Consider the following 70,749-nt stretch of genomic DNA (forward strand, 5'->3'; position numbering starts at 1 on the left):
AACACCTGTTGAGAAAGCCCATTATTAGAGGCTGGAGGTTCTAGGTGAAAAGATCGCAGTGAATTAATTTTGATTGCCTCACAAAACTCTGCATAACAAATGATCTCCGATGGGGGGGGTGTCAAGGGACTTGCATTTGAAGGAGGTGGGGGGAGATTTGGTTTCCAGCAAGGTAATATAAGCTTTGCCACGATATTAAAATCCACCATTGGCTGACTTGTCTGTATGCTCCTGTTGAAACAGATTGGGCATGCTAAGGTTACCACGTATTATGCTTCTGGGGAAAAAAGAGAAACAATTGATATCAAAATCTTTTAAAAAGGTTAGTTGAGAAAGCATGAGGTCAGAGACTCATGGCTCCCAAATTGTTAAATCATTTATTTACGTCTGTGTCTGTGTAAATGGAGATTTGAGTGTGCTCTTGGTGATTTAAACAGCCTTTGTTTTATTTTTTAACCATACACACACACATGCGTGCGTGTGCACACACACACATAACTTTTTTTGCAAGGGAAGAATAGAGTAAAAGATGTGTTAATAAACGGATTCACTTGCACTTAGATGCCCTTTGTACTTTGTAAATGTCATCAGAAATGAGAAAAAGTTAGGCATTCGAGATCACGGGGCATAGTGGAATAGATTGGGGAGGGGGCGGATATACTGAATATTAAGTAGTTTCATTCTTTCCTGAAAAGAAAGAGACTCCAACTAAAATATGCCGGCGTCCTACCTGTCTGTCAGCCCCTGATTAAATCTAAAAGCAGGCATCCCATCTGTTTGCCCAAATGAAAAGTGTAATATTCTACTAACTACTTTCTATTATCGCTCAACTTAAGAGTTTCCTGCAAAATGATCCTCGGTTCATTTGAAGTTTATTTGGCACACAAAAGGAAGCTCTAGAAAGCTTTATGCTTTTAAGCTAATAAGCAATATACCCAGCTGAGTCCGTGGCTGAATTTTCAACACTGGGCCATTAATATAACATGAATTTTCATAGTTGGAGACTTCCATTTGTCATGAGACATAAACCCTAAAAATATCCTGAGAGCAGTGGACAACTAGGAATATAAGCAAAATCCTACTACTTTGTCCCCCCAGTTAGGATCTTTCTAATAGAGCGTAGAAGTTACGTAAAATCATGTTGGATTATGGAATGATAGTTTGCCCACCAACCATATCATTTTACTAAAAACTAAAATGTGTTCCTTCAAAATGTGTTGGGGCTTAGCCTCCAATGTCTGAGGACAAACACATGCATGAGCCCCTCACCCCAAGACCCCCAGAGAGAGTCACTCTCACAAAGTTTGAAGATGCTTCTGGTCCTTGCCTTTGTTTCTAGTTTATCAAAAAGATTTGGAAAGCCTTGCTGTGAGCAAAAGCTACTCGGGTTCCTGCAAATGCTCTCTCCCCAGGAGCAAACGCCTTTAAAAAGAATTCCAATTTCTGCACGATTTGGGAAGTCTTTGGAGGTTCCTCTAAGATATTAGATAATTGAATATAGCTTTCTCCCATTGAAAAAAAAAATTCACACATCCAACGACAGCCCCCAAACTCCCAAGATCCCTTAGCACGCTAGTCAATTTTATGACAAAATTAATCTGGAACGTGACTTATGGAGCCCCAGAGGGAAGTCACTGGGGCCGGTAAATATGTAAACATGGCTTTTTCGGTTTCCGTTTCGCATGAATACAAAATAAACTGCAGCCCTCCGCACGCTGGAAAGTTCTTCCTTAAAGTTAATAAAATCTGTCAACTTCCATAAAGGCTGAGAGGAAGGGGGTCCACAGGTGCAGGCGCTCGGGCTCGGGCTCGGGCAGTCGGGGCAGCTAATAAAAAGCCCTGGACACTGCGCTGCCTCCTTCCCCATCAATTCTCATCAAGCGTTATTAGAGTCATCTGCCGCCTCGGAGGTGCGTCCCCCGCGCTCGCCCCGCAGAAGCGACAATGACATTTGGCCGTGCTGCAGGTGCGGCTGTGTGTGGCCGCGCGGCCCGAGTGGGGCGGCCTTTGTGACGCTCGGGTCCTTTGATCTGGGCCACAAAGGGCCGCAGAGCTGCAGCCCCCTGCTTTCCGCTGGCGGCACCGCCCGGGCAGGGGAGGGGCGGGCTGGGGGGGTGGGGGTGGGGGCGAGGAGGAAGGCGGGGGGCAGGGAGAGAGGGAGGGGAGCCTCGGGAGGGGGTGATCCATAATATTTATTTCAACAATAGCTTCAAATCTTTTTAAACATCATAAGAACACGGCTCATTAAGCCCACAACAGCCTTGAAATTGTGTTATAAAACCGCAAAACAGAAATCAATACATTTGCTAGAAAGGAGGTAATGAAATATATTGAGTTGCCTGAGAAGTGGTTTGTATGAATCATAATATTATTATGTGCGCATCAATCCCATTTCCAATACTTAAAGTTAACCAGCTAGCGAAGAGCGCCCTGAACCCTCGTTAAACAAGCTCTCCCCCGGTTACTTGCCAGGCTGGCGCATCCTATAAATAACCTGGGGAGGGGATCAATGCTGCCCACCCCAGAGCTTCAGCTGCTGCAGCCCTATGGCCCTGCCTGATCAATACGGGCTCACAATGGCCGGGAGAGCCCCGTGGCCGGCTTCTAGCTAGCGGGGGTTTGGCCAGCAGCTCAGCCCTGCCCGACCAGAAATGGCAGCTTCCCTCCCCAGCCGGGGGGTGGGGCGGGGGGGGGGGCGGTGATCCCGGCTCCCCTGCTTCCTCCACCCCGGTGTGTGCGAATCTGAGGACCCCGGTCTCTGAAGGGGAGCACCCGAGTAACCACCCAGATGGGTGATCTACCGGATTCTTTTCTCATCACTTTGTTTTTTCGGATGGATGTTGTTTTCTTTCTTCCCCTGCTGTCAGTGAATTAAAACTGGATGCATTTTTCTCCTCCTTCCGGATACATTTTGAAAAGGGGACCTGATTCTGTAATGTACAGGAAGCTGAAAATCAGGGACAGATCCCAGTTTTGGGGGGAGTCCGAGTTTTATGCAACCTGAGGGCCCTTGTGAAGAAAAGCTCTCTTAACTTTTTGCCAAATTTATAAAAACTGGTGAACTCGTTGCCAAAGGTCCCTCCCGGACTTGGAGGGGCTTGAGAGGTGGAAGCCCCTAACTGAAGCCTCGCAGCTTCTGGAAAAGTCTGACCCAGAGGAAAGCCAGGCTCCCTGAAATCATCTGATCCTCACATTCCACGCTGCCTCCGCCTTCTGGAACGTAAGCCCCCTGAGGACAACGGTCTGGCCCTATTTCTTCCTTCCGTGTCTTCAGAACACAGAGCCTGGCACGTAGCAGGTGCCCAGTGAGTAAGGGGATCTGGGAGTGGTCTGCTCGGCGGGGTCTGCCTGGCTCAATCCCAGAGGTTGCCCTGTGGCCTTGCACATTTGGAATTTGGACTGACCCTTAAAACAAGGGCTGGTTGACTCCCAGAGCATTCTCAAGTGGTCAGTAGAAGATGGACAGCCACATGTGAACGTATACACACACACAGACGCAAAGCCTCACACCTGAACAAATGTACACACTCGGCCGGATTAAGAAGGCACAACTCCTCAGAGGATCTGAGTTTTGGGAAAGACTCTGCCTCAATTGATAGTAGTAGAGCGGAGCATGAGGGCTCAGAACAGTGATTCTCCACCTGGGGTGATTTGGCTCCCACCCCTCAGCAAGGGGACACTTGGCACCATCTTGGAAGCATGTTTGGTTGTCACGATCTGGGGAGAAGAGACGATGGGGTGGTGGGGCGGTGGCAGGGAAGAAGTGGTGCTGTGGCTTCTAGTAGGTAGAGATCGGGGTGCTGGTAAATATCCGATGATGCACAGGACAGCCCCACGACACAGGATTGTCCAACCCCAAATGACCATGGGGCCAAGGCTGAGCAATCCTGGACTAAGGCTGCACCAAGGCTTTCTGGCCAGAATTGACCGTGTTGCTGGCACTGTTTCAACCACAGTGCGTTTGACACTCTCTCTAGGAGAAGGGGGATGGGGAGCATGAGAACCCATGCCCCTCTCTCGATATCGTGGCTGGGAAACAGGGCCTCATTCCAGCCCTCCACTCCATCGCCACTGGCAGCCATTGTCCGCAGTGTGCTGCTTGCAGCTCTGGGCCCCGGCTCCAGGGCCGCTCGAGGACAAGCCCTCCTTCTGACTTCTTCCAGCACACCCACCGGTCACCCTCTTGCGGAGGGCTGGCTGTCTCAGCTCCAGCCTGGCTTCCAAGGTACCTGACTCATCAGAAGGGCTTGAACAAACAAATCATCAATCTTGAAATCAGTGGCATCATTTCTGCTCTCTACCCCCGCCCCATGCGCACCCAACACCCTCCTCACCCTCCTCACACCGCCCCCCCCAGCACCTCTGACACCTCCGCACACACAAACCCTCTCCCCTTGCCCCCACCAGGGACCCCCACAACACACCTGTCCTCGGAAGCTACTTGGATAACCATTTTAGACCCGGCGGTCTGAAAACAGGTCTTCAACACTGCATGTGCCTACATTTCAGAATCTAAAAGACGGGTGACAATAATTTTCCCAGCACAAAATCTCACCTCCCCCCATCTCGTTCTGATTCCCCTGTCCCCGGCTCCCTTTTTCCCCTCCCCCACTGCCTATTGTCTGGTGCTTATCCCAGAATTGATCATTCCTACCATCTTGGCCATTTGTAGACACAGACTTTACAACACCCCAAATTTCTGCTTTTGCTGGCCAGAAGAGATCAGTGGTCACATGAAACAGCACAAATGTGATTTTCTTTGTTTGGAGAGGGGAGTGTCATCTCTACTACATAATCCCAATTATGCACAATTAGCTGACTCAGGCCACTCCTGGCCACTTATTGACCAGGCAGATGGTCACCCGGGCTATGATTTTTGTCATCGCAGAACCTGAAAACCAGTTTCATGGGGGCACAGCCGACTAAGACACGGTCTCATATTTTCTAGTGAGCCTGATAGCCACAGAGAATCTGATCATTTGAAGAACCACACTAAAAAGTAATCTGTTCTGTAGTTTTTAGGGTAAAAAAAAATGTTTTTGAAAATTAAATTGTTTTCACTTCCAGGATGTGCCTGGGGAACGAGACTAAAAGAAAAATCCTGCATAACAAAATTTTCCATATTGTCGGGCTCAGAAATGCCTAAGAGAAATTAACCCAGATGATTGAATTGTAAAACTTCAGAGAAGGATGAAATTTAGGGAAAACAACACCAACAAAAAATTGCCCAGTCCTGAACATATTAAACTCACTTAAACAAAATAACTCAATCATCTTTCAAGCTAGGATTTGCCATAATTCGGTCATGGTTTATGAAAGCAATATTGAGTAGGAAAGTCAAAATGATTTCTTTCTCTGTAAATTTTTTGGGGCTTTGTTTATAAACACAGAGATTCCATCATAAAATGTATTTTTTTTTAAAGCCAAGCACACAAAACATCAGGAATTTCTCCAAAATGGCAAGCAATTTATTCTTGTTTACTATGTTTATGATCTACAGGATGTCCATAAAGTCTGGAAACATAGGTGAATATAAATAATGTGATCAAGAACTAATAATAACTATATTTCCAGACTTCATGGACATCTTTTATCATCACTGTCTTGTAGACAGTACAAATGAAAAGCTACTTAACATTTCTTAAGTGATGCAAATATGTATTCCAGTTGAGAGTAAATAGATCTTCCTCTACATAATAATGTACCCCATGCGTGTAAATTTTTTGGAGGGCAAGTAAACATTTAAATGAATACTATTGAAGATGACTTTGTAAGGTGTGGCATCTTTTTGAGAAGTGAATTTACCAGTTTTCCAAATAGAGGCTGGCATTAGAATATAATGATAGAGACACGGAGGACGATGGCCATGAGGATGGCCATCCGTGTCCCTAGACCTGTCACATAGCGGGCGTTTTGCCAGGTGCTTTCCACTGTTTATCTTAATGGAATGGTCTTCCAGCTCTCCTGCCTGGATCCGAACACATCTTTAGGCACATACACCTAATACAGTGGAGATCCTCATTTTACTTGATTCCTGGGTGTGAATAAAATGTGCTGTTGCAGGAAGAACCTAGAAAATGGGGGAAAAATGCGCAACCCTGTATTCCACTCCCAGCTCTTTCAAATAAAGAGCTGTGTGGGCCCTTGGTTACATCACTTGCCCTTTGTAGGCCTTCATTTACTTGTAGTATCAAGCAAAATTATTCTAGGGCTAAAAATGCTAGAATTGTAGTATTATCAGCTCCACTAATAAGGAAGCTCCCTTGGTTTTACTGAAGAATCTAACTCACAGGTCTCATGGTCCACAGGTGAATAAAAGAGTGTCACCCACAGTCTGACCTCCTGGTCCATTGGGAGGCCCCGTTGCATTGACTGGAATTACTTGAAAGAAATCTTAGGTGCCAATTCCAATACTCTTACTTAGAATTGAAAAGTCAGGGGTGCCTCTTGGCTGAGTCAGTAGAGCATGTGACTCTTGATCTAGGGGTTGTGAGTTCAAGCCCCACGTTGGGCATAGAGCCTACTAAAAATTAAATTAGTTAATTAAAAAAAGAAAAGAAGGAAAGGTCAGTTTGAACCTGGGCACGATAACTTACGCTGTAACTCTGTGTAAGATCGTCTTATACCCACTAGGATTCTAATTCTCGAGGGCAACTTTGGTTATCCTACTCACGGACATCGCCGTGGTTTCTGGCAGGCAGAGAGATGCCACCTAGGTGTTCGTTCACTCAAAGATGAAACTGATGGAAATATCAATCAAGACCTGACCTGGGGGCTTTTACTTGAGTTGGAGAATATTGGGAGGGATTGTGCAATTGGAGGTGAAGTTCATTCCTTTCCACCTCCCATCTGACCGCCCCTCCCTCCACCCCCTGCCCCTAGACCCATTCCAGTCCGAAGACGATGAACAAATCCCATTTGCCACATGGCCTATGTTTACGGCAGTCTCCACTGCGCACGTGTGTGGATGTGTGTTCTGTGTCGCCACCGGCATGTTTGGGTGCATTTGTGTTTGCAGATGTATTTCTCTTGCCAGAGAAGAGTGCCTTTCTACAGCCTGTGAATCTTAAGAGCATCGGCTGTATCATTTTCAGCAGTTGAAGCAGTATGTTAATGGCAAATTACAAAGAAAATGAGTAGTCGGAAACCAAAGGTTGCCGACCAAGAGCAGAAAAATGAAGACTGTACATCACCTAGAGCAGAGAGACCCAAGAATTGACTTCCCATCCATCTCTTTTATTCCTGTACTTCTTTTATAGCCAACAATGTCTCCTCCAGCACATGATTGCTCATTTTAAATTGTCTTCCAGTTTCGAGGCTCTATCTTCCCTGTCCCCCTCGCCCCTTCTCCCAGGCCTCCCAAATGATAGAGTCTGTGGCTCTGGCTGATGTAGCCGATTTAGAGCCCGGAGCTGCTGCTTGTCTTGCAGCCAACCCTGCACGGAGGACAAGAGAAGGGGAGATGTCTTCCTCCTGGAAGATGATTTGCCTGCAAGTGAAGCTCCCCTGACCCTCTCTCCGAAGTTCTGAGGCTCCGCAGATGAGTCACATAAATTACTGCAGAAGGCAAAGTTACCAACAAGTGCAGCATGCAGAAATGATCTCGGTCCGAGGCACGCATTGATCTCAAGGCGCGAACCACTGACCTTGGTCTCCGCTCGCCCGCTCTAAATTCTGAGTCCCTGTTAACCAAAGATCGCATTTCCATTGTTAATGGCTCAGAAAGTGATTCCTGGCTTGGCTGTGGTGTATCTTACCGAGAGCACCTGCCTGGGGAGGCTTTCTGTTTAATCTTTTGAATATCCGAGCCACGATTCCAAACATTTCCAAGTTAGACGTCTCTCCCATTCACAATAAACCCCAGAAAGAATGTGGGCCGAAGAAAAGGAGCAGCAAACATTCCCTTTGTTCTGCATTGAAACAATGGTATTTGGATCATCTGTGGGGATATATCATAACAAATTGTCTCTACACCAATTGTCCCCGTGAAGGTCGGGTAAAGTCCCAAAGATCGCAATCGGGATGAAAGGGACGCACACATTTCTCAACAGAAGGGAAGTGGGGGCGGTTTCGGTGATTTTGCTTACTAAATGTGGAATTCCTCAACAAGTTCACATATTACAAAAGCTGCAAAGGAATAAAACCTTCATTCAGGGAAAGGCGCAGAGAAGAGGATTCCAAAGATCCGCATGTAACTAAGTGCTCATCAGAACCCCCTTTGGAATTTGGAAACTCTTCCTAGAGTAGCCAAATCCCTTGTCTGCCTTAGAAAATGTTTTCTACTGAGCCCGTCTAACAGCCTGGGACTGTCCACTCTCTGGTCCTCGGTGTCTACAAGAGAGTATGGACCCAAATGAGGACCAACACCGGGACCATGAAGTTCATCCTCGGAACTTACTCGGAAGCTCTAGTGTCACGTTCTCTTATTGCCATTTAAGCATTTCTAATAAAATAGAAGTTGTGGAAGTAAACTATCAGCTATCCCAGATTCTGGTAACTGCAGTTCTCATTATTCTACAGCAGAGTTCCAGGGAAAAATCCTGCACTTTAATGGTAGAGTACTAATTGCAATTTTAAGTGGTTGTTGAATATTAACCCTGACACTGCCCTGGATAGCAAGTTTCTCAACCTCAGCACTATTGACATTCTGGCTGGACAATTCTTTGGTGCTGGAGACTGTCCTGGGTGCTGCAGTGTGTTTGGCAGTAACCCGGGCTTCTACCCGCTCGATGCCATCAGCTACCCTCCTCCCCTCGGTGGCGACCAACAAAAAATGTCTCCAGACAGAGCTGAACACCCTGCCCCCCACCCCGGGGGGGGCAAAACCGTCCTCAGTTGAGAACCACTCCTCTCATCAAGGAAAAATTCATTTATTAGACATTTCCATTCCACTTAAAAGAGAGATAGCACAAAGTTATATCGCACTTTTCTGGACAACAGAGTGAAAGAAACAAAGAACCTGAATTAGATATTTTGATCCATTTAATGGAACATTAAGCAACCAATAAAAATATGTTTTTTAAGACACTTCATAGGCATGAGAATATGCTCATCCTATAATGTTAAATCATAAAAGAGCACACCATGAGAGGCTCTTGCCATATACACTCCTGCAAGACACAGGTATCTGAAACGACTGAAAATAGGCTAAAAGGAAAAACACAAAAATGACAACCATTGTTATGTGTGGGTGGTAAGATAATGCAGTATGTATTTTCTCATTTAGCTTTTCCTGTTTTCCCCAGTTGTCTGCCATGAACATCTATTTTTACCATTTTAAAGCAGACACAGAAAAAGGACAAAGGATCTGGTATTAAACAGCACATGAGCACAAAGCTGCAAACTCACTGCCATCCTGTATTCCTAATTTAATTTTCTTCCACACCCTGAAGGAAGCATAGCGACTCCTTTTCTACTTATCTGATCCTCTGCTCATTAAACCCTCACATCTGCTTTCCTCTGCAGGCGTCAGCCTCTAAGACCAGAATTCATGGCATTGTTTATTTTCTTTTATACCTTGCTTTTCAACCTGGGTATGCTTGTTCATTGATTCACTCATTCATTCATTCCCTCATTCATTCATTCATTACCCTGGTACTGTGCTAGGTACCGGGAATTCAGTGGGAAACAAGGCAGGTAGAGTCCCTGCCTTCATGGCAGAGGGACACTAAACCAATATACATATACATGGACAAGATCATTCCAGATAGTAATAGGAGCTGTGATGGCGATGCAGTCTGGTGATGTGGTAAAGAAAAAAACTATGGGAGAAAGCACTACTTTAGACTACTTCAGGCCACCCTACGTTAGGGTAGTCAGGGAGGGCCTCTTGGAGGAGGTGACATTGACACTGAGAACTAAAGAACAAGAGGAGAGAGTCATGGGGAAATTGGGAAAATCTAGGGGCAGTTTTGCAAATACGAATTTTATGTCCGAACATACGGAGCAAACATGGAACATTCAAGGAAAAGAAGACAGCCCACTGAGGTTGGAGCTTTGCAAGCAAGGGGGACAGTATCTGGAGCCCGGGTTGGAAAGTTGGCAGGGCCCTGATTATACAGCCCTGGTACTGGATTATGCAGCCAGGCTAAGGTAAAGGCGTACTGAGGGGTGGAGGCAATGAATCAGAATCTTGGGGGCCAGAGCCCTGGAATCTGCAATTTAGAGCAAGTTTTCGAGGTGATGTTGATACATTGGAAATTTTGAGACCATGGTTCTTGAGTATTCACGTTATCCAACGACTGTGGGACTACTTCTGACAGAGGTGGTGATGAACTCATTCGGAGCCTTGCTATTCAAGAAGGTGGTCCATGGGGGTGCCTGGGTGGCTCAGTCGTTAAGCGTCTGCCTTCAGCTCAGGTCATGATCCCAGGGTCCTGGGATCGAGCCCCACATCGGGCACCCTGCTCAGCGGGAAGCCTGCTTCTCCCTCTCCTGCTCCCCCTGCTTGTGTTCCCCTCTCTCGCTGTGTCTCTCTCTGTCAAATAAATAAATAAAAATCTTTAAAAAAAAAAAAAAAAGAAGGTGGTCCATGAAGCAACAACACCAGCGTCACACCACCCCCCGCCCGAGCTTTTCTAGAAATACAGATTCTCAGGCCCCTCCCCATCTCTACTGAATCCGAATCTGCATTTCAACACCATTCCAAGGGATCTGAATACACAGGACGGTTCGAGAAGCACTCATTTAAACCAATACCTTATGTATCATAATTAAGCTTCTACAGAGAACAAAAAGTGGAAACTGTATGATTTTTAGTAATAAGAGATAAGCAACAAAGTACCTGATTACACCGTCATTTTTCTCTGGTATTAGGAAGCCCCTGGAAAAAAGCAGAGTGAAACTTTGTTTTAGGTTATGCTTGTGTTAAGCTTCCTTGGAGCGAACTGTAGTGTCTGAACGGAAACCTTGAAATCTGAACTTACTGGCTTTATAAAACTTAACTGAGCAGTAGACACTGAAAATTATTTTATTGTTTAGATTTATTACTTTTTAAAGATTTTTTGAATTATTTAAGAGATTTTATTTTTTGAGTAATCTCTACACCCAACGTGGGGCTTGAACTCACAACCCCGGGATCAAGTCGCATGCTCTGCCAACTGAGCCAGGCGGGTGCCCCTACCACTGAGATTTTTTTTTTTTAATTTCTTTAATTAATTAATTTTTTAAATTTTAATTTTTACTTATTTATTTATTTTTAAAGATTTTATTTATTTATTTGACAGTAGAGAGAGCACAAGCAAGGAGCGGGGCAGAGGCAGAGGGAGAGAGAGAAGCAGGCTCCCCGAGGAGCAAGGAGCCCGACACGGGGCTCGACCCCAGGACCCCGGGATCATGACTTGAGCTGAAGGCAGACGCTTAACGGACTGAGCCACCCAGGCGCCCCTAGATTTTTTTTTAAAGGGAGGAGAGGTTCTTTATTAAAGTAACTAAATATTAATATTTACTAGGTTATACTAGTATTACATATATATTTTTAAAAATATGTAAGACAATGAAATACAAACACTGTCATATCAATAGAGACTTCCATCATTAATTTTTGACAGTCATGAATCTCCTCTCGTGTTCCCTCTTCCTCTTACCCGGGATGCTTTGTAATACTTGCCCTTTCTCATTGCCCTTTGTGTGAACATCTCCGTGTTCTTCCTTTACTCTGTAAAGTCCCTCCGTCTCTGTCTGTTTTCTCATTAATATAGTTGTTGTTTCGGTGCGGTTTTTGTTTCCTTTAAGGCAACGGCTTTCACTGATTCTAAGACAGGTCCGCTTCTTCTCCTTCAGTGGCCAGGAAAAGACCACGTCTGTATGAACCCTCTGGTGATTGTCCCGCAGTGATGAATGTCAAGCCCACGGGCCCACAGAGTGTTCTCGGATTTACCCCAAACTATGAATGAGGGTTCCTAGGGAAGGAGCACTATTTTTTTTTAAATTTTTTCTTTCTTTATTTGCTGGGCATCAGCGGCCACTGTTCTTCTTCTACCCGAATCAGTCATAAAGATGTTTCTTATAGAAAAGATTTGCTCTTTGCCCCTACCCTGGCTGGAGGTAATCTGACCTGGAAGGAGACAAGGACACGTCACCTGGGGAGAGTGTCCCCACCTGGAACATGGACACGGGCTGTTTGATTCAGGTTTCTGGGTGCAGAAATCTCTTAAGAAGAAAATTCTTCCCACGTGCAGGACTTCTTCTAGAGACAGAGTTCTCCTGTCTCTAGACTTCTAGAAGCAGATGCCCCCGCAAATGTAGTCACTCACTTAGCACGTGGCCAATGACAGTTTGGTCTCCTTCTCATCCTAATAATGCAGGATGTAAATATCTCTGTGGCAGTGGGTGTTGTTAGGACCTGTTAATATTCTGCGTGGGTAGAACAACAGCTTTTAGAAAAGGAGCTGAGCGTAAGCAACCTGAAGGGAGAGATTCATCCTGCTTTTGGTCACTGTTGTGTCCCAGAACCCAGCACAGTGCCCCGCACACAGCAGTTGCTCACTGAACGTTTGCTGAATGAATGAAGGAAGGGAGAAACCCAGCAGCAGGTACGTTCCCGGGGCCTGGGAAGGCTTCCCCAAGTACCTCTCCCATTGTAGCTAGACTTTGCTGTCCTGTGTGCCGACTTCGAGAGCCCCTGACTGCACTCATGATCTTCCACGGCGGTGGTCTGCACTGCTCTGTGGACACCAGAGGGCAATCCTGGGGCTTACCAAACTGCCTGGCACTTAGAGGTGCTTCATAGTTTAATAAGCTTTAATAACCATCTGATGAAAGAAGGAACGAGGGAAGGTGGGAGGGAGGAGAGGAAGGGAGACTCTGGGTAAAGTGGTTAATTAGAGATTGCTCTCTCTACATAACTCCATGTCGATCTGGGGGAAGCTAACCCTTTTTAGGCTTTGTTGTGGCTGGGTCTGAACTGAGCCTTCCAGACTCAAAGGTGGGAGAGCCTTTTTGCTGGGGGGCAATTATAACCTCCTGAAATCGTGTTTCATTAGAAAGAGCACTGGGCTAGCAGGGAGAAAAGCTGGATTTCCATAGTTCTCTGCCACTGAGGAGACAACCCTGGAAAGGTCTCGTTAAGTTCTCTAGCCCTCAGTTTCCCCATCTATTTAAAGGGAATGCAGCTACCATCCACTCCACCCTGCGGGGCTGAAGGAGACAGTGAGTGTGGAAGTGGTTTGTAAAGCACAAAGCTCTGGTGTGCAAAGAATGACCAGGGAAACCTAAACTCTGGCCTACCGAGGCCAGCTTAAAGTCATCGTGTTCCTCCTTTCCCCTTCTCTACCTAGCATTTCCAGCCAGAATGTCTGCAGGAAATCCAGGATCCTGTCTGAACCCCAAGATTTGCTTCCTGAAGGAGCCCTCCTCCTGAAATGCCCTCTTGCTATGGTTTACCTTCCTGACATCCTCGACTCTTTCCGTTGAAGGTATCTGCCTTCTGCCTTTCCACCTTTTCCTGCTGAATTCATCTGTGCGGCATTACCACTAACCAAGGTCCTTCTGTCTCTCGGCCTTCCTTTCTTCACTTACAAAACGAGCTGGCTGGACCACGGCAAGGCAGAAGAGTGAAGTATGTGCCAAGGCCGGCAGGCTGGTAGCCGCGGGAGATGGTTTGGGTGAGAACTGGAGAAAAGTGGAGAACAGGTTTGCTCCCTCCAAACGGGACAGTCACACCTTTGTGCCAGCCAATTGTTGAAATGTGGGAAGGCGAGAACACTAGATCATTTGACATTCCAAAAAAAAAAAAAGGAAAAAAAATCTGGAAATTTGAACTTTTATATGAGATCTCCTGACTTTCAAATGCTGGCAATGCTTTCAAATTTGTTAAATATGCCTCATGAGCCAAATAAAACACATATGCGGGCCGAAGTCAGCCTGTGAGTCTCCACTTTGTGACCCAGGGCCTCTGGGTGACTTTCTAGTTCTCAGAGCTGTGGTTTTTCTGGGCTGCGAAATCTGCTCAAAAATACCCAGAGCTCCTTTCACCTTCTTTTTCTTCTCAGCTTCTCTTTGTGTCTCACCTGGGATTTTGTGATGGCCTCCCTCTAGCCCTGGGTGTCTGCCCGGGCCACCTTATTTGGAAATCGTCTTTGCTGATGTAATCAGGTTCAGATGAAGTCCTTAGGGCAGACCCTGAGTCCATGCGACCAGTGTCCCTATACGAAGAGAAGACACACGGAGGGAAGATGAGGAGAACAGATGAGAACTATCACGTGCCACTGAGAGCAGAGATGGGAGGGATGCGTCTACAAGCCGAGGGACGCCAAAGACCACCAGCAACACCAGAAGCTAAGAGAAAGGCATGGACCAGATTCTCCCCAAGAGCTTTCACAGGGAACATGGCTCTGCCAACGTCCTGACTGACTTGCAACCTCTACAACTGTGATAGAGTGTTTCTGTTGTCTTATTTGTCCCAACAGCCCTGGGAAGTGGATACGCTGGCCAATCAGGGGCTGACCCCCAGAGGAGAAGGAAGCTGAGCCACCCCAACCTTCTCATCCTTCCCCCTCCCTCCATGGCACGTGCAGATCGTGAAAACCTGACCGTCCTCCTAAATTTTAGCTCTTGTCCTTAACCTTTCCTTGATTTTCCAGGAATTTGCCCATCTGGCTTTGTGCAGTAAGAAAATGTGAATGTCGTCAATTCTCCTCACAAGGAGACAAACGGATACCAGCTACTCATGCCTGCTGACTGTCTCTCTGCTGTGATAAATCAGATGAAACTCCCCCCCCCAACCCCCGCCCCGGTGAAAGATTGCATGACTTGTCGTGTGTGAACAAGAAAAGGAAAACCAACTGATGCATTTTCCCATGAGAGAGGGAAAGAGGGAGGCAAGCAAAGCCCCCCACACTGCTAGGTGGCTGGATCATTTCCTCTATGGAAAAGATACAAAAATATTTTGATCTGTAAGTATTAGCAAGGTCTTTACAGGGTAGATAATGCTTATCACACGCATAAAGCATCCAGCGCTCACTGAAGGAAGGTACTGGAATTAGTGTGTGGATTTACACTTAGTGTGGATACCTGCTATTTCTGTCTACACTGCATGCTGAGCATGAAGGACCCTGGTCAGGAGGGTTCTCCTGGCAAGAAGAGCAGGTGTTTGGGAAGCAGAGCACTTGCCTGTGAATCCTGCAAGATGCTACCACTCAGGAGACCTCTAAATAGAGTAGAAAAAGCAAAAGGTGCAGAGCTTTGATTTACTTATTTTGTAACTCTGGGCCTGGGGTTTCCTTGGGGAGGGACTGGCAGGTGGTTTCTTGGAAAGATCTGTGACAGGGCAAAAGGATAGCATAGTGGTTAAAAGCTAAGCATGCACATCCTGGAGCTGGGTTGTCTGGGCTTAAATTCTGTTTACCAGATGTGTGCCTTTAGACATTTCAGCTAATCTCTCTGTACCTTAGTTTCCCTATCCATAAAATGGGTGTCTCAATAGTCCCCACCTCATGTGGTCGTTACAGGGATTAAATGAGTTAATTCAAGTAAAGCATCTAACACGATGTCTGACCTTTCATAATCACTATACATACATCTTTTAAAAAAAGATTTTATTTATTTCTTTGTCAGAGAGAGAACAGAAGGCAGAGGGAGGAGCAAGCTCCCCACTGAGCAGGGAGCCCGATGCGGAGCTCCATCCCGGGACCCAGGATCACGACCTGAGCCGAAGGCAGACGCTTAATCGACAGCGCCATCCAGGGCCCCCACCCCACCCCAGCAGTGTTTCTGAAAAGGACTCAGCTAGGAATGATTGCTCAGGACCACGTACTACTGGGCCCCGTAGTGAGCACCATGACTAGGGATGCTCAAAAATGGCAGGGTTCCGGAGGGAAGGTATCTTAGGTACCCAAGAGCTGGGGCCCAATTTCCAATGGGGGGGAAGGATCTTCATGGGACAGTGCGGTTTAGTGCAATGAGTAAGCTTTAGCGCTCAGTTTGGCTTTTCTCTTTGGCACTCAAGTGTGCGTTTAAGGAGAAATCCCCTTTACAGCAAAATGCTTTTAAAATCCTCCACATGGAAGCAGCCCAAGAGGGGAGAACACACAGGCCGACACCAGGAGTCCCGCTGCTCGCCTCTCCTTTCCTGCAGAAGCAGCAGGTAGAAAACTCTGCATAATGGATGAGTCATTGCAGAGAGCTGGGGAGCTTAGGTTATCTGCCTGTGCCTTCATCTCTGCTCTACCCATCCCCAAATCTGACCACCAGGCTCCTCTTGAAAGCCCCTGGTGCTGTGATTTCAGCTGAGAAAGAGAGAGGAGAGAAACTGTCTTTTCCAGGGCCTTTGTAAGTGGCTTTCCAACTTTTTTGATGGCGACCACGCTAAGTGCATTTATCGCTGTGTCCTCGTGCACCCGTGAGCGTGCACATACACTCACTCACATACACACACAACTGAAATGAGTAAGACACTACTCACCCTTACTATCGAGTGTGATATATACTGATACTTTCTACTCTATTCCATTTAAAAAATAATGCTGATGATGACCCACTAGGCTGATTGCATAATGCACCAATGGGTCCCAACCCACAGTTTGAAAAACTCTGGGCCAGGGCCAAGGCGTGCTGACAAGTAGAGGGTTGGGATGGCGACCAGGAAAGAAAACTCTCCAAGACTCACGGGCCTCACACTTGTCTAAAGCAAGAGGCAGTTGGAAAATCAGGAGAGGACACAGCAGTGGACGCATTGGTATCATTTGGTGGTGTTGGTATTGGTGTTATTTGGATTTGGGGCACGGCACTGAATGGCCGAGAGTGGTAAGATTTCTCCTGCACAAGGCTGGAAAGACTATTGCAGAGAATCAAATTCAGTGTTTCCTATTCCTTCTAAAATAAATACACTCACTTTTAAAGAGGGAGTAACTTACATGAAATTATCAAATAGGTAAGAGTCTGGGTGGGACTGGGATAGTGTGACATGGAGACCACGGTAGAGTCTGATGGAAGCTACTGGAAATACTGACGGAAAGCAAGCCTTGCGTGGTACAGATGGGGAAAGTGGCCCATGGGTCAGGCAAGTTAGGACTGCACCTTGCGGTTGGCTGTCAAGCAAGTGACGGCTCCCCGACTCCTGGTGTTCCTTCTCTGCTCTCTGGGACTCAGTTTTGTCATTTGGTAAATGACAGTGGCCCTGCCCGCCTCACAGAACTGTAACAAGATGAGACATGTGGAAGCACCCCAGATTCTGAATGTAGAAGGAGCTCTGCAGGCTTTTATGTCCCTCCCTGTCCCTTCCATCAGGAGTGGGGCCTGCACCCATGTTTCTAGGTGACCGTCCCGGCCTCACACTGGATGTGGCTGTGATTACAAGATGACGTGAGCCCCGGCCTCTCCGCACCCAGGTCCTAACCGACCGACTGTGCCGCATGGGGATCCAGCCTGTACTTGGTCAGCTGGATGGGGTCCCACCGTGGGCCTAACGAGGCAGGATCGGTTTGAGTGGCCTCCGACACAGGGCCACTTTTCCTCAGAGCCCTTGGTGGATCGTAAGTCCCAAGCTGATCCCCAGTTTACCCTCTGCGAGGTGAGTCGCCATGGGCCCCCGCACATAAGATGGCCTGTTCCTGGCGGTGTTTATAAAGGCCCATGCCCCACCCCCGTCGTCCTGGCTTTGGAGGGGACCCGAGTCTTTGTTAACCTTGAGCTCAGATGGACGCAGAAACACAAAGAGGAGCCAAATCATATGTTTAAACAGTTAAGAGGAAACCCAGCTCAGCAAGGAACTGCAACCCTGGATTTAGCCTGGGTGAATTTTCCTTCGCTGGGATTTCCTGTCCCGTTTCTGGATGTTTCTATCTATCAAATGTTCCCTGGCTGTTGGTGTCAGTACGTCAGCTCTGCTGTGAACGTAAGCTTTACGCAGTACTTGGGCTTAGCTGCTAACGCATCAAGGGCTGCCCAATGGTGTGGACCCAAAGCCTGGCTTCTAGGACACACGCTCTAGTCTCTGTCTATCTGCCCTCCGTGGAAAGAAGCCAAACTCAAAGACTGGCCTTAAAGAACCACTCCTAACAATAAAGGCCAGCACGCTTCCCCCCCTTGACAACTGCCTGGGCAGGGGGCACAGGCGACAGTGGGGTTAGTGAGGGGTACGTCCTTAAGGAACGTAAAGTAAGCGAACCCAAAGGCTGGCCTCCTGCAAGGCTTTTAGACTGCAGTTAAAATTTAACAATTTTTTTATGTAAATCATCTGGCATATTCAATTGCATGGGTTGGTGGGAGGGGGGTGGAGGACAAGGAGGGAACAATGGTCTGGGATTAGATAATTTAGTTAGTGCTAAAATTCCAGGAAGTTTGTGTTGATCTGGGCCTGGATCGTGTTACTTTTTAGCTCAAATCTAAATCTTTATCTTCCTATTATAGTCGAGAGGACATTTTTTTTACTTAGTCATTTTTACAGTTGTAATTTTTACCCTCTTTCATCAACTAGAGCCGGTTAGATTAGCAGCTCTTAGCACGGAGATGAAAATATTGGTAGGGCCCAATGGGCCCTGTTTTGTTTATTCTAACGGAGCAGGCTTTGATCTAAACATATTTCCTGGGGTCTGGACGCGATGACCTAATTCCTGTCTTATCCGTCTCCACTTTCTGTGAATCTCAGATTGCGCTTTGCTGTAGAACCCTTTGAAATTCACTTTGCATGTTTTCCCACTTTGTTACCCCCTCTGACATTTGTTTCACTTGGGGTAGAGTGTGTGACTCCTAGTAAAGGTTCCGACGCTTTATTTTTCTAACGGGGCTGCTAAGTTTTAACAGAGTGGGAGCCTTTTCTTTCTCCTTTTTTTCCTTTAGGTTCTCTCATTCTTGACATTCACAACACGCCAAGAACAATAAGCAAATAATCTACTGCTAGAAGTTTATGTCAACTGCAAATCATTTAGGATTTTCTGTATGAACACTTTTTCTAATTAAAAAAAAAAAAAAAACTGTCCATCCCACACCTATAAAAGTCAGTCGAATCAACCTGGTCTGTGAGGACTGAGATGTGAAAACTCAAAACTCAAGAGTCATTTTCAGGTGTCTCTAAAGGGTCGGCAGGAACCTGTTTCCCCCCTCCCCCACCCCTTCCCCCACAGTCATTCCTGGGAGGGGTGTCTTGGGCAGCTTGGTTCCCTCATTGGTCTCTCTTCTTTTTTCCTCCCCAGGTCCCTGTCAATCACTACACTGCCCTTCCAAATATATTTTTTAGACAAGGGGGTTCGTTACATGATTCGCTGTACTCTTCTATACTTTCACAGTGCACATTGTAAAAATAGGAACTGGGGCGCATGTCACCCAAATCCATATTTTTAGTTCAAAAATGTCGTCAACTTCGCGGTCGTCATTCCCGGCAGCAACAACCCAGGAAATTCGGTTCTTCTTGGTTTTCAAACTACCTCCACGCACCCCAAGTTTCAGAAGGGGCTAAGCCAGGCGGCCAAGCGAGGGGCTGAGGTTTAGCCGGGGTGGGGGGGGGGAGGGGGCTGGTGCGTTAACGGGCTCCGCCTTGAAATAAACCACGTTGTTTTACAGATAGGAATCCGTGTCTCTCCCGCGGGGCTGAGCCTAAAGGCCGAGCGTAGGGATCGCACAGGGAAGGGCAGCGGGGCTGAGGGCGAGCCTTGATTTGGAAATGAACAGCAAGGCGAGTGGGCAGGTAATGATCAATAGGTTAGAGAGATAGCGGATCGATGGATGGCTCGGCAGGGACAAAGGCGCAGGGAGGGGGAGAGACCGGGACCCCGGGGCTTCGGCTGCCTCGGGAAGTCTGTCTAAGCGAAAAGTTGCCGGGGCTCCCCTTAACTCCCTTCCAGAAAACGCTAGAAGGGAGGAGGTCGGTGGTGAGCCGGGAGAGAAACAATTGTCCGGCTCCAGGCCCAGACCGCCCGCCTCGCGGAAGCGGACGCGCAGCCCGGGGTGGCGCAGGGCCGTGACCCCGCGGGCGGCCGGCGAGTGGGAGCCCCGGGGGCTGGGGGCGGCGAGCTGGGGCCCCGGCCCGGCGTGCGCCAGGGGTGGGCGTCGGGGCTCAGCCCGCTGGGCCCCTCTGGAGGGGCGGGAGGGGCGCGGAGGGGGCACTGCGAGCCCGCCCCTCCCGGTGGCCCGCGGCGCGGACCCCCCCAGCCTGTCCCGGGGCGCAGGGGCCGCTTCCGGGAGGAGGGCCCTGACCCCGAGGCCACGCGGCCCGGAGCGCCCCCTCTTCGCCGCGCCCAGCCGTGGGAAGGGGAGAGACGCCCCGAACGCCACGGAAACGTCCTCTTTCTGGCCCGCGTAGAATAAGAGCTTCTGGCCAGAACTGCGGCCTTGCCTCCGTGTCCCCACTCTTGAGCAAAGGCGGCTCTCTTGGGGAGCGTGGCCGGGACTGCAGAGGCTCAATCCCCCAATGCTTGCGCGCTGAAGTGTCGCGGAGATCCTCTGCACCCCGACGCTGCGCGCACAGCCCCCCTCCCCGCACCTCTCCTGGTTTGGGGGCACTTGCCCCCGCCTTGTCCAGGCCTGGCCCCCCAGGCTGAGCCACCCAGCTTGGGGAGGCGCGTCCCGGGGTGGCCATAGGGTGGCCTGCGCCCCGGTGCAAACTTCTACTGGGAGGCGGCCGATGCTTGTCCCTTACCTGGGTGCAGGGCCACGGGCCACGGGCTCACCACCTACCTCCCTGAAAGAAACAAATCGCCGGACCCCTGAAGACACCAACTTCCACCCTGTCCGTTTGCTCACCCCAAAATAGTGCTCAGGAGGAAAACATGTTTCCCCTAAAACAAAAGGGAGAGAGGAAGAATCAGATTGAATTTTGATGACAAAATACTCAAGTTGTAATGGAGTTTTTCTTCTCAGATATGCATGTGTGTTTCAATGCCTGAAAGCCTAATTAAAGAACACGTTGACCTCTCTGGGTTGAGGCCTAGTTTCAGAGTCAGATTATATATTCCCCCCCCTGCATGGGGCATTCTCTAGCCATGCTGCTTTCTCTGAGAAAAGCCACTGAATCAAGGGAAGAGAAAATGAGCACAGTTGAAATAAACCTGAAATCTAAATGGGCCAATGTCCTGCTTCAGGGATGACCCGTCCAGATGAAACCTCCAATAACAGCTTTTTATTTCCTTTCATTTTTCCTCCTTCTTGGGGGTGGGGATGTGAGCAGAGTGCCCAAACGAGTCATAGTTATCTGGCCAAATATCTAGATCCTCTAAATTAAAAAGAGAAAAGACAAAAATGAAAGAAAAAGAAGAAAAAGAAGGAAAAAAAAAAAAACAAAACAAACCCACAGTCCCATGCAAACCTGTTTCTGTTACGCCTTTTGCAATTCCTTATTTAGAGAGAGAGAGATACACACTCACATAGGCTTTACTGGTGCCTGGGGAAATGTTAAAATACATTTCGGGGCCTGGCTAAATAGAAATGCACTCTAAAAACACAGACACGGTATTTTGTTTTATCTGTTGCAAAAAAAAATGTATTTGATTACTTGGGTAAAATTACAGTATCTCTGTTGTTAGTAAGTATTAAATGTTAAAGAAATTGGACCCCCCCCTTTTCTTTCAACTTTCCAAGAAAGTGCATGTAACAGTCCAATTTTTTTTTGTTCCATACCTAATACAAAATAAACAAACACTATACCTGCTCTCTTGATCAAGAAGAAGCATTTGCTCTTGTAAGGAACATATGTACATTTTAATGAAAGTGATATTTCTTATCGTATATACAAGAGCATCTACATTTTCTCCACTGATGGTTGTTCAAGATGCCATAATTAGCAGCATTGTGTAATTCCAGCACACATTTTCTATTGTGAATATACCTACAAGGCAAAATGTTACGTCTCAGTTTCAACTACCAAAACAACACTTGTATTTTCTCTAAAGAATTCTGCGTGCTTATTACTGTACAGAAACTTATCAACATTGAGGACGACTCAAGTAAAAAGCACAATACAAATAGCAGTTCAAAACGGAAATGGTTAAATCTACAAAAAAAAAAAAAAAAAGCAGGTTGAATTTTCCAATAAAAATAAAACAAAACAAAACAAAACAAAAAAACCCAAACCTTTCAAAGAACCACATTGATCAGTCTGTACTTTCAGTCCTTCGCTTAAATTTGTTTTGAAAGATTAGACAACGTGTTTGCTGATAAAATTTTTCCAGCAGGATCAAAGTGTACGTTTATATACAGACTTTATTAGAGATCTAATGCATCACTGAGGCATTGCATCAACACCAGAATTCATATTAAACCGGATATAGAAAATAAGTTAATGCCAGATTAAGACCGCCTAGCAGGGCAACTTGCGATTGCCATAAATGTTACAGCAAATTTACAGCACTCTAGTCAATTAGTATTTAGTCCAAAATACAGAAGACCAAAGTTAACGCTTGCATTCTGTTTGCAAAGCCAGGTTATATCACTAATAAATAAGCTTTCTTATAACTCTAGAAGTTGAACAAGGTACAAAAAGAATGTCTCCATAATGTTGTAGTTCATCGATCTGGGGGAACCAGGAGGGGAGGGGGAGGCAACCGTGGGTCTCTCGTTCTGAGCCAGAGTCGCTTTAACTTGTGACAATCTCTTTGCTGTCCTCCACGAAGCGGGTGAACCGGAAGTTGGTTCCGTTCTCGCTGCTGGCCATTTTCTGCAGCCCGGCCAGGGGGGCGCTGGGCTCGGAGTTCTGGAGCTTCTCCAGATTTCCCGTCAGCCCGCTAATAGGTGAGCTGCTCCCGCTGCCCAGGCTTCCAGCAATTGGAGGGATGCCCCCGTTCTGAATGACGGAGATCTCATTGGCCTTCATGGCCAGCCCGTTGGAGAGCGCCGCTGCATACTGATTCCAGAACCCCGAAGGATCCCCGCTTCCTGACCTTGCCGCCAAATCCTTCTGGAACATTTCTGGGAACTTGACAGGATTGCCTCCTAGAAATGTCATGGGGCCATCCACGGAGAGCCGCCGGCCCCGCCGCGCAGGGGTGCTATTCCACATGTGAGTGCCCATGTGTACCTGAGATGAGGCAAAGGGGGTGGGGAGGGGAAAAGGGGGAAAGAAAGAAAGAAAGAAAGGGAAAGGGAGAGAGAGGAAGGGAGAAGCTTAATAGTTGAATCTGTCTCCGCTCATACCCCAACACTCGACAGAGCAAGTGGCCTACATGTCTACTCTTATTAAGTGCCAGACGGTGGAGAAGGAATAGGGAACTGTCCACTGCGGCTGCCTCCTAATAACGTGCGCACTCTCCCCAGCCCTGGGCCGCCGTCCCTCTTCTGGGGCCAAGATGCCTGCCTTACTTACTCTTTTTTTATTACCCCTATTTAGCTTATAATGGCCTCAAGCAAGCTAGTCAGTCGCAGATAGCTCCTTTCAGGGTTAGAATTGTTATGTCCACTCTCATTGCAATGGTGAGTAGTGTATCTGACACTCTTTACCCTATAAATGTCCTTTTCAGATGGGAAGAAAGTACCCCTCACAGATTGCCCGGTGGAGGGCCCGTGCACAGAGAGGAGAGCCAGAAAGTAATTATTCACCTCGCATTACTGGCAGCAATCTCTAGAGAAATACTCTGTCAACAGAAAAATGTACACAGTAAGAACACTCAACTGTTGCTCTAGAACCTAAGCATATTTGCTTTATTTCCAACACATATCAGTGGGAAGTGTTGTATAATCAATTATCATAATACCCATTAGCAGGGCAGTGTGACGTTATTGTTTCTGGGGACGCGAGCAACGTGCTGGACTGCACGGTTATGAAAAATAGATGCATCCGCCGAGGAGGACGGTAATTATTAAGTGATACGGGCTGCACACAGGCCACGTGGAGGTCTTTAATCAATACCCCATGGCAACGCCAGGCTGTCTTCCTGGGTAGGTAAGACAATTCATTTGGTGCACTTAGCGAGACAGCGGGGCTGGGGGCCGCTGCTTCGCTGAGGTGGACCAAATGATTCCAGGCGCTCACGCTCGGCGGGCTGCAGCCTGCCCGCCCCCCCCCCCCGCCCCGGTCCCTGGGTCCCCGCCACTGATCCTGACCCACACACGGGGCGCCCGGGTTTCTCCGCTGTCAGCCCCACGTGGCAGGTGCCCTCGCGAGAACTCGCTCCCTGCACATCCTGCCTCTGGGGAGCTGCTGGCCCTGGGAGCATGCATCACAGATCATCAATGGCAAACCAGCAAGAGGGCTGCTGGGTGGGTGGGTGAGGGACAGACAGAGCGAGGTACCTTCAGATTGCCTTTTGTTGTGAAAGCTCTCCCACAAATAGTGCAAGCAAAGGGTTTCTCTCCAGTGTGAGTTCGCTCGTGGATCTGCAGGGCGCTTGACGAGGAGAAGGTCTTACCACACGTGTTGCAGTAATGCTGCTTGGGGGTCCTCCTGGGCAGAGCTGGGAGCAGGACTGGGGACGTGGCAGAGGAGGACAGAGGCCCAGAGGGGACGTGACTGGTGGAGGTGTCCTTGCTGTCCTGAGGAGTGACATGCACGAAGCCGTTGACCTCTGTTTTGATGAGAGATGACAATGAGTTGGCGGGGATCACCGCCGAGGTCTGATTGGGGCCGAGGTTGGAACTGGGCTCAAAGAGCTGTGATGGAAGGTCCCGCATCTGATGTGTCAACATGTGCTGCTTCAGATTACCCTTTGTGGAAAAGCCGCGATTGCAAACTGTGCAAATAAATGGTCTCTCTTTGGTATGACTTCTGTAGTGAATGTCCAAGGCACTCTGACAAGCAAAGGTTTTGCCACAAATGTCGCAAGCAGTATTTTTAAATTTACCCCGGTCTCTGAAAGGGAAGAGGATCCCCAAAGAATCTTCCTTGATGATCTTCTCTGCGTGGCTGGACGTCAGATCCAAAGCCCCACCGTTGACGGGGGTGGGAGACAGACCGTTGGCGAACTCGCTGGGTGCTGCTCTCTGGGGCTTCTCCTCCATGCTGGGGGACTTGTGGAGCTCCTGGGTGCTGCTGGGTGGGGACAGAGCCTGCATAGAAGAGGTAGACTCTGAGACGGCTGGGCTGCCAGCACTTTGGCTCTCCATATCACCACCCACCGAGGACGAGTCGTTGGTCAGGATGTCCCCCTCGACGGACCCGTTCTCCACGGACTTCAGGCTGGCCTGCAGCTGTTCTGCCAGGCCCGCATTGATCATCTTCATCTGATTTTCCAAAGCAGCGATGCTTGACATCTCCAGGGGCAAAGGCGAAGAAGATAAGCTGTCTTGGGACGCATCCGCGGACTTGGGCGTGTTGGGGATGCTGCCCTCGGGACAGTCCTCCATGTTTTCATCGGAGAAGGTGTCCAGCTCGTCGAAATTCTTCTCGTCAAAGGAGCCCGTGTCCGACTCCATGGACTCGGGGTAGCTGTCAGGGACCGGGGTGTTGGGGATCTGACCGCCCATATGCATTCGAATGTGCTGCTGCAAGACCACAGCGTTGGTGAACTTCTTCTGGCAGATGGGGCAGGAATGCTGGACGCGGAGCGGGGGCATGGCCCGATGGACACTGTAATGGGTCTTAAGGTTCCCTTTCGTGGTGAAGGCCCGGCCGCAGATCTTACACTTGAAGGGCCTCTCCCCAGTGTGCGTCCGGTAGTGCATCTTCAAGGCGCTCTGGCAACTGAGGACCCGGTGGCAGATGATACACTCATTGGGGTCAGCGGCCTTCTTGTCAATGTTCTCTACCAGCTGCTGAAGCTTGGAGGTCTCCGATGCCTGGGCCGAGTCCAAGAGTCCCCCAAAAGGAAACTTCGCCTTGAACTGCTCGGACATGAGCGGCAGCAAGGGGTTGGTGAAAGCCGCGGCACTGCCCGAGCCGCCGTCGGCCGCCGGGGAGCTCAGAGCGCCGCCACCGGCCGCCGGGGCCGAGCCGGGGGCCACGCCGCTCTCTTCGCTTTTGCCACCGGAGGGCGGCCCGGCGGACCCTTCGGCTTCGTCTGCGAGCCCACCCAGGTTTCTCGTGGCTGGCTCAGGGGCCCCGGAGTCACTTGTGACGGAGCCTGGGGGGCTGGTGGCGGAATGGCTGATGGGGATCGGGGCTGGCTCTTCGGTCTTGATGAAGGGCGTGAGGCTCGGGAGGGTCGGGGGCAACGGCAGGCCGACTGAAGTGGTCAGAGTGGGCAGGACCGGTTTGGTGTCTAGCCAGCTGGTGACCGGCTTTTCCGGAGGAATGGACATGCCGTACGGGATGCCGGTACTCGTGGGGATATTGTCCAGATGCTCAGGCACGGGATAGGGGTTCATCTGGATATGAGGGTATTTCTCTTTGTGGCGCTGAAAGTGGACTTTGAGGTTCCCCTTGGTGGAGAACCTGTTCCCGCAGATGTTGCACTTGAAGGGCCTCTCTCCGGTGTGGGAGCGCAGGTGGATCTGCAAGGCACTGTCGCTCCCGAAGACCTTCGCGCAGAACCTGCACTTGTGTTTGAAGAACGCCTCGTCCGACGTGCTTTTCGCTTCGAAGGCGGTGACATTTGGTGGCTTGCTTTTTCTTTGCTGGGCCAAGGCAGACAAGGAGTTTAAATCCTCCGCAGTTGTTCCGATGTTGGGCAAAGGGCTGGGGAAAACCGAGTTAGCGGGGGCCGGCTGAGGTAGAAGTGGATTAGATGCAGGACTCAATAAACTGCTTATTGCAAAAGCTGGTGAGGACGCTGCCGAGGCTGCCGGGTGGCTGGCGTGCGCAGCGCCAGCGCTCGAAGCCACTTTTTCCGAGGCCGGGGTGGTAACCGCTGCCGCCAGAATGTTAATGTTGGGGGAAGAGCCGCTGTTGGGGGGAACGATGGTGTGGCCAGAGCTGCTCTGAGGTAGCTGGATGGGGGGGAGCTGTTTCACACCGCTGATGCTGGCAGATTGGCTGGCGAGGCTCTGTGCTAATCCAGCTGCTGCAGCCAGCTGCTGAGATAAATGGGAGCTGAGTGTGGACAAGGGGTTGGCAGATGTCTGTAAAGTACCTTGAGAAGGACTCGAAGATGTTGGCAAGTCTGCGCTCTGGGAAGCCAACAGCAGGATTTGGTGACGGATCTGTTCGATGAGCTGCAGCTGGTGGATCTGCTGCTGCTGCAGGGCCAGGAGCTGCTCCATGAGGGCGGGGACGGCCAGCTTGCCCCCCGAGGCCCCGCTGCACCTCGCTTCCTGGGAGAATTGGGCCACGGCCACCTTGGTGCTCTGCAGGTTCTCGATGATGACGTTGCTGTTGATCACCGAGAAGTTGCCCAGTGTCGTCAGGTCCCCGAGTTGAGGTAGAGAGGTTGTGATCGCTGAGGTACCTGTGGAGGGGCCGCCGCTGCAGCCTGGTGGCGGGGGGCCGCCACCGCCACCACCGCCGCCGCCCCCGCCGCCCCCCGGAGCGCCACCGCCACCTTTGTTAGCCCCCGGGGCCTCCACCTCCATGGACTCCTCCCTGTGGCGGCCGCGGTGTTCCGAAAGGTCGCTGCAGTCGGCCTGATCTGTTTTGTGAACGGGGTCATTCATTTGTTCATCGGGATGCTCGGGAGGGGGGGTGGGAGAGAAGGTTTCGGGTGGGCTGGCTGGGCTTTCATTGACGATTAAAACTAATTGATTTTTAGTACAGTTCTTCTTGTGGAGCAGAAGATCTGATAATTCAAAGAACTCGGCGCAGCACCGGCCACAGACATGGGCATCCTTGCTCTTCGTGGTGCGATTGGGTTGACCTTTCTCTGCGTCTCCTGCGAACATCAAAAGGTGCAGCGTTAGAAAGGGGGCCGGGACGCACAGGGTCACCCACGACTTCAAAACAAGAAAGAGGGTGATCAATCGTTTTCCGTCTTCCAAACTCAAACTCTTGCCCCCGAAAACCAGTCGATATCACCTAAGGACGTTCATAATTACATGTTGAGGGTGTGGAGGAATTCCTATCAATCTGGTATCTCAGAGAGCCATGGTCTTCAGATAATCCATCAAAATATAAAATACTACGAACTGAAGACATTGGTGCATAATGAAATTCCATAGCGAAATATTGATTTCCAATATTTTATACACCTTATTGTCTACTCATCCAGAGAGGGTCCAGCAACCATTCTGAGGACTTATTAGTCTCTTGAGTTTCTGTCAACCTTATTCATTTTCAACTGATTCAAAGATATCTGTGACAGTTTGTTCTGTCACTAAACTAATTTGTAGTCATTCAGGTTCCAATCAGTTGTTGACGGGTGGGGGGGGGGGGGGGAGTGGGGGATGCATATCGCTGAGCAGAAGACTGACAACTTAAAAATCACCTCCAGCCCCTACCTAGAACCTGAGCTAAGGCTGATCGGTGACAAACACACTTTTGCCACATCAGTAACAAATCCTCCAGACTGCTCAAGACTCCGCTGAATACAAACAAGAAAGCCACACACACACACACACACACACACACCCCCCAAAGAGAAAGGCAATGATCATAATCCGTTACAAGGCCTGCCTGGCACCTATATATCACCCCATGGCATGTTTATTTTTAAAATTAAAAAATGCAACCTTGGCTACCATTCCACTATTCAAGGAATATATGCCACTATGCTCCAAATGGCAACATTATGCCTCTAAATATTTCATCAAAAGAGCTCTTTATATCTATAAAAACTGGCACAAGATTTACATTTCTGATTCAACATCAACTTCTAGAAGGATGTGCAGTTAAGGGGAAGGGAAGAAATAATTCTTGGTTTAGAGTTTGGAAAGGCTGTGCAATTCTCCTTGTCTGAATGCCTTTAAAAACAGTTTGCTCTTAACTGTTATCAATTGTTTAACAGATTGTCCTGAACCTTTCATTATAAAAATCCCTTTATTTCATGTTTGTTTCCACTGGTTGCTCAGATTTCTTCTCGCTAAGATCCATTTGTAAATTAAACATAAAAATCTCCAACTCCAAGCTAACATCCTATTCAAAGACAGGATGGAGCCCCATTGTTTGCCCAGCATGGGGAACACCAACTTCTGTTGTACAAATGGTGTGTGGTCATCTCCGAAGGCTGTGAAAAAAAAAAAAAAACTGTTTAATTCAAGGATTACCTCCCTGCATGCTTTTCTGCAGAACTGAATCAGATAATAGTTAGTTTCCATGACTTCCAAATTGAATCTCCCAGAAAACTTGCAGGGGGAAAAAAAAAAAGAAAAGAAAACTAATTGCAAATATGAATAAATACAAATTCAAAATGTTGCTTTTTCGGTAAACTTAAGAGTCAACTCCAAAGAGCCAGCCATTTGCCTTTTCGTAGTAAACATCCAAAAAAGCTTGAGTACTTTTGCATTCCAGAAAATATAATTAATGCCTAAATACTAACTTCTGGAAATTACTTTAACTCTTTTTGCCTTGAGTGATGCCCAAGTTGATGAGAACCCCCGGTGAAGTATGCCAAATGTATGCACACTTTATTCAGTGGGAGTGTTATTTGAGTAGCTAAGTTATACTTAACAAGCTAGCTTTTCTAATACCCATCTTTTAATCTTCACAAGGGTATAGAGCAAAATGCATTAACAATACCAAACAAATCTTAGCTGTAGCAGAAAATACCAATAATGATTCAGTTTTAATTTAATGTTTAATCATCCTAATTGGCACCGGATTCCTGTGCACATTCAAGGTGCTGTTTTAAGCACTTTCTGTCTCTCTCCCTGCCTTAAAATAATGTAAACAAAATATTAAACGAAATTCGCTAAAGTTATGTTGCTTAACTTGGGACAAAAATAATGTGACAAAAATTCTGTTTAAAGCTTCTTATTTTGACAACCAATTTTAAATGATGCATCCATTTCAGATGCTTATTTTAAACTAGGAAATGCAATTCCTAATATATTCAACAGAAATGTTATTTCTTTCTCTTTGCACATTTCCATATGTAATGGTTATGTTTCCATCTACTTTTACAGCCAATTATGAAGGAACAAAAGCTATTCTGTTTGTTCACACATTTTCAACAAAATGCATTAAAACTATTATGTCAGCATGTTCTATTAAGCTCTGCATTCAGTGGAAAATACTTTTCAACCAGCTCACATTTATCAAAACATAAAGCCACTTTAAAACACAGTTTTGCTTGGTCAGCTGGGCTTAGACAAATAATGACAGATTCAGAACTAAATAACTAGCAAGGGAAATCAGAAAACTGACTTCATCAATTGTACACATTACAATGTAGTTGCTTCAAATATTTAGCACATCTGTGTTCACGATTAAAGGGCATTTTAATTCTTTATAACTTGCAAACATCTGATATTCTCATAATATATCGACAAAATAAAAAGAAGGTCACTTTACAGGATTTAGCTGATTATTACTTTCCTGGGCTCGAATTCTGGCATTTGCACTGCTTCAAGACTCACTTGAGAATTTTCAAGTTTTTCAACCTGAACATTTTTAGATTTAGGATTGTGCTAACTGGACGGAAAATGTAGATGCTTAAAAATAAATACCTGCTTGCTTCTAAGAAAGAGACTGTGTTCAAAAGCTGCCCGTGTTTTAGCTTGGAATTTCACAACATTTTAATAAGCTGACATTTGATCTCACTGGAGAGTCGATTAATTTAATCTCCTGATGTTTATGAACACCAAAAAAAAAAAAAATTCCAGTATCTATTTTGATTTATTTCAAAAGCAGGTGTCGCTCTACTGTAAATAGCTCTTAACTTTATATCTGTCTGCATTCTGAACTGAACTGCAATGAAGAAGCTCAACAACAACAAAGACAAAGCATGAGGACTAGTTTGAATCTTTAACTACCAGAAGGAATATTTTAAGTTGTAATAAGATACACACACACACAAACATGCTCTAATTCATTTTTTGACCGTCTGCTATCTTGTTTCTCAATAATCTGTTAACACAAGATTGCAACTGGTGACCCCATTATAGTAAATACAGTTGCCTTGCTCCCTGTACTAGGGTGAAAGTAACATTCCAGTTCCTTTTCTATGGCGTTTGCATACAAATTGATTTTATAATCCAAGTCAGGCAGGAACGTTTGAGAAGTAGTGGTTTGCTAAGTTTGTACACACAAAAAGATAGCTGGAATTTTTCCAGGATTTTTTTTTGTTTTTTTTTTTTGTTTTTTTTTTTTAGAGGATAAAGTGGTGAACTTACAGTTCCATCCAATTTATACAAAAATCCCAGATGTTTTAGGTCTTGTACTATTTAGGTGCTTGACACCCAATTCAAATTTGTCAGTTTTTCATCATCTCAACCTAACATTGCAGAATAGGAGGCAGAAAATTGAAGTGTTCCAGTAGATCTGTCTACTGTGAAAACAAAAATAAAACTATGCCCCACACAGCAAGGTTTGGCCAGCCAGGAAAAAAACCAAACCAAACCAAACCAAACCAAACAACCCTATTCTACCACATTTAGTTTTCTTTTTTGGAGCTCTTCAGAAAGATCCTTCACTTTACTTTCCACTACCTTACGATCACATTAACATTTTTAATAGAACATCGCACACGATTGTGATTTTGGAGCCTATAATTTTTACAGGCTGTTCCTTCCCGTAGACTAATTTAGAAAGGCCATCACCTACATTTTTGATTGATTGGTCTTTATCTTTTTATTATTAATATACATATATATGTTGTGTGTTTTTTTTTTTTGCCCAGACCTGGGAAAAACCTAAATCTGAATGTCCAGCTTAAGATTCCAAAGAAATTTTAAACACTCCAACGTGTGCCCTGCATACTCTCTGTAATAATGTCTTAAGTTTCCCTCTATGTGATATGCAACCAAATGACACATCAGTGGCCCGCTTCAATTCCCTCCGTGTTCTGGCCAGGATTAGTGTATTCTCGAGTGGAAGAATACAAGCAAAATCTCTGGAAAAAAATAACAACACGGACAAGACACTCCTTTTAAAGCAGGGATACAAACCCACCTAATGCACACAATAAATGAAAGGGGGAAAATGTCTTCCCCTTAGATGAATCAAACTGAACACTAGATGGGGTTCCAGTTGCAAGGGTTTGTTCAAAAACTTCTTTGTGGCTTTTCCTATTCCAGTGACGCGTAAAAAGAGAGACTCCTTAAGGCGAGATCTAAACTTTGACTACATAAACATTGGCAAAGGCACAAGAAACTAAATCCCTGTTGTTTGAGGGTAAAACTGAGCTATGGGGACTACCTGTCAATCTTCCCCTTTGGGGGTCTGGCATCTGAGGGTGACAGGGGAATAAGGTTAGGAAAAGAAGCCAAGCTGATAAGGTGAAACTAAAATAAACTACCAACTTCCTGCTAAGTGACTAGCAAGACTCAATTTGGGGGTCACTGGGAAGATACTGAAGGACATACTATGATCTGGACCTTGTCACCTTTTCATGGGAGGAGACTAGCAAAGGTTAAAACAGCTCGACACATTTAGCTTTTCTAAAGCCTGGCACACACACTTTTTGTGTGTGTGTGTGGGGGGAGGGGTGTTGGGGCTTTAGGTAATTTACCGTCTCTGCTAAACTGCTAAATTCCTTCAGTTTTGGTAAGCTACGAAAATTCTGAAAGATGGGGCGAGCAGTAAACCATGCGATGTCTTAGAAACACCGAATTAAGACGGCAGGAGGACTTTGTTCTGGTTACTACAGAGAGCTGGGCTTTGAACCATTTCAAAAAACTTAGCAGACTGGGACTCTGCCGCTTGCTCGCTCGGGTTCCCACTAAGTTCTCCCTGTGAGAAATGTGGGTTTCTGCCTTCTAAAAGGCTCCTGGTAAAGATGACTTGCTACCTGCAGACGTAGAAAGAAATGAAAGTCCCCAAAGAATAACCTATAAATTGGCACTTGTCTCTACAAACCATAGGACAAACTTGATGCACCAGAAACCATGAGACCCTCACTATCACAAATTCACTTTTGCATCTACTCTCTCATGCCCAACTCTACTTTGCTTGTTGGTATGTTTGTTTTTAACGTTTTAGAAAGTATTTGCAGCCCGAAGCAAATCCCCCCAAAACAGTTTGTGTTCTCTCATCCAGAATCTTCCATTATGCCACAAACTTAGAATAGGCCTGATTAAACATGAATTCTTTCCAACTGCCTTATCGTGCAGGTGTCGGTTTTTCAAAAAAAAGCAATTAATTATAGTTCTCTCTAACCTTTTGGGCCCAGAAATCAATGTGTTGCCATTAAGCTGCTCACAATGAGTAAATTACTTTGGTAAATAAGAGAATTTCATTATTAATATAAATAAGAGGAATGTTTATGATACTTTATATGAGTCAATGTTTTATCTCGAGTTCGTGATGTTTTTATCACTCTTCCAATATTATCTTTTCCTTGAAAAAGCTGAGCACCAAAATACTTTAATAAATGAATGGAGTCTGAATGGTCCATCCCTCAATCTTCACACACACACACACACACCTCTGAAACCCAGAGCTTAGTAAAGAACCCACATAGAAAATCATCAGATTCTAATATTCCCCTTCCTCAGAATTATTCATCCCGGTAAATAATTTTTCCAATGGCAGTCATCTTTCTACAAATAATCTGAGACTTGTTGAATACCATTTAAGAGACAAGTAATATGTGCCATAATCTTGGTTTCATAAGAAATAGAAAAATTTCCCAGTTTAATGTAGGGGGTTCCTGGTATTACAGCTGAATTAAAATATGAACATCGGAAGACTGACCAAATAATCTTGTTTTCTTGAACTTGTTCTGAGGGAGTTATCCGTGTGGCTGTTTAGCATGGCTCTGGTTTTCTTTGTATGCACGTGCACACACACACACACACACACACACACAAACACACATGCAGGACACACAGCACAACAGCCCTGGCTGCTCTCAGCCTGAGTCTCTGCTTCTGGGCTCCTGTGACTGGGGGCCCACAAACTTTTCTAGGTCCGGCTCTAGGTAGAAATCAGCACGTGTGAGGTGCAAGCCTATGTCAAAGGCACCAACTAGATTTAATTCGGTTTGTTCGAGGTTTCATGGACCATATTTTCCGACCATTTTGAGACATAAGAAAAAGTAACACATTGTTTGAGTGAGGCACTGTCTTCTAAAAATGTAATAACCTTTATATACGTGGGGGGAAAAAACCCAAAACAAAACCCAAAAAAGAAAAAAAGCCCCAAACCCCAACAACTCGGTGAAGTGTGTGTGTTCTGTGTCGGGGGATGCATGGAGATTGCTGAATTCCTTGCAGAAAAGGTGGCGACTTTTTAAAGGTTACTTTGAGATAGGTCACGTATTCTCCAGCCCGTCTCCCCACTACTCTCAAATAAAAAGATGGGGCGTGTGGAAGGCCCTCCTGTAAGGCAAACGCTGAGGAGGATTAGTTGTGTACTAATATTATTACAACATACTAAATCCTGTAACCCTATTACAAAATCTACCCTCTAGGCAGCTTCCCCCAAACTTATTGTTCAACCATGTAAAAACAGTCATAACCTAAAACCATTACCATGGAAGAAAAAGAGGGGGTGGGGAGAGGTGAGAAAGAACTGGGAGGAAAAGTGCTGGCCATGGTGCCCCTAACACTTTACTGCTTCTTAGGACAATGAACCAGCTTTAGGGGAGAAAAAAAAAAAGGGAAGAAAAAAGAAAGAGAGGGAGGAAGAAAGAAAGAAAGAAAGGAAACTTGATTCAGTGACTTAATTAACTTACCTCAAAGCTCAAATAAACTAAAAAAAAAAAAAAAGTCCTAATAAATAATAATGGTAAGAGGTAGTGAACTCCTTTTATGCTATCGCTTTATGAGAAGCCTTAACTATTAAAAATTCCGGATTCAGAAGGCGACAGGAGAAAGGCAAAGATCTAGCAGGCATCATTTCTCCGCGAAGCCAGAGTCCTTTTTCTCCTTTTTGAAAATGTATGAAAGCAGTACAAATTGACAAAAAAATTTTAAAAACCCCAACAAAACAAAACAAAAAAGACAAAACAAACCCCGAAAAACTCTTTTCTTCTCCTCCCGTTTGGTTTTTCCTACACAAATTGGGAACTTTAACAGTGTTCGGGGTGGAAGGTCTCACCAGAAACTTTAGGGAAGATGGGTGTAGGGGCGAGAAGCAGAAGAAACCAGCTGAGAAAACCCGGAAAAATATTCGGAGCTGTTCCTGCGGCCTGGGGTAATTTCACCCCGATTTATCTCGCGTCCCCGGTTTGGCCCGGAGTGGAAAGCGGGGTTCGGGGGCTCTTCTCAGCAGACTGAGAAATCGCAGAGACTCTGGGTAAGGCTGGAAGCTCGAAAAAGTACTGGGGTGGGGGGGGGGCAAATATTGTAAACTATTTTCTTAATCGGTCTCAGTTCTCCCCAGTTTCTTACAGGGACCCCCCACGCCAGGAGTCCCGTTTCCCGACAGCCGGGGTGACGGGAGTGGGAGTCCCTTGGCTTCTCTGCCTGGGCTCTGCGCGGCTCCCCGCGCCCCAGCTCTACAGAGAAGCAGGCCTCTAGGGAAGGAGCCCGGGGACCGTGGGGCCCGGATGGCCGCAGTTTAGTCGACAGAGGTGCCGATCTAAGGGCACGCTTCTGAGCCCTGTCGGGGTCCAGTTCCCTCCTCCATACCCCCAAATGCTGCCCAGGGCTTGAGCATTTCGAAGGGCATCCGGAGCCGCGGAGACCCCGCCGGGGTTGCCCTCGTCCTTCCCGCAGCCGAGAGGCAAGCATCGTGCTGGGGACCGACCCAGGCGCCGCTCCTTCGCCTAGGGCGCTGGGCCTGGCAGCTCGGAGGCCCCTAAAGTGAACCACCTTCAGGGACAAGGAGGGATTCGAGGTGTCCTCCCTGCGTACCCCAAATCCCCTGCCGGGACCTCTCCTACTCTCGGCCTCGGCGCCCTCACACAAACTTTGTTCTAGACTTGTTCATTCCCATCGGGACCCCGCAGTTGTCGCCTCCATCCGAGAAAGCGAGTGTCTCTGTTTCGGGAGGGAGGTTCTCCTCTGGCTAGAGAGCCCCCCCCCCCCCAGCCCTGGAAAAAGACCCTCACGATTCCTGGAAGCACGGCGTACCACGATCCTCAGCGGACGCACACCCAATGTAAAGATTTCTCGGGGGCGAGGGGTGGGGTGCATGTATTTGGAGAAAAGATGCGGGGATAAACTTGGGTAGCCGGACCCCAACACTGTTCGCGGTCCGCCTGCACTGTGTCTCGGAAGCAACCAGCAGCAAAGAGCACTCTCCGCCCCTGCTGCGACCCCGGCGTGTCGGGCACCGGCGCCGCGACACAGGTCCCCGTCTTCTGGCAGCTCTGAACCCCTAAAGGCACCCCATTCCCCCGCGCGGGCCCAGGTGGAGTGTGAGCGCTTGGGGGGGGCGCGGCACAGGGGGCTCCCCCGCGCTGGGAGTTCAGCCCGGAGCACCAAGTAAACTTCCTTCCCGCAGGCAGCAGGGCCGGCGCGGCGGAGGCCGGCCCAGGGGCCCCCGGCACGGCGCGGGAAGCGCGAGAGGCCCCGGGCGGCCGACCTCCGCCCGGCCCGCGTCCCGCCGGCCACCCGGGGCCCCGGCCGCCGCTCCCCGGAAAAGCCGGGCCGGAGGAGCCGGGCCCGCGTGCCCGCTCTCCTCCTCCCCCCCGCGCCCGGGAGGACCCAACAACTCCGGAAAGATTCTGCCGGGAGAAGTGTTTGCTCTCCCCAGGCCAGGGGGGAAGCCTAGCGCAGGCAAATTGAAAATTAAAAAGGAAAAAAAAAAAAGAAAGAAAAGAAAGAAAGACAGAAAGAAAGAAAGAAAGAAAGGAAGAAATACGCCGAGTGGGAAAGGCGAGTGGGGACCCGGCGGTGGCGGCGGCCGGGGCGGTGGGCGCGGGGGCCAGCCGCGTGTGCGTGGGTCCGGGTGTGCGTGAGTGTGAGTGCGTGTGTGTGCGTGTGTGTGTCCGCGGCGCGGGCCGGAGCACTCACCATCTCGCCGGGGGAGCGAGGCCACTTCGGGGTCGGATTGGAAATGTTGAGGCTTCGCTTGCTTCCTCCGCGACATGCTGGCTCAAACATCAGCTGGGGCAGAATAAAAAATTACTAAAAAAAAATCTTCTCAAAATTACGGAAATCGAGCGGCGGCGGCGGCGGCGGCTCCCCCCGCCCGCCGGCCCGCCCGCCCCCTCCCCGGCTCCCCGGCCCCGGGCGCAGCGCGCATGTGTCCTGCTATAATTATGATTATCAATAATGCATTGCGATTAATCATAGAGGGGCTCTTTGAAAGGCGATTGGCACCGGGCCAGCGCTATTCAAACCCGCTCGCCTTAATCAATTAGTTCGTGATTTGCTGCAGACCCCTGTCTCTCCGCGCGCTGGCCCAATAAGCCGGCCGCGGGGCTGGCTCTGCGCGCCGCGCCGCCCGACACTGGGTTAACCCTCTTCGCGACCGCCCGGGACTCCGCGGCCCGGCCGCCGCGGGCCTTCCTCTTCGCCTCTGCGCGCCCGGCGCCCTGGCCTGCCCCCCCCCCCGGTCCCCCCCCTATCCCGGGCTGGGCCGACCCGAATTAGCATGCCCTCCCCGGAATTAAGCCTCCCGGGTGGGGGGTGGGGCCGGGCGGCGGGGGCTGGAGACCCAGGCTGCGGGCGCGCGGCGAACTTCCCAACTCCGGCGCTAGGCGCGCCGGCCCGCGGGGGGAGGGAGTCCCGTGGCGGGATTTGGGGGGAGGAAGTCCCGTTTCGTGAGTGTTTCTTCGTTTCTTTAAGAGCTACCAGAAAGCAGCCCACCCCCACCCCATAAAAAAAAAAAATAAGCGAGTGGGGAAGAGCCAGCCCCACGCCGGTCCGCCTACTGCCCGCGGCCCGGCCTCCCGCCCGCTCGCCGCCTGGCTCGGCGCTCCTTCGCCCCGAGTTCTCCATCCCCTGGATCGCGGGCTCGCGGGGGCGCGGAGAAGAGGACCGAGGAAAGGTTTGGGAACGTGATGGGTTTGGGGCTTTTGGAGGGGGGAGGGGCAACTCTCCCGCCACCCGGATCCTTCTCAAAGGGCCCCGATCCTCCAGCCTCTCGTTGCTCCCTCGCTCCCTTTCTCTACCTCGGACATTCCCAGGACAATTAGGGCTGAAGTTTTCGGGAGAAGCAGCCCCGAGCCCGTGGGATAAGGGGCGGCCCGGCTCCGCCCAGGACCCCTCCCGGACCTCCCCCCCGGCTGCCCCGGTTGGCTGCAGGGCGCGTCACTCCGCGGGGAGGCGGCGGCGGCGGTGGCGCCGCCGAGCCCGGGGCGGGCGGAGAGCAGGGACCGGCCTGGGATCCGAGTTCAGCTCCAGCCGGGGGGAGGGGAGGGGCCGCCGCTTACCCCGAACGCTGCAACCCGCCCCTGGCCTCGGGAGGCGCGGCCCAGGCGGCCGGGCCGTGGGCAAAGCCAGTCCTCAGGACCCCTGGGCTCCCCGCCCTGGGGGGAGGGGACCGCGCCCCAGGCTCCTGGCAACCAGGTGGCTGTGCTGAGCCGGGAGCAGTGGGGGTGGGGGGTGGGGGGGGCCTCCCTGTCCGCAGCTGTCTGGCCCGACAGAAGCTCGCCTCCATCTCTCTGGCACTTGCCGAGCGCAGCACCCAAACTTTTCGCACTAGCTCCATCTCCCCGGGCCGGGATGCAGCCGCCCTACCCGCACCCCGGGGTCGGGAATCGGGAGCGTGGGCCCCGCGCTCCCTCCGCTGGGCTCCGGCGCCCGCGAACCTGAAGCTCAGTCCTCGGCTCAGCCTAGCTCTTTCCCCTCGCGCCTCGGGGTCTCCGCGCTCCAAGGTTCGCGAAGTCCTGCGCCCGATGGACAAACTAAACTTCGCTTGAGTAATGGGGGAGGAGGGGGGGTTGCAGATACACAATCCCTGCCCTATCTCGCTATCGGGAGAGGAGAGGGCTCATAAGGACGCCCCAATTCGGGAGCGCCCTTGAGTCTGGAGAGCACCACCGTCGGTTCGCGCGAAGTGGGCACCAATATTTCGAGTCGGTTTTCGGGTGCACCGGACCCTTACCGCTCTCCCCCAAAGGACGCTTCTTTTTTAGCTTCGTTGGTCTTTGGTCTTTTTTTTTTTAATTCTAAATCTTTTGTGTGCGGGTGCGGGTGAATGTTTCTGTTTTCCTCTTGGCGACTTTTTTTTTCTTGGTCTAACTTCTCCCTTCTTTATTCTTGTCCGCCCTTTCTTCATTCACCTTTTCTCTTCTTCCCCTTATTTTTCTTCTCTTCTGCTCTCGCTCGGTCCCTGACATGCACACGCACACACACACTCCCTCTCCACCTCGCTCTCCCTTTCTCCCCAGGTCTTGTTGGTTACAGTAGATTTTGATAAAAAGACAAACGAAGCTATCAGTGGGGCTGATGTTGAAGAATGAAGATAATAATGTTTCCATAGGTGGTGCTTCAAATGCCATTATTTCTCACTGAATATTTAAAGAGATCCCTCGGCAAAGATGGATCTGCGTGCTCCTGGGGTGCGAGCCGCTCGCTTCCCCCAGACCCCCGGGAAAGTGTACAGTAGCACGTGCCAATCCCGCACCCCCCCACCGTTGCAAACTGTGGTCCTCGCACACACCAGCCCGCACTATCCCAGGTACACTAACGTGCCCGTGCATATGCACTCGCACACTCCTTTCTCTGAATGTGCCTGCATTTGGAGCCGCCCGCATCCGTCTCTAACACTCTTGGCTTCTTCAAAGTCCGGGCCTCCGGGTCACCGCGTGCTGCCAGGAACCGAGCCGAGCTGGCGATCCCGCAAACCCTGCTTCCCGGTGCGCGCTCCGTGCGCCGCGGGAAGCTCCCGGAATAGCTTCACACGTGTTCGTTCCTTGCTCTATGTGTTATCAGGATTGAGGGGGGGGAAAAAGCCTTCCCTCTCCCCAAAACACCAAAACAAACAACCAAACGAAATGCACACGCAAAAGCAGCTTCGCGATGTTTAATTAAAAATGGGCGAACAGAGACGAATTAATTGGGGGGATCCAAACTTTAATAACTTTTTTCGTTCTTTTGCGTCCTCGACGGCGTAGAGGCGGGCGTCTCGCTCCGTGCGCGGCGTCCCCCGCTAATTTCTTGTTTGTTTTCTTTCCCTCTGTGGCCGGGAGAGAGGAGAGGGGAGGTGGAGGAGGGGGATGGGAGGAGGGGGATGGTCGGAATGGCGGGGAGAGGAGAATTGGTCTTTATTGTTGATGGCAATACATCAATTACGGGCCATTGTCTGGGGCCCAAGTTCCGTGGTTCGCTGACGCGGGCGCTGCGATGTCAGGGCGCGGGTGAGGCTTCGCGTGCCGCGAGGCAAAGAAATAATTAAATTAATAAAACAGAGACAGAGTGGGGGGGGGTGATTTTTACTTTTGAGCGGGTCGAAAGGAGGCAGCGAGTGCGAGCGAGGTGCCACAGCCGAAGCCCGTCCCCACGCCTTGCTCACCCCAGTGACCTGCGCGCTCTATAGGGGGTCGCGCAGTCCGGGCCTAGGGTGGGGCAGCTGCTGGGGGAGCCGGGCGGACGCGCCTCCGACTTGCCGTTTCCACCAGAGGGCCTGGCACCTAGGGACTGATCTAGGCGAGGGAATGGGGGTGGCCCGAAGCGAGGCTGCCTGCTGCACCAGGGTCGTGACCTCGTGGGCCAACAAGAACCGCACCCGGGGGAGGCGCTTGGCCAGTTGTGCAAACTCACATTTTGGGGGCTTGATGGCTGTTTCTCCTAATGCGGCTCCTCGGTTTTCCCAAGACCTAGAGCGCCTTGTTGGGTTGGCGGACCGAAGGGCTGGGCGCCAAGGCCGCGGGCCACAACTGGTTTCCGAACCGGTTTCCGAGCTCTCCGCTTCATCCCAGATCCTGGGAAGGGGGGAGGGCGTTGGGCCTCCCCTTTCCGAGGCCTGGCTCTCCCACCTGCAAAAATATCTCATGCTGGCCCAGTCTGACCCCAGATTTGGGATGGAGCCTGGAATGAGGCCTGGCCTGGGCCCGGGACCCTCCTTCTCTTTCCGCCCGCGCTTGTTGGGCACCCCGGAACTGCAGGACGCCCCCACGCGCTCTGGCCGAGCCCCTGCTTCCTCAGCCCCAGGCCCCAGGCCCCGCGGACCCCCCGGCCAAGGCTAGGAGGGAAGTGGAGGAGCTTTCGTTTTCTTGGGTCAAGCAAAAAACGGCGAAAAGGCGGCAGCGGTGCCCCGGGGGCGGGGGTGGAGGCACCTCGATGGTATCAACATTATTGATGGGGAAACGTTTAGGGCAGGAGCCCGGAGATCAGGTTCCCAGTCCCTCCTCTACCCGGAGGTGGGAGGGACGGAGTGGGGGCGGCGGCGGTGGTGGTGATGGTGGTGGTCGTGATGGTGATGATGCTGCTGCTGGTGGTGTGTGTGTTGGGATGGGGACGCCTGGACGCACGCGGGGGTTACTTCTATTTTTCTGGTCTGAAAGTTTGGGGTGGGGGGGAGAGCAGACAGAGAAAGGACTGACGTGGCGAGTTACCCTAGCCCTAAGAACTCTTTGCTAGCGTTGGGGCTAGAGCGGTGGGAGGAGGGCGCAGAAACACTGACCCAAAGCAAAGACCAAGTTTGGAAAGCCCACCGTAGGCTTGGTTATTTTCCACGCCCCGCGGGACTTCGCTTCCCCGGGAGTTTCAGAAACTCCTTCCTTAACCGAACTGCTGGCGCTCAAATCCTCACCTCTCCTCGGCCGCGGGAGAGGCTTCGAACCTGAGGCCTCGGGGAGCTGGCTCGGATGGGTACCCCGGGTCCCGGCGGAGGAGTCGAAGCGGTGCGCACTCGGCGCGCTCGCTCCCGCAGCAGCTGAGTGCCAGCGGCGAAAAGGCGCACTTTCAGGGGGACTCCCGCCGCCCACAGCCAAGGGCTATCTCCAGACCGGCGCCGGGTGCCGCGCGGGGACCAGGAGCCCCGGCGCCGGCTCCGGCGGGAAAGTCGGCCGTGGCGAGCGAAGGGCGGGCTTGGTAACCACCCGCACGCCTCCCAGCCAGAGGTCCCGTGCAGCTTGCCCGCGGCCAACTTCATCTTCCTTCTCCTGAAGGGCCATCCCCAGGGCAGCATTTAGAAACTGACTTCGCTGGCGACTGCAAGTGCCTGTGATTTTTGCTTTCCGTCCACATGAAGCGTCTTGCACTTAAATTCACTGCGCCCCGCATGCAACAGTGCCTCGCTAAGGGGTCTCTGGGTATAAAATTCCTCCCAAAGGAAATGTCTCGAGGTACAGAAAGTGGAAAAGACTAATCGAATTTATAAAAAGAAAACCTTTGCTTCCTTTTGGTTAAAATCCCACTGCGGTTTTCTCAGCGTGAGAAAAAAAATTATCATCATGCAATAGAGTGTAGCTAATTCCTGGAACCTAGTAGCAGGATGTTCAGAAAGCCCAGCAGGGCTCACAGATTCTCATCTTTGAGCTCAAGAGTAGGACCTTTGGATCCAGTGCAAAAATGATGAGTTCTTACGTCGTCTGCTGGGAATGGGTGTGAGATCAGTGGAGCCCTGGGCTGTGTGTGCATTTGGGGTTGTGCCTGGGGGGGGGGGGTCAGCCAGGAAACTCATTTTCATTCATATAGGAGATCCTCTCAAATGATCTCCCAGTGGAAACTCCTAGATCAACGCATTGAGCAAATCTCTTCTAACCAACTTAAAACAATTTATATAGTCTGCCACATTCGGTAGCACAATGTCTCTCTTCAAAGAACAGAGCAACAGTTTCCAAAGAGATGTGCATCTTGGTTTTATGAAAAGCTTATGTGCCTGGACACCTGGCCTGGGGATGGCTGGAGTTCATGGAGGAAAGCACCTTTTGGTTTCTGTTCCGTAGACATCCATAGCCAACTCTGCTCTTGTCTGCCCAGCGGCCTTGTGAGCAAGGAATTACTGGGAATTTACAAACCCCACCAATGTCAGCTGAGCTCTGACTCGCGCAGGGGATATTTCTCTGGGTTTCGCTGTGAGGGAGAGAGGTGTTTCTTCTCCGAGTTTGCAGTTTGAGTCAGAGTGGTAGCTTTACCTCGTCCCCACAACCGACTTCAAATCCTCAATCTAGGGCCCTGTTTTTGGCGCCATCTGTGTGATGAGTAAAAAGGGGTGGGGCGGAGGAGGCAAGTGGAGAGCCCACCCAGCTCTTCTTCTTTCTCCTTTTCCAGCTGGATGAAGTTTCTGAATTACTGTACTATAATTTCTTTCTCTGGGTTTTCATCCTCCTCTCTCTGGCCACAGCAACAACATGGTTCGCTCCGGCGAATTAATCCCTGGTTTAAGGTGGGGTTTTAAATTTAAGAGACTCCCGTTTCCCAATTCCAAACCCCGTGTCTCCCTGCTTTCTTGTGCCTTCCCCAAACAGGAGCAATTAACTCTCAAATCATAATCCCCGAAACCATCACGCTGGAAAGCACACTAGGATCAGGAACTAGCTCCAACTCTTTCTCCCCCTTCCCATTTATAATTCTCATTCTGTCCTGGCCTCTGCTGTCTCATCCCGAGTTCCCTCCCCACCCCAGACTCTCTGACCTATTTTGTAGTAAACCCCAGTGCCTGAGAAGCCTTGCTCAGAACCTTTGCTCAGGCCCTTACAGATGCAACTTTTGCTTAGAACTTGGCCCCGGACTCGCTGCGGCCTTCGCCCAGGGACCGAAGATAGGAAGATGGTAGCGAATCTGTCTCCTTCTGGGAGAGATGGGGTGAAGCCCTCATTTTCCAGGTTTGTTTTTATTTTCTCTTTCTTTCCTGGACCCGCAGCACCTCCTGTTTGGGAGAATAGTGCTGAGAAAGCTGGCCTTTTATTCCAGCCTCCTTGAGAGGATGCAAACCCTCTCTTCTGCTGATCTCAAATGACTGTCCCTGGCTAGCTTTATTCACATGCCCTACCTGGGCATTGGAGTCAGGCTACGGGAATTTACATTCTGGTTGTCACTGAACCGTGCACGTCCTGGGAACACGGTCCCAGGTGTACACCCATGGAGTGGGTAGTAACCTTGGTCAAATTAATATCACTACACTCCCGTTTCCTGCTGCATGAAAGGTAGCTCATGGAGAGGAAGCTCAGTGCTTCAGAGCATCCAGCAAGGAGTCAGTTCTGGCTCCTCCGAGCAGCCTGACCTCCATATACCTCCAGCAGCTCCTTCGTCTGTTCCAGGGAGATAATAATAGTCCTTATTTCATAGAGCTCTTGAGGGTTAAAAGAGTTAATATGTATGAGGAGTTTAGAATAGTGACTGGCATATAATTAGCATAATATAAGTGCTAACTATTATTGTTACCACCCCACAAGTTGTTAGGATCAAATGCTGCAGGATGGTTGAAATATCGTTCCCCATTCACTCATCCATCCCTTATTCATTTACTCATTCACCCTGCAGAGTAACATGCTAGGCATGGGGAAGACCACGGAAACACTGTGATTCCTTTCCTTGCTGATGGGCAATTGATCAAAGAGTTTATTTCCTGGGCGTGTGTTATTGCCTGGCTCAGTGTTGGGGGTGAGTGGAACAGCATAGGCGCAAGGGTACAAACAGTGCTTGATTTCAGGGCATTTCTAACATTTTTTTTAGTTTTTATTTTTTTCCCTAACATTTTTTCCGACTCCTACAGAAAATTGAAACTAGAGCAGGGTATGCCTGAGCCCAAGCCTAATTGTGCATGTGGGCCAGGGACAGATCATCTGCCTGCTTCTAGAAAGCTCCTGAGCACTGGTGACGTGCAAGTAGCCTGTTGCTTAGGTGCCAGACTGTATTCACTTCGTTGTTTTATTTGGCTCATGTATGTGTGTTTTGATTGTACGGACTCCTCTGAATTGAGCAGAAAACAAAACACAACAATAAAACAGGTGCTGTTTCTCTTTGGGCCCCTTGAAAGGTATAAACCACTCGCCGTGTTTACTTAGGCCTCCTGTTGCTGGCTTTTTTGCTTTCCATTTTTGTCAGATTATAAAAATTGAGCGCGGTCGTAATAACAGAGCCCTCTGTAGCCAAAATCTAATGGTTGGGGTGGGAAATGCTATCAGCCTGTCCTGCCCTCCCAGGTGCGTGTCTGTCGGGGTCGGGATGCAAACCCTCTAGAAGATGCTATGCCCACCTCGTGATTGGTATTATGACCACGTTGTGATCAAAGGTAATGTCGCATTTACCATCAGAATGCGGAGTACTCTTGTGAACACCCCTCCCCACTGCTTTGAGCTGAAAACACTTTGCATGGTTAAGATCTAGAGAAAGAACGAAAGTCTGAGCAAAAAAACTCCCCTGAGCGGCGGCGGCGTTCTGCAAAATGTGAGACAGTCACGCGTATATACGTTTTCAGGATCCTGACCATGGCTTTGGGAAGCAAGCGTCTGACGGCAAATGGAGCTGAGGATAGTCACAGATGTCAGCGAGCGGAGGGCGAGGTTTCTTTTTTCTCTGGCGTGGAGGGAACAGACTCGATTTAATCTGTCACTTGATGTCCTTCTCCTCAAAAATAGTGCCTGGGGGCCCTCAGGGGCTTTATTTAGAGGCTCTCAGGAGCTTGGCAGTATGTAAATTATGCGTGAGTGTCCTTCATAGTTCCCGGTGGTCACAATCAGGGATTTAAACATGATTTAGCATTTCAGATGATTTGTAGGAGAGTTGGAGCCAGCCAGCAGTGGGGATAGCCTGGGCTGGTTTTCTCACCAGTCCATTAAATACGTTTCCAAGTCTCAGCTGCTCCTTCCGTTCTCTTCGAGGTGTTGGTGGGTGGCCTCCCGAATGTCATTACTATATCAAGGAGATCTGAGACTTTTCAAAACGAAAGGTCTTAAAACTTTAAAAAATACAACTCAGTCTATAGTATGACCCTTTGCCTGCTCATTCATTCATTCATTCATTCAGTTAACCAACATTTATTGATCACCTACTATATGCAAGTCGGTGTTTTAGGCTCGAAGAATGTAATTGTGAAAAGATGGAGAGGGTCTCTTTGGTTTTCTGGAGTCTACATTCTAATGAAAGGGATAGGCATTAAAAAAGAAAAGACTCAATAAATGCAGAGAATGGTAAGTCCTTTAGAGAATATAACACTGCGTGATGTGATGGAGAATGACTGGGTGGAGGCACGGGGAGGGAGACAAGGGGGATCAGGAAGGCCTCCAGGGAAGTGACCTTTGCACTGAGATGAGAATGAGGGGGGGATGTCAGCCATGCCACAATTTGGGGACACAAGCATTCTGGGCCAAGGAAAGAGCAATTGCAAAGATCCTGAGAAGGGAGTGGACTCAGAAAAATGTGCTCCTGTTTCTTCTTTTTCCTCTCCTCCTTGTTATTCTACTTTCAGGAGGAGTTGAGAAATTAAATATCCTTTTTTTTTTTTTTTAAATTGGTTTTTTAGTTGAATGGATAAAACAAATTGGGGAATGTCCATGCAGTGGAATACTACTCAGCCATGAAAAGGAATTAAATGCTGATACTTGCGGTAATATGGATGAATTTCAAAAGTATTATGCTAAGTGAAAGAAAGCAGAAACAAAAGCACACAGACAACATCATTCCATTTATATAACATTCTAGAAAACGCAAACCAATCTATGGTGACAAATTCGTGGTTTAATGGTTGCCTGGGGACAGAAGGGGAGGGAAGGAGAGGTTGTTGAGGGGTCCAGAGAAACTCGTGGGGGTAATAGATATGTTTGTTATCTCGATTGTAGTGATGGTTTCACGGATCCAGTTGTACACCTCACATGTGCGCGGTTCAATACACTTCAATCATTGCTCCACAACGTTGAAAAATTGGGTACCTCACTTTGGAAAACAATGGAAATGGATGTTAGAGGTAAGGAATTTAAAGAGAAAATGGAAGTTGCCACTGTCCTGTTTAAACACTTGAACCCTAAAAGTTCTTCAGGACTTGGTCGCATTTGATCTGGGAATAAATATTGGCTTGGGTGGATATGGGACTAGGGTTGGCACTGAGCCATCTACCTTGACCCTGGAAGAAGCATCGAGTTTTCCCTGTGTTTTTGAGTAGTAATGACTTTTTCTATTATTCTACCCAGAAGCAAAAAGTCTTCTGAATGCCAGGTGCTAACCTAGTCTTGGAATTAGAGGCCCTACGGGTGTTGAGAGAGAAGGTTCGCCCCCAGCAGCCGGTGCATCCAGATGGAGTTCAGGGTCTGAAGCTGGACCAACACTGTTCACATTGACTTACAGTTTACTGACTGGAGGATTAGCTTGAAATGCCATCGACCAGTCGTCATCTGAAGGACCATCTAGGGAAGAACAAGGTTTTTTTCCCAATCTGCCATGGACCAATGCTTTTCAAAATATAGTACTAGAAAATATGAAAATATATTACTAGAAAAAGTTCTGAGAAAAAAATGGAATAGAAAACAGAATTGCACAAAATATGAGCTCCAAAATTGTATCGCAGATTCAGCAAACATAAACAGCAAACATATTCTGGCAAACTGTCAAAGTAGTTTCTTTTTTTGTTTTTTGTTTTTGTTTTTTTTTTTAAAGATTTGAGAGAGAGAGAGAGAGAGCACAAGCAGGGTGAGGGGCAGAGGGAGAGGGAGAAGCAGACTCCCCGCTGAGCATGGAACCTAACACGGGGCTTGATCCCAGGACCCTGAGATCATGACCTGAGCAGAAATCAAGAGTCGGATGTTCAACTGACTGAGCTACCCAGGCGCCCCGTCAAAGTAGCTTCTAAATGCTTGCTCTCCATTTCTCTAGTTATGGTGTTGCAGACGGCCAGCAAACCAGACCAAGCCCTGGCCCGCGGACCACAGTTTGAGTAGCCTTGGGGTACCTCACAATCTCGCAGCCTCAAGATGGATAATGGCATATGACATATTTGTTCCTCTCAGTGCTGAAGGAAGCTAGATGGGACCCAGGGCTGCCAGAGCCCCCCAGGGCCAGTTGCTTCTGGTCACACGGAGCTTCTTCATTTTATCACATGGGGACACACAGATGTCACAGTTGTCTATGTGGAAAAAGCTAGGAAGTACCGTAGACCAGCAGTTCTCACACTTCAGGGAGCAAAACAATTGGGGGGGGTGGGCAAGGGTCTGTGAAAAAAATCCACACTCATGAACTGCAGCTCCAAAGATTCTGATTCAGTATCTGCACAGTGAGGGCTGGGAATCTGCGTTTTTATCAATTCCCTAGTTACGCCGTAGTCGACTTTGATAGGTGCGTTCCAGAGATCTCTCTCTTTTTTTTTTAAAGATTTTATTTATTTATTTGAGAGAGAGAGAATGAGAGACAGAGAGCATGAGAGGGAGGAGGGTCAGAGGGAGAAGCAGACTCCCTGCCGAGCAGGGAGCCCGATGCGGGACTCGATCCAGGGACTCCAGGATCATGACCCGAGCCGAAGGCAGTTGCTTAACCAACTGAGCCACCCAGGCGCCCCCAGAGATCTCATTTTGAGAAGTGCTCTTGCAGACACAGTGGAGGTGGGTCAGTGGTGGGGATTTCTCTCTCAGCACATACTCACGTCTCTCTACGAGCTAAATCAAGGACCAGAAATTAAGCTGAGAGATGCTTCCATCAGGGTTCTTAGCGTCAGCAAGAGACACTTTAATTTCGACAAAGAAATAACCTTTTAAAGGACTTGGGGTGCTCATAGATTCCTTAGGAGGGCAGGCGAATCAGGCTCAGCCTGTCTAGGTTTGGTCTCCAGGGTAGCTCCTGAGGAGACATGACTGTCGCCACTGGAAGCCGTCCCACTGCGGACCCCGTGGATGCTGGGCACCATCTCACTCCTGTGATATCTTCAGCAGCCTGGATTCTTCACAGGCCCTGGCTCCCGAGTCAACGTCTTCAGCGGGACATTTGGTGGCTGCTTCATAGTGGCAAGTGAGGCTGGGCACATAGATGTCTGGCATTTTTAGCTTCTGTCTCAGAGAAGTCTAAGGCTCATGTGGTGGGGAGTTCCTTGAGCTGGGAGAACCAGAGGGATGTCAGGTGTCTCTGTGACCTGTACAGCCCCCCCCCCCCCCCCGCCGATCTGAGACGTTCATGGCGATCTTTTGATTTCTCTGAGCATCACAGAAGACCCACAGAATACATGCCAAGGATAGCAGCAAGCTTACTTCAAGCATCTAGGGCGGTAACTGCCCTTCTGCTGAGCTCCATCCTCTGCATTTGAATGGGGCTCTGCCTCCTTCATTCGCCTAGCAACTCAACCCAATGTGTTGGAGAATCCCTGAGAAGACTCATCGTCAGTCACCATCAGCCCTCAGCCACCCCCCTGGAATGTTCTCAGAGCAAAGGGAGGGAGAAGAGAGCTGCCATGTGTTGCATACTTGCCGGGACTCAGGCTTGGGGCTGAGCACAGGATCTACATTCATTAGCCTCATGAATTCCCCCAAGAACTCTGTAAAACAGTGTCTACGTTTCCCATTTTACAGATGAGAAAATTGAGGCTCTGGAGTAATTTCCCTGGAATCACGGGAGGTTTGGGGCTGCTGGGGGCCTATAACCAGGTCTCGTGATAGCTTTATGAGAAGACAAAATTAAACCAGATGGAAGTAAGTGATAACAAAAACAAGTTTTTTAGTTTTAGGAAGGCCAGGTGAGGAGGGTACTTGGGGCAGGAGTTTGGAGTCCGCTGCATGGAAGCAATCTGGACTTCTGTTTCGATTTCAGATGACAGGAAGAGACAGTTTGAGGGTGCAGATTCGTTAAAACCTCCAGAGCTGTGGTTGCTTTGTATTTTTTTATGGATGGTCTTTAAAGGCCTTTGATTTAGAACTGATGTTGCTGATGGAGAGCTTTGAGCAAAAAATTCACCCCCGTGAATGAAACTGTCTCTGATTCTAGATGAGTTCATGACGGAAGCCGGCAGTCGGGCATAGTGACCACCGCCCCCAGCCCCCAATCCTGCCTTTAGTATGATTCAGTAGTTAAGACAGGCAGAAACTTCTGTTTCTTCTTTTTGCTCTGATGATTGTAGTTGAAAAGTAGTACGGGTGTAGAAGAAAGAGCCAGGATTGAGGAAAAGGATGTTGGAATTAAAACCCTTGCCTTGGTTATTAGTAGCAGGATTTTCCCCCAGGTTCTTAAGCTGGTGGGGCTTCATAATCTTTCTATGTAAATCAAGTGACTTCCTCTGCGTAGTCACCTGTCTGGTGAGGAGGGGGGTTGGTGAGAGGCCCTGACTGTTGGCTCCATAAGGGCAGGACGCACGATAGGTGTTCAGTAAATATTTGTTGAACGAATGGATCTAGGGAGAGCCAGGCTGTTGCCATGCATCTGTGCACCCTCTAAAATGCAGACGGATGCAGGGCGTCTGGGAGGCTCAGTCGGTTAAGCGTCTGCCTTCGGCTCAGGTCATGATCTCAGGGTCCTGGGATTGAGCCCCACATTGGGCTCCCTGCTCAGCGGGGAGCCTGCTTCTCCTTGCTCAGCCCTCTGCCCCTCCCCCTTGCTTGTGTGCTCTCTCTCTCACTCTCAGATAAATAAATGAAATCTCAAAAAAAAAAATAAAATGCTGACAGATGCCAGCAGGCTGGTACTGTTGTGCCAGAGTAGGGTCTCAAACTTTAGTGCCCTGAGAAATAACTCGGGGATCTCGTGAGCATGCGGATTCTGAATTGGAAGGTCAGGGGTGGGGCCGGAGATTCCAGATTTCTCCCAAGCTCCCAGGCGAAGCAGATACTGCGGGCATGGACCGCTCTGTGTAGTGAGGGTGTCAAGGAGGGCTCAGCAAATATGAAAGTCCTGCAAGGTGGGGGCCAGTCATCTTCCGATAGGAGCATGGCTCAGTTCCCCAACTCCTCCTGTGTCCCGAAATGTCCCCGGTCAGGCACTGTGCCTGTGAAGGAACTAGAAGCTCATGCCATTCTGCTCCTGCAAGCGATGAGTGTGGCCTGGCCATGGTATCTCATGCTTGCCGTATTTGGGGAAAATGTGGCTCTGAGTCACCAGCGCGTGGCACTAGCATTAATAACCACTAATCCTTGTTAGACATGGCGTGGGCTGAGCAGCTGGTACATGCCTGGCCCGTCACAGGCACTCCAGAAAAGGTAGCTGGTGATGATGATGATGATGATGATGATGATGATGATGATGGTTTTATGAAATCCTTTCGCATCCCCTGCAAGTTCTCTTGCAGCTCGATGACATGGGTATTAGTTGTGTGGGTTCTGGAATGTTCACCTCCAGATCCTGGAGACGTCCGGCGTCCGGGCTTATTGCTGCCTCTACATCTTTGCTAGAAGCAATGTCTCCTCCTGGGGGCAGTTTTCACTCTCAGGGACATTTGGCAATGGCTGGAGACATTTTTGGTTGTCATGATGTATGTTCCTGGCACCTAGGGGGCAGAGACACAGATGCTGCTAGACGGATGCACAGGACAGTCCCCGGGATAATTAGTTACAGGGGCCGAGCTGTCATAGTGCTGAGGTTGAGCAAACCCCAGTTCAAAAGGTGCCTCCTCCACCTGTGACTATTCTATAGGTTTCTAAGCTGATCGTGGAGTGGAAAAAAATCTCGTGTTTTTTCCCAAACTTTCAAGGCCGATTGCCTCTTAGTGCTGTGCCTACCAGTGTCAGCTTCCCTGCCAACCCACACCCTGCCCCCCTGCCTTGTCCAGGAAGGGTGTTGTGGGTCGGGTGATGTGGTTTTCCCATTCACGTGGAGCGAGGAAGAGAGCAAAGGGCCCCGGTGCCATCCACTTCAGAACTAGACCCTCAAGCTCTTTGGCCCCTGCCCGCCTCTCTCTGGCTGCGATCAGCAAGAGAAGGCTGGTCGGGGGAGGAAGCAGAATGCTTCGAGCCACCTTGGCTGCAACATCCAGACTTGGCTTCCCCCCACCTCCCCAAAGACAGAAGAAGAAGAGGAAGAAAAAAATCATGCTAGACAACTCGTTTGGCAGAATAATGCCTTTTCCTCTCCAAAAAATCAGGAACGCCTAATGAGGTGTGGCTTCCCTGGAGTAATTGAATTTGGAATGCTTCTCGTCAGCACGCGTGGGTCTCCGCAACACCCTCCCTCCAGCCAGGAGCTGCCCCCCACCTTCCAGCAGCCGTCCCTGGGGGGCTCCGCTCTCCTGACACAACACGCAGGAAGAAAATGGGGGCTTGGGGCTGGCTGGGCCAACTTGCCAGGGAACCCAGGAAAAGCTGCTGTGGAGCACAAGGAAATGTCAGTTGGGAAGTGGGAGGGCAGGTGCCAGGCGCGCGGCATGTTGCATTCTGGAAATGGTTTCTTTGCCGCAAGCTTGTGCAGGGGATGTTTATCAAAGAGGCGGAGACAGGTCCCACAGTGGGACAGGCCTTGATTCTGTCTCTGGCCGCCTTTGACTGCTAGTGATAGGTGCCATCAGGGCCTCGCTTGAGAAATGACCACGTGGCAGGCACCTCCGGCCACGCAGGGTATCGATCGGCTGGGTCCCACCTCCCTGGAGCGAGGGAAGAGAAGTGAGAAAGTGGGGGGGGCTGTGGTACTGGGGGCTGCAGTTGCCCCCGTGGTGGCAGCATACCTGACAGTCCTTATGGCGTCTCCCCTCCCATCGCCATTCTGCGCCCCCGCAGAGACCAGCCAGATCCGCGTGCACAGTGACCTTTCAGAAAGACACCCGCCTCTTCGGATTCGTTTTCTTCAGCAAAGTGGTGTGGCTGTGATTCATTTTTCTACCATTGACACATAGGGCCTGAAAGCAATTAATCTGGGGCAGAGCACCTGAGAATCCCATTCATAAATCATCCTTTTTCGGGGCCCCCCAGCGCTGGGGTGTGAGGGGACATTTGCACGCCTGAATCCTGCAGGCCAAACTCATAGAGAGGAGTGTGGGCCCAAGCTTCTGACGTTGCATGTGGGACTGAACAGCTGTGATCAATATATTGCCATAAGCATGGAGGGGGCATTTTTATGGCATGTACATAAGAGTTTATAATGTGGAAGAGACAAACTATGCCACCAACCAGGGCATAAAAGCCATCTTCGGAGTAAGAACACGAAGGCGCTTTGGCAAAAGTTCTATCTGTGGCTGTTTAGCCTGCAGAGAAAGATCTGTTGAGAATAAGGCCGGCTGAAGTGAGTCAGAACCTGTGAGCGTGCTTGTTGGTGGGGGGAGAGGGGCTTTCCTGGCGAGCTGGCTGAGGCACAGCTGAGTGGTGAAGGGCTAGGCCAAGTCACTCAATCTCCGTAAGCCTCAGTCTGTTAACCACAGCGATGGCACCTAGCCTCATAGGCTGTTGGAAGGAGCCAAGGGACTAATGCCTGTAAAATGTGTAGCCAGGCCCCGGGGTTTCCTGATGGCACTGTAAGTGTTAGCAGGAGGAAGAAGATGCCCTCGGTGGTGGTGATATTGATGGCCATATTCACGTGGTGTCTGGAATGTACCAAATTGCAAAGGAAGTCATATGCCTGCATCTGACTCAAACCCCCGCCAGGTAAGAAGCCGGTTCAACCACTTCAAAGCGTGCTTGCTGGTGAAGAGCCAGGCAGGGCAGCCACGCAACGTGGCCGTGGGATGACTGTTTGAACTCCAGATCCGGTCTGGACCTCTGCCCTCGAGCCCCGTCCCTTCACTGCCCTGACTTCCTCACGCTGTCTGTTGGCTTCCACATGACGGCCAGCAAACCCTGGTGAAGGAGAATGTGATGCCAAAATCGTTACTCAACACTCTTGTTTGCTTGGTGTTGGCCTTTGGAGGGTCTGGGCCTTCGTTCCGTTGTGTTCATCGAGCGTTGCCAATTCATGGTGAATATGGCAAGCGGGAGACCCCAAGCAGCCAGAGACTCCGTGTGGAGGGAAAGGTGCCAATTCGGCAACTAGGACTCTGTGTACCCTTTTTGGTCAATTAAAACCTTGTGTTTAACTCAGATCATCCCTTCCTGGGGCCATCTGAGTTCGTAATAATCTCAATAGCTACATGCGCTGAGCCAGGCATTCACTGAAATGCTTTACAAGTGCAAATCTCAGTTATAGGCTTCACAGCGGACTTACAAAGAAGGCCCTTTTATATGGCCGTGCTCTTGGCTGCAGGCAACCAAGGCCAACTTGCTATTCCAGAAGGACGGAGTTTATGGGAAGGGGCCTGGGGCTTCCAGAGTGGTTGGGAGGCTGGAACACAGGGTTGTGGAAAGGGGCCGGGACCCAGGGAGCCCCAGAGGGTCAGGCAGCAGGGGAGGGCTATTCCGTGTGCCAACTCTGCTGACCAATCAACATAACTTCCAGTCCCCTCCGTGCCCCAGAGTCACTGAATCTGACCTGCTTACACCAAGAGCTGCCATGTGAGCTGCCCAGCTGGCTCAGTCAGGAGAGTATGCGACTCTCGATCTTGGGGTCATGAGTTCTGGCCCCACATTGGGCAGAGAGTTTACTTAAAAAAAGCCCCAAACCTTCCATTTGGCTGGGTCAGGGCAGGAACAAAAGATCTTATCTTTTAAGCAAGAGTAAGGCCAGGTAAGCTCCATCTTCCATCAATATGACACACCACTGGGGGATCCCCAGAAGGAGTTTTGGATGTTGGGTGGGGGCTGGATTGTGCATAGCCCAAGGTGACAAGGAGCCACCACAGAAACCTTAATGGTCCCATGGTACAGATGTATAGACTGAGGCTCCGAGGGGTGGGCCAATTGCCCAGTTTATACAGACATCAGTTGGCAGAGCTGGGATTTGCACTCAGAATTCTCATACTCCAGGCGCTAAGCTTCTAACCACCCCGTGGCTCTGCCCTTCCTGAGGGACTTCCTTTCATCGGTTGGGGTGAGCTCAGTGCTGACTGTTAGCACGATACTCTACTCAGACTGATCTAATGGTAAGGAAATTTGTTAGGTCCCCATTGGGGAAAGTGAGCATACTCTCTAGAGGACATAAAAAAACTCTCTAGAAGCTTCTGGCCAACCTCTCCTGGAATCTAATTGACCAGAAGTGGGTCACGTGACCACTATTAAACCACATGCTTCGGTGTGATTAACCTCAGAGCTGTCCCTAGAGGGAGAGTCAAACCCCAAACTCCATGGCCTTTCCAAGATGACAGAGGGGAGATACAGATATTAGGGAGTTGACCATGGTCCACTAAAGGGAATTATAATGCACTTAAATATCCAGAAATATGTATACGTTTAACTGACCTTTTATGTATAACAAGGACCCAGGCTAGTGAATATGTTTCCCATACTGATAACCTATGATCCAGTTTATCTCTTTATCCAGTTAATAAGTGCTTTTACTACATAGCAGCTGTATAAAAAGAATGAAGATACATTATTTGTTTGTTGGTCTTACCAAACTGGACTTTGGAATCTGACCAATCTATGGCAGAAACACATCTCTTACAGACATTCTGCCCTGGAGCTTTGCTAACCCACCTCCCATTACCTTTACAAGTTCATTTCATCTTTCAAGGTTGTTTTAAAAACATAGCTTGCTCCCTAATAGAGTTACTGGTACCATCCATGGGTGACTCTTGGTTTGGGGTAAGGGTGAGGGGAGGGCAGAGAAGAGAATTCACCAAAAGCATGACATTTCCCAAGGGGAGAGACTTCTCAGAGCAGCCTTGTACCATTAGCCAGCATGCTATGGGTTGTGAGCAACAGAAACTCAAGCTGCCCCTATATAAAGGAAGAAGGAGTACCAACTAGATCCTGGAGTATTTCAGAAAAGATGCAACAGGACTTCGGGAACCAATGAAATGAGGGGCTCACATGACCTCAGAACATTCCATTTCTCAGTTCTGCTTCTCAGAGTATGTGCTCCATCATATCTACTTGCTGACTGGCTTCTTCCACTTCTGAGACACTTCTGGAAAGAAATGGGGCTCCCTAGAACAGTGCATGCCTCGCTCTAAGATATCGGATGCGCTTTTTCAGTTTTCATTTCAAGGAACCCCGAAAGGCCTCTCATTGGTTCGGTGTGGCTCAGGTGCCAAGCCCCAGCCAGTCACCCGGGGTCAGGAGTCACGTTGTACTTACAGAGTGACTCCCTATGGGGAGGGGGTCAGTTCGCAGAAGGGAAGTCCTGGGAGGATGGTCCCATGGATTCCAGCATAAGCATCTAGTGCTGTTGAGGGGAGGGTGGCAGGAGAGAGGGAAGAGAATTTCCCTTGTGAGTCTGGGGACTTGGCTGTGCTGGGAGTTTTCCAAGGAGACTCAAAGTCTCTGTGATTTCATCTCTTCCTCTTGAGGACTCTCTGGAAGCTGCTGGATCTTTCAGGAAATGGTGGTTAAACAGAGCTGGACCCATGGATACAGCAGAGTCCCTGCCCTCAAGAGGACTACAGACTGGCCGGGGAGACAGGTGCACACACAGCCTCAAAGACTTCCCGGGGACTCCTGAGGACTAAACCTGGCACGTTCACCATACATCATGGCAGTTTCCTACACGTGGGCGTCTGCAGAATCTCTGCCGTGCTCCAGACCTGGCACTGCATGGTGGTGGCAGGTGAGTGAGGGAAAGAACCCCTCCTCCATTCCAGGCAGAATTGGAGAAGCGCCAAAGAGAGCGGAGCCAGCAGGCTGGGGAAGGCACCGCCCATGTGGCCTGCGCCACCGAGCTGTGCCTCAAGGGGCCAGGAGATGGGAAGAAAGTTAGATGAGAGGAGGAAGAGTGGGAGGTCAGCTCCCTCTGAATGGCTTTGCAGGCTTCTCGGGCCTTCTGTCCCTGGCCTGGGCTCTGACAACCCAGCGTACTCCCTGAAACACCATCTAAGTCATAGCGATTGAACCTGACTTGTCCCTAAAATTCAGCACTGCCTGCTGTCCTTCCAGGCGCTCTGTGGATTTCCAACTAGACAGTCTTACTCATCTTCGCGGTGACTACCGGTCTACCGTACTCGGTCAAAGTAGGCTGAACCGACCAAGACCGTGCAGTTTCCAGAGGCTGCAGCCTTTCTGTTGAGCTTCCACAGAGAAGCCCTCACGTTCCCCACCAGGCTGGTCCGTCCCTGAGTGGGGATTAGACACGCTTTTGTAACTGATGTCGGAACTGGCCAGGAGCGAGAAGTAGAGACCTACCCCGATTTCCCATGGAGATCTGGAACCAGTGCAGCTAATAGGAGAAGGGACAAATGACAGAGGAACCACTCAACAGGCCAGGTGAGTGTGTTTACGTCTTACGGACCGAATGCTGGTTGACCCTGTGCAGGATAGCAGCACTGCGGAGATGGTCCCAGCACAGGAAAACGGGGTCTCCGCAGCCAGAGTGCTCCCGGGCACGGAAGCCTGGGAGACAAGGGCAGCATGATCCCAGGCTCTGTGCCCAAGCGCGACACAGTATTTTCGAAGGTTTGGTCAGATGAATCAAGGCCAAGGTGAGGCTACGAATAAACCCTATTCTTGATTCCAGATAGATTTTCCTTCATTTATTTTGTTTTTCATTCAGGTATTTGCTGGTTTATTTCTTTTTGGGGGATGTCACAAGATTTCCAGCAGAGTTGATTTGAACCTTGAAGGATGATGACTTCTCTTCTAAAGAAAGGTCCTAAATTTCTAAGTTAAGGGTTTTCCAACTTCTTAAAATATGACCCACTCTTTTTTTTTTTTTTTTTAAATATCAGGATCTAGTACCCGTGAGCATACATATCCCTGAAACAAGTTTCAAAAAACAAAACTTTCCCATAATATAGATGGTACATTCTTAACACAGTGTTTCTCTGAGCGTGGTCCTGAACCAGCAACATCAGCCTCACTTGGGAACTAGTTGGAGATGCAGACTCTCAGGCCCCACCCCAGATATGCTCTATCAGAAGTTCTTGGGGGCAACTGGGTCGCTCAGTGGGTTAAGCATCCGATTCTTGATTTTGGCTCAGGTCATGATCTCAGGGTTGTGGGATCGAGCCCCGTGTCGAGCTCCTCACTGGGCATGGAGCCTGCTTAAGATTCTCTCCCTCTGTCTCTCCATCTCCATCTCCTCTCTCTCTCTCTTAAAAAAAAAAGTCCTTGGAGTTTTACCAAGACTTCCAAGTAATTCCGATACTTTCTAAAGTTTGAGAACCATTGCATGCTTTATACTATGCTATTCTAATCTATTAATTTAAAAAACCCTTATTTTTAAGCCACAAGTTTGGCAGTAGCTTAAAGGCTACCTAAAAAAAGCAAAACAAAACAAACAAACAAAAAAACCCCCAAAATCTCTGGGGCTCTGCATGGGCTCCCATCTGCTTCCATTTCCAAACTCATCTCATACCATCTGCCCTTGACCACCTTGCTCTAGCCAGCTCCAACCAGCCCACCTCCTTTTCGGTTCTCAAACAGCCCTTTCTAGAAGCTCCTGAACCTCCACCATGTTGCACCCTTGCCAGAAGCCTCTCCCCTCAATTCTTGCAAGGCTGGCTCGGGCTCCATAAGGAGCCTGGGCTTCAGATGCTCTTCCTCAAAGAGACTGCCCTCTCTAAATTGGTCTCAGGGGGTCTGTTTCCTTTTTGTCAGAGCCCTTAGCACAATGGACACTTGTCTGCCCCCAGTTGAATCTAAGTCGTGTAGAACAGTGCCAGGCATATAGCAGGTCTTCCGTAAATATTTGTTGGAGGACAGAATGAATTAATGGAATACCTTTCAACCAGACGTACCTGGGAACACATCATCACCTGGGGAGCATCTTCAATCCACAAAACTGCTTCCCTCTCCAGTGTGGCCCTTTTGGGGATGATATTGAGAAACTCTCCTGATTCCTGGCCTCTCCAGCCCACCACCACTCTGCAGGTGCAATATTTTAATCAGGGAAATGTAGAGGGAGTAACACCAGGCTTGAAGTTAGGGCACAAGGGTTAAAGACAGAGTTTAAGGCGGCCTGGCCTGGCCATTTGACCTTGGGCAAGGCGCCGAGTGCCATTAGGCTCAGTGCAATTGGGGTCATAAAACCTGCTTACAGAGTTGCCAAGAGCGAAATAGGATAGATCTTATGAACAGACCACGTAAGGAAGGACTCGCAAGCTTAACACCTAAGCTGTTGACCCATAGAGACACAAGCCCCGCGAGGAAGTCTCCAGAGCCTGGGCGTGCACACCTGGGAGCATACAAACATGAAAACACTACGTGTCCTCAGAAAGGCGTCCCTGAGCCTCGGGGTCTAAAAGAAGGCTTTGTGGATTTGCATAATGATTTGCATATCCTTTGCAAGTCATTCCAGGCAGATGGGAATGCATCAGGACCTGGAATACCCTTGCACTCCCTCCTGCCGCCATCCCTTCCCGTGTCCTCCCTGCTGGAGCCCAGCCTGGAAAAATGGTGGGTGGGGCTTCCCCTGGGGGCTCCCACTGCCATCCCCTCCTTCCAGAAACCTGTATGGGGGCGACTCCAGGCTTCAGGAGCACTCCCATGCCACGCCGCCTGATGGATGGCAGCCCTTAAGCGTGACTGAGCTTTCACAGTCGAAACCATTAAAGGTTATTCTCCTTTTAATTCTTTGTGGTTGTTCTCACTCCTTCCTTAGAGAAACCTCTGATTTTCACTTGCAAGACGCTTGACTGCGCTTGTCATACTCTAAAAGGTGATTTCGGTTCTCCGATGCCAGGGAACCTTTTCTGCTAATCAAAACACAGCTGCAGAGGCCCGTGTGATCTGCTAATGGGCACCCCAACTCTGGGGTATGTCTATCCGTACCTGGGAAAATAGATATAATTAGGATAACGGATATCATATGTATATGCAAATGCAGCAGGTAGAAATGACTAGCAGTGAGACAGGGCTTGAGTTTGCCAAATCCCATCAGACCAGCTGCGCCACTTAACCAGAGTGGCGCGTGCAGAACCACGCCCTCACCAGAACCAGCGCTGGTGCCTCCCTGAATCCCCCCATTCTCCCCTACACTGCAGCCCTCCTGCAACTTACGTGTCTTTTTAATAGAAAAAGAGATCCCCATAGTTTTCTTAAAAGGCTCTTTTTTAAAAAAGATTTACTTATTTATTTATTTGAGAGAGAGAGCGTGGAGGGGAGGGGCAGAGGAAGTGGGAGAGAGAGAATCCTGAGCAGACTCCCTACTGAGCCCAAGCCCCGCTGCCGCTGCCCCATGTCTCGGGGCTCCAGGCGGGGCTCGACCTCACGACTTGCAGATCATGCCCTGAGCCGAATGGAATCCAGAGTGGCTGCTTAACTGACTGAGCCACCCAGGTGCCCCTTAAAAGGCTCTTTGAGTAGTCCCCGATCTTTTGAGGCCACAGGAATCGCAGCATCCGAGAGAAAGTGAGAAAAAGAGGGACAAGAAGAGAGAGTCTCTCCAGTGTTTGGCCTTTAATAAGATATCCGTCCCCAGAGTGGTAGCATAATATATTGGCCAAAGAAGCACATCATGACTAAAACCAAGTTGCCTTTTTCAAAAAGGCCCACTTCATTAGAAGGGCCTGGAAGTCCTGTGACTGACATCTGGGCTCATCTCCCGAAAAAGGACAAAATAGCACCCACCTCAAAGGGCCCAGCAAGCCGTAAGCGATGGATAATGTTCTCCTCGATGGTGGGCTCGCGGGAGGATGAAGGCAGTGTCCTCTCTCCACTGTATCATTCCATCTGCGTGCTCTTGAGTAAATCACTTCGCCTCTCTCTGCCTCAGTTCCTTCATCTGTAAAATGGGCTAATTGCTGACTTCCCTGGGCGGCAGGGAGGGTCCCAGAGACAGTGGATGGATGACACGGTGTGGTAGAACAGAAAACAGCAGAAAGCTAGCTATGTATGTGGAGGAAGAATATTTGCTGGGAGCCCTGAGCCTGTTGTGATGGGGCGAGTCTCACTGGTGAAGCTCTGGGTCTGAGAGGGGTTGAAGAGGTCCATCCAGCCTGCCCAAAGCGCTACAGAGTGGTGCAGGCACTCAGTGAGGGCAGGTCCAACTTCTCTCAAACCGTGAGGGTCTGCCTGTGGACCTCTCTTTGTTACTTCTGTATGCTCTCTGCCTAACACAGTGCCCGATTCATCGTTGATGCTCAAGAAATATTTATTCCTTGCTGAATTTTACATCATACACTTAATTCACTGCCCTACGGACGGAGCGAGAAAGCAGCCAGAGTCTTGGCCCCTCTACCAAAGGCAAGGACAACACTTGTAGGGTGCACGCGGACTCTGGGGTCAGAACCACACTCAGAGCTCGGTTCTGCCGCATCCTGGCAGTGACTTGTACCACACTCAGAGCTCGGTTCTGCCGCATCCCGGCAGTGACTTTGTTTGAACTTGAGTTTAGGAAAACGTTGAACTTCACTTTGCCTCATCTGTAAAATGGGGATAAACAGATTCCTTCACCTTGTACATGTTGGCGCCTGGCATGTGCCTAAAAGGAAGGGTATCGGGACTGAAGTCAATCCCTTTCCTCCCTCCCCTTAACCCTCCTTTCCCCTCTCACCACACAGATCCCAGGAGATCTCACACCCAGTCCAGTCCCAAGCCCCAGAAGTGAATCCGGTGCTCTCACCATGGCATTGATGTTTCTTATTCCTTTGAAGGCATCAATATTTGTTCAATAGTGTAAGTCTTAAATAAGCGTCTAAATGACATATTACAGATGATGAAAGTCATTTCCGCACAGAAGATTATCTCACATGATCATGTTTCCATCGTTATCTGGGGCCTCTGTAGTTGGCAAATCTCCACAGCTACTTAAATGATAACATTAGTCCTAATACTGTGTAAAATGACTAGTTCCTCAGGGTAGGTTTATTTTTAATAGTGTATGTCAGCAGCAAATAGCCTGGAAGACCCCAGAGGAAAAAGCACAGCTCCAGCTCTTGCTGAAGCGATGATATGGATATATTTAATATCTATATTAAAAACCTTTTAGGCGCCATGGTGATATTGAACTGGTTGGGTAGGCATTTGCAGGCAAAATCCTTGCCTGTTTATAGGGCGCGATGCAGTGTGCATTCCAGAAACCGTATGAGCTTGTTCAAAGTCAAATTTGGGCTTCAAAAATCTTTGACAGACATTTGACCCCAGTAGTAAAATACCCTGAAACACAAGCTGGGAGAATAAAATCGCTTCCTTTTTTTTTTCTTTTGTAAGTCTGTTGATAAGTTTGCTGCACTATTAAAATGTTTAATCACTTGCCTCCGGCAAGAGCAACCTTCCATCTGAAGTTGCAATTGCCCAGAACATAACTTGCTGTACACCCGAAAGATGGCCAGGGGATCCTTAGAGGGACAATAAACCACAATTTGAAATCAGGCATATAGTCACAGATGAATGGGTTGAAAACAAGAACTATTTTGGAGTTGATGTCAGGGGACACAATATAAAATTGGCACCAATTTCCTCTCCCAGATGCACAGGGTTAAGTGAGAGCATGGCCATAGGTCTGTCCTAAACTGTCCCCAGTCTAATGGCCCTGGGACAGCTGCTGGAAGGGGTGCCAGGGAGCAGAGAAGGGGCAGCAGGGGATGGGGCTGCTTGCTAGGGACATATACCTTCTAAGATGGGGCATTCCTCTCTGCTTCAGGCTGTGGTCAGAGAAGCCCAGCTGGGAAGAGCAACAGACAGAGAGATGCCCGGTTTCAGCAGATTGTTACCCTCCACGTCCCTTCCCTCGGTTCTTCGGAGGGGTGGAGCTCACTCCCACCTTCCAGATTTAACCTAGGGCAAAATGAACTCTGGGGCAGTGCCTCTGAGGCGGGGAAGGTGACTGAGGGGCCCAGTACTGTGGACCTCACTCTTAGAGGAAGGGGTGTGGAGGCCCCCCAGGATGCCCACAAATAGTTAACTCCTTCTGGTAACCGGTCACCCAGGACAGTGCCTGGGAGGGCACCTAAAGCTAATGAGACAACTGGGAATGCTCAGATCATCAGTCCCTAAAAACAGATGTGTAGGGGCGCCTGGCTGGCTCAGTCAGTTAAGCTTCTGCCTTCAGCTCAGGTCATGATCCCAGAGTCCTGGGATCGAGCCCCGCTTCGGGCTCCTTGCTCAGCGGGGAGCCTGCTTCTCCTCTCCCCTCTGCCTCCCTCCCTCTCTCTCTCTGTCTTTCATGAATAAATAAATAAAATCTTTTAAAAAAACCCTGGATGTAGGGGCGCCTGGGTGGCTCAGTCTTTAAGCGTCTGCCTTCAGCTCAGGTCATGATCCCAGGGTCCTGGGATCGAGCCCTGCATCGGGCTCCCTGCTCAGCGGGAAGCCTGCTTCTCCGTCTTCCACTCCCCCTGCTTGTGTTCCCTCTCTCGCTGTGTCTCTCTCTGCCAAATAAATAAATAAATTCTTAAAAAAAAAAAATTAAATTAAAAAAACCCCTGGATGTATAAAGGTATAGGGAGTTCCCTATTGATCAATCTAAATCCTTGGCTATACAAATAGCTAAAATTCCTTTTAAAATTTTGATAGTTGGATCCCAACCTGGGTTATGAGGAATAACAGGTGTTTTGGCAGAAAAGGGTACCATAGCTCAATATATTTGGGCAAAGTATATGTTGAGGGGTCGCGAGGCATATCAGGGCTCTGATGTGTCCCCAAGTGAAAAGCCCGTGAACAAAAGTGATTTCATTCTGCTTAACTGTTTCCCACCATGATTGGACTATGAATTCCTTTCTTCACAGAATGTTATTGCCATCATTTTGCCTTTGCAAAACGCAGTTTAAGAATCACCTTGTGGTAGGCAGAGCTCAAACGCCCCCTGCGCCTTTCCAAGATTCTCCTCTTCAGATTATCCGATCAAACCCGAATGCAAGGACTGCTGGGAAGAGACTCTGCAGGTGGAATTAAAGTCCCGAGTACATTGACCTTATGATATGGAGACTATCTGGGTGGGCCTCACCCAATCAGTTGAACCCTTGATTGAAATCATGAGAAGGGTTTGTGGAAGTCTCCTTGCTGGCTTTGAAGGCGAAGGGGCCATGTGAGAAGGAGTGTGGACAGTGGGGGAAGCAGAGAGCAAGGCCCGTTGCCAGCCTGCAGAGAGGTGGGACCCCAGAGAAGAGTCTAGCTGGCCTGACACCTTGATTCTGGCCTCGTGAGATCCTGCGTTGGGAAGCCAGGCGAGCCCGCCCGATTTCTGACCCACAGCACTGTGACGTAAGCGATGGCTGCTGGGAAAGCCACTAGATTTTGGTTACTTCATTATACAGCGATAAAAACCACTAACTGTTGATTCAGACAAATCAGAGCAGAAATAATCGCAGGGCACTCGTCCTTACCCCATGATGTTTGTAAGGTATTCTACACGTAGCCAAGCACTTCCCTGTAATCAGGGCTGGGCAGGAAAGGTGTCTCTGTGTTTACAGGCGAGGAACACGGAGGGCTTTGTTTGCCCAAGACACTCAGCTGGTACATGGAGGCAAGGCAGCTTGGATGGGGCTTTTCCCGTGATTTAGGGTGAGGAAGTTTCCTTTACTCTCTCTTGCTTTCGAGTAGGAAAAACGTGAGCATCGCATTGCAAGAGATGCTGCAAGGAGCTCAGAAAGGAGCGTGAAGACAATTCAGAGAAGGACACATCAAGCAAAGGATTGCACTCCTTCGTTAGAGAGGCCCTCTCTTTCATCTCTGGGTCTGCCCAGAAAAGCTTGTTAGAGCAAGGCCTCACAGCTGTGAGCCAGGGACAATGTGTGGGGGCAGGGTGGGGAGGCCGCCGGAAGCGGACTGCTGGGAAGCTTTCTCTGGGTGACTAAGGGCAAAGACACACAGGCCTATAATATCAAGAGGAACAGTGTCTGCAGGCTGACCTCCCAGATGGGTGGTTTGCAGAGGTGGGACTGGCCCCATAATTAATCTGCTTTCTTGGCCACAGCTAGCCTTCCCACCTGGGCAGCCGCGCCCCTTAAAGGGGTCCCTCACTTAGCATCATGAAGCAGACAAGTCATCCGGGACCAGCCCCTGTGGGCACAAGTGAACACGGAGGTCCAGAAACAGGATGAGACTTTTACAAGGTCCCAGGTGCCCTGACTTTCCATTCCAGGATTCCCCAACACACACACGCGCACACACACACGCACACGCACACACACACACGCGCGCACACACGCGCGCACACGCACACGCACACACACGCGCACACACACACGCACACGCACACACACACGCGCACACACACACACGCTATACTTAGCTATATAGTATCATGGCATTTCTTCATGTTGGTTACTCATCACTTCCTGATGAACCAGAGCTCCTTACCCAGCAAATTTAGTGTGTCTAGGTCTGTGTGTGTGTGTGTGTTGTGTTCAGCATGAGTCAGAAGTCTGTGTTTACTATTGTCCTAATAATAATAAAGTCTAACACTGATGGAGTACAGACCCAGCGCTGGACACTGTCTTGAGAGTCTGCGGGTTAACTCACTTCTAAGAGCAAGCCTATGAGATCCTGGGGAAGCCATCCCGGTTCTTTTTTTTTTTTTTTTTTTAATATTTTTATTTATTTATTTGACACAGAGAGACACAGCGAGAGAGGGAACACAAGCAGGGAGAGTGGGAGAGGGAGAAGCAGGCTTCCCGCGGAGCAGGAAGCCCGATGCGGGGCTCGATCCCAGGACCCTGGGATCATGACCTGAGCCGAAGGCAGACGCTTAACCGACTGAGCCACCCAGGCGCCCCGCCATCCCGGTTCTTAACAAATGTTTCTGCCCAGAGGCAGGTCGAGGTTTTGCAGGGCCTGAAGCTGATACAATTTTGCAGGTACTATGGAAGGAAAAAAAAAGTTACAAATATAAAATTAGGTACAGGGTCTTGCAAAAGGAGCCCAAGGAAGAGAGGAGCTCTGAAGCATTACAGTAAATCTGCCTCGGTTTCCCTCTTTCTCCTTGGCACGAGTGAGCATTGACTGCTCCTGCCCCCCCCCCCCCCACCGTGAAGTTAGCAAGACTTACACTGGGCAATGGAATGTGACTAAACTTCATGTGCGTCACTTCCAAGAGGAAGTTTCAAGACTCAGTGTACGATTCCCCACTTTTCTCCCCCATCCTCACATTCACTGTCTCTGCACTGATGGTGGAAGCGTGTGCTGAGATGGAACATCCTCTGCCCGAGGACTCAGAGTCATTAAAATGATTAGAGCATCTCCTCCTCTCACCCTGCCCTGTGTCAACCCGCAGTAGAAGCAGAGGGTTGAGTGAGAAATGAGCTTTTGTTATATGAATTGACCAAGATTTTGGAGATTAGTTTTTTGGCTTTTTGTTGTTGTTGCTGTTTTTTGTTTTTTTTTTGGCCACAGTAAACCTAGCAGAACCTAACTGATATAGGTAGGGCATTATCATTGTTCCCATTTTCCAGATGACAAATCGAGGCACAGAGAGGTCTAGTAACTTGCTCAAGGTCACACAGCTAGTTAGTGGTAGACCTGAGATAAAGTGTCCTAGCTTCCCAGTGTTATCAGGGAAGGGGGGGGCTTTCTTAACTAAAGATACTTGTCCCTTCTGGAGGCTGCTACTCAGCTCCAGCTGATGGCTATAAAAGAGGAATGTGGGTCTATTGTTGCCAGATCTTCTGATTTTTTGAAAGAGAGGCCATAAATCCAGAGTTTCAATGCGAAATCCTGAATAATATAGATAAGCAACTCATTGAAGTCATTTTCTTTCTTTCTTTCTTTTTCTTTTGACCCCTGTGAGGTCAAGACGTCAGGAAGCTTGATTTGGCTCACCAGTTTGAGATCCTACAACATCCAACCTCTCATTAAGAAACAAACAAACAAAAGCAACTGGAGATTCAGGCTGGGAGCAAGTATGTGCTCAGTGACGGGGCTGTGACATGCAGCAGTCTGAGAAGGCTTCAAGGAGGCAGTAGCACTTGGCATGAAGGATTGCAGGCAAATGTCCAGTACCTTGAGAGGAGAGGTCTCATGCAGCAGGATGACTGGGGTTGGAGGTGCTCCTGGGCGTAGAGAGTAACATACGTTTGCAAGCATTCAATTGCACAGAACGTATTTTGTCAAAGTCAATCAAATTTTTGTAGGAGGCTGTCATCCTCACATGTAAATACTCCTCAAGGAAACACTAATCGTTCCATATGATGCATATCTGGAAGCTTGGTTGGCACTGTGAACATGTGGGGTGAAGCAGAATGTGGCAGGTTGTCACTCAGCCAAAGGGACAAGGGGCTAGCACGGAGCAAGTCTTCCCAGCAACTGGAGATTGGCTTGGACCCCAAAGAAGCCGCTCCCTGATGAGGCCAAGGTATTTACATCCAACTTGTCTCTTCTTCAGCTGCTTGTCTGCAGGGCTCAGCTTATTCCTGGGGAGTGGGACAATGAAGAGTTAAGAAGGTTATGTCCGTGTAACTCTTAACACTAAGGGAAGTCATGGTCAGATGAGACTTGTGTGCATCCAAGAGCATCTGACCTCTTGTATTAACCCAGAGGTTCCCAAAGCATAGAAGGAAACACAAAATGCCATAAGAATAAATGGGCTCAGGGCACCTGGCTGGCTCAGTCAGCAGAGCATGCCACTCTTCATCTCTGGGTCATGAATTTGAGCCCCACGTTGGGTGTAGAGATTACTTAAAAAATTAAAAAAAAATAAATAAATGGGCCACCTGTGGAAATAGAACCTTGTAAGCAAAGACAGTTGGAAAATTGAATTGCACAATGAAGCAAAACCCTTTGCTGCAGGACTTCTCAGAACCTTTAATGCCCCACAAGCACTGGGCATCTCCGAGCCCAACATGGCACCCTGCTTTGCCATGGAATTTTTTTTTCAGAACTTCTTGGAAAAGAATGTCATAGAGAACCTGCTTTGAGACACACTGTCTAATTTTCTATTTGTGGCATCTCTCCTCACCTCTCAATATCCTTGCCTCTTTCTTTCCAGGCTTCTTTAAGAATTGCAGTTTTTCTCTTTCTAGGAAATGGGTCATTTCTGCTTATCCACTAGTTTAAAGGATTAGGGGGACCAGTGTAGATTGGGGGGAGGTCACCGCCTATCTGTCACTGTAACTGCCCATCCTTGGGCTCTCTGGGGTGGCACCAGTATCTTCTCCTGTTCTCCCCTTGGGAGTGACTTTCCCAGATGGCATTTGCAGCCCAGGGGAGGCACTTCAAGGCACTTGGGAGGTAGTGACATTTAAAGGAAACGCTCCCTCCGCCTGGGGACATGTACTGGAGGAGGAAAAGGAAGAGGAGGAGGGAGAGGAGCCCCTGCGTGGTTGACCAAAAGGGGCCCCTTTTATGGCCTTCCTGTTTATGGCTGAGAAGTAAACAGCTTGGGAGGCAGGTTGTCTCCGACGGCAGCTGGGGCACTGGCTCAAGCTGGCTGGGGACCTTCTCTCTCTGGGTGGCAAGGGGCGGGGAATCTGCCAATCACGCTAGTCTCAGGGGGCATTTTCCCTTCACCTCACACCATCTGCTTCACCCACATTTTTGGTCCTACTGCTTTTGAGGAACAGCTGGGGGTCTGTGTGCACGGGCTCGGGGTGCAGATCCCAGTTGCGCCGCTCGGTGGCTGTGTGACTTCGGGCAAGCGCTGAACCTCTCTGGGCGAGGGTCCTGTGTAGTGATGAGTAGGAGGGACTTGGGAGGATGTGGACACTGTGCCTGAGAGCAGCACTTGCGACTTGCCCCGCATGTGGTAAGTGTCAATACACATTTACTGCTATGATTCTTATTTCAAAGGTCTCCCCTCGACTAAGCCTCCAGGGCCTGGGGGAGGTGGGGGTGGGGGTGGGGGTGGAGGGCTGGGCGTGGGGGAGGGGGCCAGGCCCACCTCTGAGGGATCCCCCCCCCCACCGCTCCCCGGCCTCGGTCGATGCAAGAGCTTTCTCTCACTCTCTCCGGATTGGAACCCGGAGCACTTAGCCTCCTGAGAAATGCAGGCTGTGGTGGACGAGAAGGTGCCCCGGCCGGGATGAAGAACACGACGCCAAGGGCGGCAAACGCAAGAGAATCAATAAACTATAATTATCAGGAATGGTGTCTGTGGGAGGTGGGGAGTCCTGGGGGCAGAGAGAGACAGAGGAGGGACGGGAAGATGCCAGAGAGAAGGGACAGCGACAGCAGGACACACGAGCGCACTCTGACGGGTGCAGAGGTGTGCATGGGAGCAAGCGGATGCTAGCACAGGGAGCTGGAAGCGTCTGGCAGGCTCTTGGGCCCTCCGATCCTTGCGGGCGGGCCTGCTTCGTGGGCAGCACGGAAGCGGCAAGAGTGGAAGCTCCTGGCCTGGTTTGTGCCGTGCTGACATCCGTGTTTCTATCCACGCGAGTCACCGTGTGCTTCTTTAAATTCCCCAAGCCCTCACCCGCCCACACCAGTGCTTTGAATTCCTAATAAGAATCTAAGAGCCTAAATATAATATCCGTAAAGATACCATATTAACTCTTCGATGCGAGGATGGGATTTTCTAATGCCCACTTAGGGGCCTGATCTAGTTAGTTGGGCTGAGAGAATAAAACAAGGTGGGTGGTGATGTATTGAGTCAGAAATGCTACTTTGATGTCACCAGGGTCTTCACTGTCCCTGAATTTAATGCTCCTTCCCCACCCCTCCCATGGCGGTTTCTGATGCAGCCCGTCTGGAATCTCTGGGTGAAGGTGTCACCGGAAGTTGAAGGCGAGCCTCGAGGACCCCGTGGGCCATTTGCGAGCTCCACTCTGTTGTCGCTCACCTTATACGTTTGCAAAGCCCCCCTCAAAAGTTGCCTTTTCTCTGATCCCCAATACCTGCCATTTTGAGGTCTCCTCCCCAGAAGGGATGACTAAGTCTGTGTGTATTTTCTTGACCTTGCATCCCCGCCACCCCCCAGCCCCCCGTTTGATCTGGTAACCTTTTTAAGCAAACAACTGGCATTGACTGAGTTCATTTGGGACTGATGTGTCTCCTGACTGTGTTAGAGACCCTCTTAGGAGGGAGCCTTCTGTGACCCTCAAATAGGTTGAGTCCCTCCCCCAACTCTGCCTATTCTTAAGGACCTTTTTTTTTTTAGATTTTATTTATTTATTTGACAGAGAGAGAGACAGCGAGAGAGGGAACACAAGCAGGGGGAGTGGGAGAGGGAGAAGCAGGCTTCCCGCTGAGCAGGGAGCCCGATGCGGGGCTGGATCCCAGGACCCTGGGATCATGACCCGAGCCGAAGGCAGATGCTTAACGACCGAGCCACCCAGGCGCCCCAAGGATCATATTTTTTTTAAAAGATCTTATTTATTTGAGAGAGAGAGAGAGCTCACAAATCGGGGGAGTGGCAGAGGGAGAGGGACAAGCAGACTCCCCACTGAGGGGCTCGACCCCAGGACCCCGGGATCATGACCTGAGCCACCCAGGTGCCCCAAGGATAATATTTTTGAAAGCAAACACACATGCAAACAAGCTTGTTTTCCTTGGACTTTGTTGTGTGCCGGGCACTGGGCTAAGGATTCCACAAGCAGTATCTCAGTCAGCTGGCCTAATCTCAGTGGTCCCAGTAGGAACCACTTCTTCCCTCAGTTGTGGGTAGAGGTGTGGGACGGACTCACTGCCGCCCTGTCACAGAACTTGCTGGTGGCCAAGCCTCCAGGATGTCCAGGCTGCTCATCAGAATTGCACTGTGAAGTACAAGGTCATCACTGCCTTTCCCAGGAAGGAGACCCTGACAGGTTAACTCCCAAGGCCTCAGGGCTCACCGTAAGTGACCAGACTAGGTTAGATCAGGCCCCCCAACTCCCCTGAGGAGACGTCGATTAGGAGGAGATGAAGACCACACAGTGAATCCCATCCTGCTTGGGGGGGGGGTCTCCAGGATCTATCTCACACATCCCCCTCTGCCTCCCGCCCACCACCTCAAAGGAGGTACCCCCACCCCCCACCCCACCACCTTCTCCGGCTCTAGCTGACACATTTTACAAGGAGGTCAGCCTCCTAGCCCTCAGCTAGGGAATCACGAGGCTGCCTAAGTTTCCCCGGGTGCCGAGGGCAGGAGCTCTGGGCCTGGTACTGGGCCAGCCTGGCTTTCTCCACCTGGGCTTGCTCCCCGGGATTCTGTCTGTACTCTCTGGGCGGTACCATCCAGAAAGATCCCTGTGGTCTGGAAGCCGAAGGAAGAACTTTTTGTGCACCTGCTCTGCTGTGTCAGGGAGGGACCCCTCGGTAAGAAAATTGTTCGTGGGTTTGAGGTGGTTTGGTCTGCCCACAGAAGCCCCTAAAGTGTTCACCTTACGCAGGAGAGTGACAGGAAGAAAGGGGAGCCCAGTGCAGGAAAGGGGTTTGGATTTTTCCCTGATCACTGAGCATAGCGTTTGCCTCTTGGAAGGAGAATGTGATT

At 49.5% G+C, this 70,749-nt stretch overlaps 1 protein-coding gene and 1 long non-coding RNA gene across 4 annotated transcripts; one reads left to right on the forward strand and one right to left on the reverse strand.

The window, feature by feature from the left end:
• Positions 1 to 21,236: 21,236 nt before the first annotated feature.
• On the reverse strand, positions 21,237 to 38,507 carry SALL1 (spalt like transcription factor 1). Of its 2 annotated transcripts, XM_032424308.1 has the most exons (4): positions 38,475 to 38,507; positions 36,733 to 36,825; positions 24,157 to 27,605; positions 22,505 to 22,945 (listed from the first exon to the last, which is right to left on the reverse strand). In XM_032424308.1, the coding sequence occupies exons 2-4, from the start codon at positions 36,806 to 36,808 to the stop codon at positions 22,505 to 22,507; spliced, it is 3,966 nt and encodes a 1,321-aa protein (XP_032280199.1). In that variant the 5' UTR covers positions 36,809 to 36,825; positions 38,475 to 38,507. The 2 variants fall into 2 exon arrangements, with proteins under 2 accessions (XP_032280198.1, XP_032280199.1); XM_032424307.1 differs by lacking the exon at positions 38,475 to 38,507 and having other exon boundaries at positions 21,237 to 22,945; positions 36,733 to 36,893.
• On the forward strand, positions 37,561 to 57,158 carry LOC116644601. Of its 2 annotated transcripts, none has more exons than XR_004301786.1 (3): positions 37,561 to 37,711; positions 46,392 to 46,516; positions 46,740 to 47,158. It is a non-coding gene; the product is annotated as an uncharacterized LOC116644601 (long non-coding RNA). The 2 variants fall into 2 exon arrangements; XR_004301787.1 differs by lacking the exon at positions 46,740 to 47,158 and adding an exon at positions 55,823 to 57,158 and having other exon boundaries at positions 37,591 to 37,711.
• The last annotated feature ends 13,591 nt before the right edge of the window (positions 57,159 to 70,749 follow it).

This window comes from Phoca vitulina, unplaced genomic scaffold (assembly GCF_004348235.1).
Source record: "Phoca vitulina isolate PV1807 unplaced genomic scaffold, GSC_HSeal_1.0 scaffold30, whole genome shotgun sequence".
NCBI lineage: Eukaryota > Metazoa > Chordata > Mammalia > Carnivora > Phocidae > Phoca > Phoca vitulina.

Coding starts and splice junctions, on each gene's coding strand:
- SALL1 (XM_032424307.1), bottom strand. CDS start 36,808: ATGTCGCGGAGGAAGCAAGCGAAGCCTCAACATTTCCAATCCGACCCC. Junction 27,606..36,732: donor CTCGCTCCCCCGGCGAGATG/GTGAGTGCTCCG, acceptor TGATGTTCGCAG/GAGACGCAGAGAAAGGTCAA. Junction 22,946..24,156: donor CAACAAAAGGCAATCTGAAG/GTACCTCGCTCT, acceptor GCCTCATCTCAG/GTACACATGGGCACTCACAT.